This window comes from Helianthus annuus, chromosome 12 (genome assembly GCF_002127325.2).
Source record: "Helianthus annuus cultivar XRQ/B chromosome 12, HanXRQr2.0-SUNRISE, whole genome shotgun sequence".
Lineage (NCBI taxonomy): Eukaryota > Viridiplantae > Streptophyta > Magnoliopsida > Asterales > Asteraceae > Helianthus > Helianthus annuus.
Genome location: NC_035444.2, coordinates 121946454 through 122018542, shown reverse-complemented (window position 1 = coordinate 122018542; position 72089 = coordinate 121946454). Strand labels below are relative to the sequence as shown.

The 72089-nt window shown below is 39.8% G+C and overlaps 1 protein-coding gene across 1 annotated transcript; it reads left to right on the top strand.

Moving 5' to 3' along the window:
* Window positions 1–31842: 31842 nt before the first annotated feature.
* LOC110919731 lies at window positions 31843–52015 on the top strand. Its single transcript, XM_022163990.1, has 8 exons — window positions 31843–32055; window positions 32167–32349; window positions 32497–32977; window positions 33662–33825; window positions 33879–34067; window positions 49012–50493; window positions 50713–50979; window positions 51173–52015. Exons 1-8 carry the CDS (start codon window positions 31843–31845, stop codon window positions 52013–52015), a joined length of 3822 nt encoding a protein of 1273 aa, XP_022019682.1.
* The last annotated feature ends 20074 nt before the right edge of the window (window positions 52016–72089 follow it).

Below are 72089 nucleotides of genomic sequence, written 5' to 3'. Positions count from 1 at the left end.
TTCTTTTGGCTTCATCATTATCAATTTTTTTAAGGAAGTTTTAAGGAAGTCATAAAAAAACCGAGCTTTGTTACTAAAATAAGGGTTTAAAATAAAAAGGTTTTGGTGGGTAAAAGGGTGTTTGTTTTGGGTTAAGAAATGAAAAGGTTTAGGCTCAAAGGGGTTAACTAGGGGGATTTTGGGTAGGTGGTAGAAAAAAAGAAAAATAATGGGTAGGTCCTAATGCCTCCATCATTTACTTACTTGGGTTTAAGTTGGTAAGGACCGGGAATGTATCGTCGTGGCAAGTTCTAGAGTTGTAAGAAACCAAGCGGCTATTCACATAAGAAATGAAAAATGAGCATTTGGTTTAAAGATATGTATTTATATGCTCAATAAAGGCTCAAAACTCACTTTTGTGGGAATGGGTTTTATGTGATCAAGTATATAATCAAATTTTAACTAGATTTGTCATGCCGTTTCATAATTTTCTTATGTTGGTTCTTTTTATCACGACGCTATCGGTTGTAAATTTGTAAAAACATAACCCTTTTAAAACTTGTAATTCCCAACTTAACTCAAGACAAGTAAAAAAAATGAAAATTTTTGAAAAAAAATTGGGGTGATTAGCGGTTCCAATAGGGTTTTGTGTAAATCTTGTGATTAGGATTTGCAAAAATTCAAGGCTTTAGCATCCCCCCACACTTCAATTACACATTGTCCTCAATATATCCCAAAAATAAGTTTTTAGGTTGATTGAAGGTGTGAAAAAGCAAAAAAATTATGTTACTGGGCGTCTGGACACGGCCACGTGGTGTCCGGGCACGGCCTCGTGTTCAGATCACCAGTAACAGAAATTGATAAAAAGAAATAGAAGCCTGGGCACGGGGACGTGTTCAGTGAGCACGCCCCGTGTCCAGTTACCTGAACTAGGCATTTCTTGCAGATTGTGCAACACGGGGCCGTGTTGGGTGGGCACGGCCCGTGCTGAACTTGCTGTAATGAAGAAAAATCTTCGGGATGTTCCGTTTTTGTGCATGGGGTGCTGGTGCAAGTTTCCCTTTTTATCCTTCACCATCTTGAGTGTGTTTTAATCATTACAACATCATCCAAACACCAAATTAACTAAAACCATTATTTATTAAATCATAGAGAGAATTATATAATAATCCTAATAAATTAAAATAGGTCAAAAGAAACACAACGAGTCTAAACTAAGAAGTTCTAGCCTAAAGGTTATTTTATTAGCAAAATTTCTGAAAAGATAATTCCCTCAGTTGAATGCGGCTCGAAGAACTTCTTCCTCCGGGTATGGGTCCCTCACACGTCGACGAGCCATTCCTCTATCTCCCTTGGGAGAAGAAAGGCGGGCTCATTGGCGTCGGTCTGAGGAGGTGCAACCTCCACCGGGACTTCTTGTAGACCTTCAAGAGGAGGCTCCGCTGGAATGTCATCCCATCCGGTAGGATTGTTGACTCCAAGTGCTAGGTTCCAATCCTCTTGAGGGAGGATTGGTTCCATGGGAGGTGTTACAAGACTGTTCAACCTCTGGTGCAAGAGGTTGATTTCTTGAAAACTGTTTTCCAACCCCACCGTAAGATAATTTATACGGTCTATGAGGACCTCCTCTACCGAGTTCATCTCATCAAGCGCCTCACGTAATGCCATTACATAGCGTACGAGAGTTGCTTCAATTGAAGACCTTCTTTCCCTTCGACTGTTTCTGGAGTGTGCAGAAGAGGTTCCACTGTTTTGGCTCGACATTCTACGAAAATAAACGGAAAAGAGTTTATTTTAATGAAACAGTAACCTCGGACACGGCCCCGTGCTCAATGAGCACGGCCCCGTGTTCACCTTTCTGCAGATTTTTGGAACAAGGAATCTGGGAGTTTTAAATTATTTTTCCAACTTTTAAAGCATTTTTGAGCAGAAATAACTTAAAACAATGTTGCAAAACAAGATTCCTTGAACAAAAACTTAACAAGCATCACAATAAAGCTTGGAATCATGGTAATTTCAAGCTCTAGTGGAGGTGTTGAGGTGAAAGAAATGGAGAAGAAGGTAATGGACAAAAGAGGAAAGGACAAGATGGTTGTTAGAACCTTCTTTTAGAAAATACCTAGGATGGTATATGTGAAGATCCTCTCAAATCTCTGCCCCTGGAATGGTCCAAATGTGAAGGATTCTTGGCTGCATTTATAGAAAACGACAGCACACTGCACACGGCCTCGTGTCGGCTGGACACGGCCTCATGTGCAGACAGGATCCTGACACATTTTGTCCGTATTCTGATAAAAAGTCAGAAAGGAATCTTTTGGTGGACACGGGGGCGTGCTGACCTGGGCACGACCCCGTGTCTAGAGGCTGTTTATGAAGTTTCGACTATTTCTAAGGAACTTATCTGGATCGGGCGGTTCCTTACTGAACGGAACAACACCGAAGTGCCTGAGATACCTTAATTGCTCTAGATTAAGACGAGAACGCAAGAGGTTGTCGGTGAGGGTGATTCCTATGCTCAATGTAGGTGGACAAGTCCAACCCTTTCAGGGCTCTCGTTAAAGAAGGTGTATGTCGAATCGCTCGGGTCTATGTATGCATCGAACGAAGTCGATGGGGAGTCCTTCACGGCACATTCGACACAGGGACGACTATCGTTCAAGTCTTTTCTAGAGTTATAGGTGATGTCGGGAACAACGAAGTTGTTTTTATCCGAATGCGATCTTGATAATTCTAATTGGGTATCGTCTTGAGATGAATTGAAATCTATCTCAAGTTCTTTTAACCAATTAAGAATTAGATCTTCTAATTGAAATAGTTCATCAAGAAGCATTTCTCCTAGAAGGTCTGGTTGAGAGCATTCGAGGGAGAGATAGGGATTATTTTTTTCTTTCGCCCCTCTTAAGGCTATAGGAAAACAATGGGTCTATATGGTGGGGCTTGTAATTTAGAAAATAACATTCTAATTCTTTATGGGGGCCACCAAATATTTGACACCAAGTACCATAAGAGTGCCGAAAGTAAAAAATATCAGTATCACTCATGTTTATGTCAGAAATTACCAACCGTCGAGATCTTACGGTTCTGTTTTCAGTAACTGACGCTTGGGCACGGGGCGTGTTGAGTGGGCACGATCCCATGTTCAGCTTAATGTCTGACTTAAAACAGGATTGCCAGTACCAAAGATTGGGCACGGGGCGTGTTCAGCGGGCACGACCTGTGCTGAGTTCTGCAGAAGCTGAAAAATTAGAAAAATCCTAAAAAAATAGAAAGAAAGAAAAACTGATTAGGCCGTTGATTTTAAGCTTTCGTAAAATTCTTGTGTCCCCGGCAACGGCGCCAAAAACTTGATGCATAGTTGGTGTGATATGTTTTTATGTATATTTTTTAGCCCTTTTTAACAACTTTAGTCAAGTTTTAAATTTATAAAACACGATATTTACTAACTCCAAACACACATATGGGCAAATGCACCCATCGTGAGCGTAGTATAGTGTTGGTAAGTTACCGAGGTCGTCCAAGAACACAAGAGCTTTTAATACTGGTTTATCCTCAACGTCTAATCAAATCAAAAATTTAGGAAAAATGTTTTAAACTATAAAATAAAAACTAAAATGCTGAAAATAAAAATAAAATAAATAAAAACAGATAGACAAGATGAATCACTAGGATCCGACTCGCCTTTAGTGTAACCTTTGATTATTTCTGCACTTTTGCACTTTTTAAGAGATTATCTTAGTTATTGTAGTAGGCCCCTCTTTTGAAGGTGACGTTACCCTCAACCCAGTAGTTTGAGTCAGCAAGGATAACAATCCTAAAGGGTCGGATTATTGAAAGATAATTAATTAAGTTATTAATGCATAATGTGGTAGGCCCCTCTTTTGAAGGTGACGTTACCCTCGGCTAAGTAGTTTGAGTCAGCAGGGATACAGTCCTAAGTAGCCGGGTTAAAGTTTTAATAGTAGTTTACATATGAGGGGATCAAAGAGTTTGGACCCCCGCCATCCAATACCATACCATTGGGTATTGAAGGAGGTCCTACTAAATTTGACCCAGGTCCTTGCAGGATCTATACACTGAACAATGGCAAGACTCTTACCAAACCATTCCCTTAATCCCCGACCAGGTAGCCAACATATCTCCATATAGACCGTGGAGATATGCGTGGTGAAAATCTTTTATTTTATATAGACAGTAAAATAATGCGAAGACACCACGGGCAAATGATAATGAAGAATCGCCTTCAACATATAAAACTAGTTATTAAAGTCATTAATACATAACCAAATAAAAATTGCGAAAAGATTAAAAATAAAAAGTATTACGCTAAATGCTTGTCTTCACCAAGTGATGTAAGAGACTTAGGCAAACATGGCCTTTGATTATCAAGAACTCTTACGATCAATCTTGGATCCTGAGACGACTCACACACTCTATCATAGATGATGGATGATGGTGGTGGATGATGGTGTTGTGGTGGTAGTGATGTGTGGGTGAAGTCTGAGAGAGGTGGTGTGCCAAGGGATGACTTGCAAGTGAGCCAAACACCCCTATTTATAGCCTGAATAGAAGCTCGGGCACGGCCCCGTGTCCATCCCTCTTCTCTTTCTTCATTAATTGCAGTTTGTCTGCGTTAGTTGACCACGCCCCCGTGTCCGTTGGGCACGACCCCGTGTGCAGAAGCGTATCTGTACTATCAAGATTTCCTCAGATTCTACGAATCTTGGAGTTAACCACGGCCCCGTGTACAGTGGGCACACCCCCGTGGTGGGTGATAGAAGCTTCTGCAACTTTTTCTTTTCTGCTGACACTTGGGCACGCCCCCGTGCTCATTGAGCACGGGGCGTGTTCAGTTTTCTGTTCTCTTGTTTTTGCTTGGGAAGATGCTGTCTGGGGGTCGGGCATGCCACGTTTGTTCCTTTTCTTGTATTTATGTTGGATTTAGCTGCCTTTTTGATTCTTTTGTTCATTTGAGCTCATTTAGACCTGAAAATACAAAAGGAAGACAAAAACATACTTTTTCCAACATTAGTACTAAAAAAGGGTTAGTTTTATGCCACAATTGATGTAATTTTTATGTTACATTTTGTACACATCAGTACACTCTGGAACAAGATCATAAGCTAAACATACCCTAAATACCCATAACATATCTTAGAAATAAGTTTTGAGGGGTTCGGTATGCGAAAATACGCTTATTTGATCATATGGACTAAAAGCGTAAAAAACTGCGAAAGTTTGCATATACGCGCATATCTCGCTTTCTGAACATCCAAAAATTTTTATAATCACTAGAATATTGTATTTTAGTGATAGGAATGCAAAAATAACATTCGTCGCGCAATTTGGATCATTTTTGCGTTCGTTCGAGTTTCATCGTAATTAACCGAATAAAGCGATCGTACGACCAAATGAATCGACACCTATGATATTTCCAAGCATATTTCAAGTCCCCTATGCTTTAACATCCTTGTAGAGCCTTGAAAATGGGTTAATGGGGGTTAAACGCATCGAAAAACAAGTTTGGAGCATGTAGGGACCTGTTTTGCCAAAGTTTGAAAGTTTCTGTCTGGGATCTCTAGCGGGGCGCGACAGATTATATTGTATTTGTCGTGGGGCGCGAGAGCTGGTGCTGGTAGAAAACTTATTAACAACCTGCTGAACTTGGTTTTAAACATTGTTTATGAGTATTGTGGGCTGGTTTATGTGTTCCCCAAGTCCCCAATCAGTGCCTAACAAGTGTATATTGATGATCATGCCTGGAACAACTCAAAAACACTTGGCAATGATCCAAGGGTGCTTGATTTCCTATAAATACCCAAGAAGTTCATCATTCCAACTTGCTCATTTTCTTTCTTCTTCACTCTTGCTCTGAATTGAGGCTACCACATTGGTTGGAGGCTTCAAATCTGAGTCTTCTTAGTCTTCTTTCCAAGCTTAGGATTCTTGCAAGTGTTCTTTCATGCTTGTTTATTTATTTCAAGCAAGAAAGTCAGACAGTGTTTGACTTTCAGCATTGACCATGATTTGGTCAAGACAAAGTTCGTTTGAACTTTGCAACGTGAGCGTAATCACGATGATTATAGTCCCTTGCGACTATACCTACTGATTACCACGTTGACTAGTCGAAGTGACGAGTCAAAGTTTCGGTCAAAATGCACGATTATGTGCATTTTGTGACGAAACTATTTTCAGATATCAAAACACTTTGTTTTGATATGTTTAACTCGTCACTTCTAGTTTAGTGCTTGTTTAGGGTCGTAAGTCAAGGGGTCTAAACAACCGCTTAGAGTTTCGAACCCGACCCGTTTGGTCAATCATTAGGATCCGACCAAACATACTTTGTGACCATAGTTGTATAGGGAATAACCTTCCGAGGGTAAACCTTATGGTCACTTAGTTTAATTAGTTGTATGATAAGTTTATATGCCTTAGGAAAATGACTAAAAGGCCCTTTTTACGCATAATTTCATTTTAAGCATATGTAACCGAAATTTTGACACCTAAACTGATTATGCAACATAATTAAACATGTTAGGGCATATAATACTTATTATAGGGCTAGTTAGACCATCCGAACGCGCTTTTGCGCGAACAACACATTAAAGTAGCGTAAACTACCTTAACGAGTCGTAACGGGTCATAAGTGTGACAACCCGTATTTTCCAGGAACCTTTCATCGTATTTATCCTTTTGTCATGCGTTGTATGTTACATGAATATTATACATTTGGTTATAAGTAAATGATTACGTGTTATGTGTTATGTGAATATGATATGTATGTTTATATCTTGTCGCACCAAACCCTTTGGGCCGCACACCACATCCGAGCCATACTTTGTTCTCGGCCCAAACCTCCTTCGAAGCCCAAGAGGGGCCCGACTCACATAGGTGAACGTATACACTCCCATGAGTGGGAATGTCCCTCATTCTCTTGCAAACACACAAAACACACAAAACCCTAACTCTTCCCTCTCTCAAGTGACTCGACGACAACCCTGTGGCTAGAACTCTACATCTCGGCTAAAGCATTCTACTTCTCGTTCTAGTACCAATGTGTTAGTGCACGAATGTCTAAAGCCTGCGTCTTAGTCTTAGTTGATCAATGTATAGGGTCTAGATGTGTTAATTATGTATTGTATAGGGGTTGGATATGCAAAAGTTTGGTTTTAATGTCAAGGTTTCGCTTTTATGGACATTGTGCCATATGAGCGAAATCCCAATTAGCAGGTTTCGCTTATATGGACATGTCACATAAGCGAAACCCTCACCCCTATAAATACCCAAGTTGTTTTCTCATTTTGTACGTTCATGTCTCCAGTGTAGCCGAACTGCTGCTCGTGTATTTTGTGAAGATTGAATGAGAAAACTGTTTTAAAGTGAATTACTTCTGTTTCTACTCCATTTCTGCTTTGATTCATGCCGATTTTGTATTTCCGCTACATTTTCGGTAGTTGCTAGCTCTGATTGACTCACACGACTGTCAATAACGGTCCTACAATTGGTATCAGAGCCAGTTGTGAGCTAGTTGACCCGAATCAAAGTTTTTTCTAGCACTTTTTGAGTTTCTGACCTTTCCGACGGACAAAATGGACTGAGATTTGGACAGATAGTGTAAAACTGGTTAATAACAAACCCTTGAGATTTTCAGACCTAAAAACAGCTTAAAAGTGACCTAAAATGGCTCGTGAATAGGTTTCACTCATACGGTACTTGAGTGATTTCGCTTATACGGCATTAGCAATATCAGGGGTTTCGCTCGAGAGGTTTCACTCATTGTGTCATTTTTAGGGGTTTCGCTCCTGAAGTTTCGCTTATAGAGTCATTTTTGGGTTTCGCTCTTGGGTTTCGCTCATACGGTTTCGCTCATAGGTCACAATCTGGTTTCGCTCATTTGGTCTGTGACTGGTTTCGCTTTTGTGAACATCAGGGGTTTCGCTCATTGTTACACATAAAGTCTGATTTCGCTTATACGACCTGTTTTAGTGTAAAAATCATGTTTTGAGCGTTTAGTCCATTTCGTACGTGATCGAGTGTTGGAAACTCAGTCTGTGTTAAAAGTTTTTTGAAAAACAACCTGTTAATCAAAAAGTTAAACATTTTTGGAAATTTGACACTAAAAATGGAACATCAAGATTTTTATAACTTGTTTGCGGGGAGCGGTTTGACGGCTACGCAAAGTCCGGCGAGTATAGTTCAGAACGTTAACATGGAGAATGTAGGACCGGTTTTGACGCCGTTCGATTGCGTAACGTACGTTTCACGTGCGGAATCCGTGAACGAGCGTGACCGAACACACGATAACGTACTACTAACGTGATTCCATTGCTAGATTTGACTTGTACGGTACAAAATCACGTTTACAACTACTTTCTCTCTCTAGACTTTCTCTCTCTAAACTTGAATATCCAAGATCTCTAAAATGGAGAAAAGTCTTCAAAAAAGCTAACTAAAATCATGACATAACCTCCTATTTATATGGTCAAGGCAACTTAATGAAAGTTCTCATTAATTACAAGTTTGCCACCTTGCCATTTCTAACTAAATATGACATTATGCGCTTGATTTCTTCCGGCTTCTCATTACGACTCGGATTGACGAAGGCGATAGACAATAAATGCATCAACAATCTCCCCCTTGGATATTGCCGTAGTCAATCTCGTAGTGAAACTCGTAGCAACTTGTCTTTCTCTCTCTCTTGAGTTCCTCTTGCTTGAACAGAATCCCGGTGGATCTGTCTTCAGCTTCCGTTGCTCTTTTTCTTCAGACTCTTCAGGCCCCCCCTTTCGTCAAGCTTCCGTGCTTTTGGGATCGACGCCTGGCTTTGCGTATCAACAAATTCAAAAACCTGCACATCTCAACCTCTCTATTACAAACCAATAAAGTTGTGATTCAACTTAATGAATCAACTAAACATTTGAGAATTATCACATTTAAAAACTGATAAAATTTGAAACATTCCAATTTCTAATTCAAATTCAAATTAATGAATTATCTTAAACATTTCAAACCAATTAACCAACCTGTCTGTTCATCATGTTTAGCCTTTGAGATTTTGAATATCAGTTTTTCAACATCAGTTGTCGAAAATCTTTTTGGATTTTTTCAAAATAAGAAACATAAATGTAAAGACAGAAATTAAATGCAGAAATGAAATATGTACAAACATATTTTTGTGAGTTTGTGTAAGAGGATCATATCAGTTTTTGAGACACATCACACGCACCGTTAAGCTTTTAGACATTTTAAGTTCTAAACGATTCACGTTGATTGACGATATAGTTGTCCTCTTAAATTTTCATACAATTTTCAATCTATTCAGGATATTATTTAAGTGTTTTATGAACTTAGTTCGATTCATGTGTCCCACCTCTTGAATATACTCCTGTATCCAGAATCCCAATATTCAGTCTTACAGGCAAGAATACTACAATGATATCTGTACATAAATTAGGGGTTAAATGCGAGAACTGAGGGATCTCAGGTCAGAACTTCCGTTCAGCAGAGAGATATCAGCTTCGACTTAGCAGTGTGTCCCCTTTAGAGGATCTTTTCAGCTACAACAGATGATTATCAATTTTATTGTCTAATCAGCTGAGGGCTTTATGCTATGTTTCAAGCATTTTGCGGAATGTATTAGCCAAGGACTAGGTCAGAACTACCGTTCAGCAGAAGTCCCGGAATAATACCCCAGACATCATAGAGTATAAACACCTAGTATATCAGAATACGAGACCTTTCAAACGAGATTTCAGGGGTTACCTATATATCCAAGTAGTGTTCCCCACGAATTTCACAAGTTTGAAATTTTAGGTTTATATCCCGAATAAATCTACTAAATGTACAAAAACCTATCGTCACATCATCAGTGAGACCGTTTATTACATTTGACATTTCATTTCTTTAGCATGCTGTGATAGTTCACTGATTTACTATCATTTCCTCTAATTTCGCAACAAAACTCAGTTTTGCAATTTTTCAATGTTTTTGACATTTTCAAATTTTCTAATTTTTTAAAATTTTTCTCCCCCTAAAATCAAAATATGTTTTAATTTTGATTTTCTGGGAAAATTTGAAACAAACTGTACAGATAAAGTGACAACATGATATCGAATCGCTTCAATTCGCCATCCACCTGACATAAACAATCAGAACTCCCCCTGACAACAAACTATTTTCCCATTATGATTTCAAAACACTTAAGTTTGTTTTAATCAAAATGGTTTTCCGGAAAATATAAGTTTGTTTACCAAACATTTTAGGTACGGGGTTACTTCATCATCTTGTTTTCTACACAAAAGTAGGAAAAACCAAGTACAAATTAATGTCCTTGATTTACCATTTGCAGTCCAGAATCCTCTGTACCAGTTGCAAAAATATAAACTCGTCTAATACCACTTGAAAGAAAAACACAAACAAACCTTTTTACCGTTTGTTTGATTGACGTTACCGATTAGAATTTTAGACAGATGCCGATTCATGATCCACAAACAAACCTTTTTACCGTTTGTTTGATTGACGTTATCGATTAGAATTTTAGTCAGGATTTTTCATTTAAACAGATTCACCCAAGCCTGACCAGCCTTGGGTGATTTCGAATTCTTGTTCAACAATGGTGGAAAGTTTTTCTCATCCATTGTTAAAATAGAATTCTCGACCTTTACCTCAACACATGGCTCTTCTGGCTTTGACGAACAAGAATCATTGCCTGCAGATGGCTTCTCTGACTTTGATGAGTCAAATTCATCGCCTGAAGGTGGCTTGTTTGACTTCGGCACGTCAGATTCATCGCCGACCTTTTCCTTCTTCTTCTCCTCTTTTGTCCCCAGATTTGTATCTGATGAATTCTTTTCGTTTGTCTTTACAGCTGAGGGAGTAGATTCATCAGAACTTTTATTCCTTTTGTCCCGTTTATCCGAGGACAAAATATTTTCGAGATATTCTCTCGCTTTCTTTCTCTTTTTTCTCAGTCGGTCTTTCTGCCCCTGAGAAAGCTTCACTTTTGTTTCTTTAACTTTAGGTTCTTTGACCTTCTGTTCATTGACGTTTTGGCCCGAAGCTTTCAATTCTTTGGGCTTGACAACGACTGGTATCTTCTTTGCCATTTTCTGAGAATTAGCCCTCAATCTGTCATTCGATCTTCGTGAGCAATATCTGGCAATGTGACCTTTGATGTTGCAGTTAAAGCACCTCCTTGTCTCATACCTCCAATACTGGCAGTTAACAGCAATGTGTCCGTGATATCCGCAGCTGTAACACACTCTGTTATCGTACCAATCACCATTTTGAGTCCAAACGCTCAGATCAAAACATTGTTTGGCTTGGTGATATTCCTTTCTCAAATTTGCTGGATTTGGCTTTGAAGCATTGTGGTCAAACCTGCACCACTTATTACCAACAATTTTTGAGTTTTCGTTTTTCAATTTCTGTGATTTTTGATTGTGATTGGATGATCGATCTGATGAACTTTTATTATCTTTTTGAACAATTTTCAAATTTTTACCTTTTTGTTTTTGTTCTACACTCTTCTTAACAGGTTTCTGCTTTGAGCATTCACCTATTTCAGTAGATTGCAAAACAGTATTTTTGAATTTTTCTTTTAATTCTAAAAACAATTTTTGTTTTTCAATTATTTTCATTTACATCATCAGATTTCTCATCACAATCTTCAACTTTGACATTGTCAAAGTTTGTGACACAGTCACTTATTGGAATTGAATTGATCGGTTTTGTACAAGAAATATTCACATATGCTGAGGAAATCACAAAACCTTTCAATTTGTTTTCAAGCTCATTGATTTTCTTTCGAGCTTGCTCACTTTCCTTTTCAAGTTGGATAATCTTCCGAAGATGAGAATTTATCATTTTTTGCTTTTCGATGTTATTTTTACTAAATACGTTCCTCCCATCTTCAAGAATCTTTATTTGACTTTGAAAATCTTTTTCAATTTTTACATTTTCAATTTCTGAATTTTTTATTTGATTTTTCAAAACATTTTCTGAATTTTTAAGATTTTTGTTTTCTAATGTCAAACTCTCTAAAACCCTCAAGAGTTTGGCATTTTCAGTTTTCAGGTTTTCACAGTTTGAGCACTTCTCGATCATATTTACCGTTTCAGCTTTCTTTTCCACCTTGATAGCTGAAATTTCTTTAACCTGCTCCTCTTCCTCTCGAACATTTTCCTCAGATTTGAATTTTGCTTCATCAATTTCTACATTACTATTCTTTTGAAGTTGATGTTCTCGCTCTTTAATCTTCTCGATAAACAAGCTCAAATTCACGTCTAAGTATATCTTCCTCAAATCTGACAAATACGTTCTCCACTCATCGCTCGGTAAAACATTTGCTAACTTGTTAACCCATTCCTCATTGGTCTTGGTTATCTTCAATCTCACCATCTCCCAATACAACTCGATATACCTTTTGATCAATTCTTCAATTGATTCTCCATCGATACCTGTAAAGTTATCGAACTTGTTCAGTGCAATATAAATTTAAAACTCCATTTTCGGTATCAAAAGATTCACAATGACGAATTCTCAATCAATAATGAAATTCGAACAAACAAACAACTATTCGATTGAATATCAAAGATTAGGCAACAACAAATCGAGTGAGAATCCTATTCTTGACAAATCACCTTGTATGACCTGCAAACACACAAGTAAACGATCAAATCAAAACAAAATGAATACGTAACCGTGTGTTGATGAACCAATCTAAGATTCGTTGTCAAAAATTCACGAACACGTTCCAATGAATGCACACTTTTAGTACAAATGCCCCCAATTCTTTATAGAAAAATAATGGTTTTTTTTTTATTTTTGTTTTGTTTGTTTGTTTTTTTTTATTACTAATTTTTTATAACAACAATATCAAAATTGAATTGTTCAAAATTATCAAAACAATCTGTTCAAACAATATCAAGGAACAATATGATCACTGAACAATATGAATATTGAATCTGTTCAAAATTATCAAAATTTTAACCATCAGTTACCGATTCAAATCGAAATCTCAAACCATACACCAAAATTACATCAAAAACCTTTCGATTTTACCAAAACTTTGACTAAATCAATCGATATATTCTGAACATTAAAAAACTGTGATTGGACCGATATCTTAGTGGGGCGGTGGGTTTAATATTTGAAAGACTTTGATAGGGCTGTCTAAAAAATGGATCTGAATAACAACTTTATCAACAAACAATGATTGGTTCTTAAAATGGTAGTGGGTCGGTGCCAATTTTGTTTAAAACACTTTGATTGGGCCGGCATATGTATGGCGGTGCATTAACTCCTATCACATGGTCCTGCAATTTACATGTTCACATGTAGAAGATGACAAAAGAGCGGACCCTTAATGTCACAAAAGCGGATCATCACATGACATTAAAAGCGAACCAGCACTTGGACACTTGGAGCGGACCATAAACTGTTCACAAAAGCGAACCAAACAATGACAAATAAGCGAACCTTTATTGCCAAAAGAGCGAACCTGTCAGATCTAATCGTATGACGCGAATTCGGACGAAAAATTCTCGATTTCTCCTAAACGGCTTGGAGTTTCGATCTGAAACTTGGTAGGGTTGTAGATCGGGTCTATACGCACAACATATCCAAAAATCAGACGAAACGGACCATGAAAACCTGTTCAATTTGACGTTTTTCAGTGAAAAACGTAAGAAATGAGTAGAAGATGAAGAAATCGATGAAATCGGATCTGAATCGGCTGAAATATGGTACGAAAACGATGTGTTTGATCAAGCAATCGAGCTCCTAGCTCTGATACCAATTGTAGGGCCGTTTTTGACGCCGTTCGATTGCGTAACGTACGTTTTACGTGCGGAATCCGTGAACGAACGTGACCGAACACATGATAACGTACTACTAACGTGATTCCATTGCTAGATTTGACTTGTACGGTACAAAATCACGTTTACAACTACTTTCTCTCTCTAGACTTTCTCTCTCTAAACTTGAATCTCCAAGATCTCTAAAATGGAGAAAAGTCTTCTAAAAAGCTAACTAAAATCATGACATAACCTCCTATTTATATGGTCAAGGCAACTTAATGAAAGTTCTCATTAATTACAAGTTTGCCACCTTGCCATTTCTAACTAAATATGACATTATGCGCTTGATTTCTTCCGGCTTCTCACTACGACTCGGATTGACGAAGGCGATAGACAATAAATGCATCAACAGAGAATGAATTAGGGACAATGAAAAAGCCTCTGAAGCTTATGAGTTTGGATGAGTATGCGGGTTGGTCAGGACGTTTCAAAAACTGGGTGCATGCCAATCACTTCGAATGTTGGATGGAAATAGAGGCGAAGTATGTACCACCAGTTAACGGTATGGGATTGGAAAAGGGCATCGGGAGTTTGACAGAATCTGAACAGATTGACTTCAAGGCTGAAAAGAAGATGGTGAGCATTCTGCAACAGGCCATCAAGGAAGATATTCTCGTTTTACTACAACATGAAGATAATTCTCAGTCTATGTGGCAAGCTTTGAAGCTGAAATTCCAAAGCAGTGTTTCGATGATTAAAAGCAAGAAGGCCTTAATCAAGAAGGAATTTGATATTTTTACTGGAATTAAAGGCAAGACAACAAAGCAGTTAATCGAACGATATTGTCATCTTGTAGTTGAAATGAAGCGTTTGGAAATTACAAAGACGAATGAAGAATGGTTTGATAAACTGTGTGATGCACTTCCGTATGATGAGTGGGGCACTTATCTAATGATGCTGAAGAACAATTCTGATTTTGTGAATCTCAATCTCAGCTCATTCATCGAGACGATCGAAGCTCACGAGCTAGAATTGCTGAAAATCAAGAAAATGAACTCAGCGAGTGTGCAGCAGGATGTTTCATTGTATTACAAAGGCAATCCTTCAGTTTCAACAAATCAAAGCCCAAAAATACAGACAGGGTTCATTGCTGATAACACTTCTAGTGTTCCTTCAAACACTCCTCAATCCGGCAATTCTTCACCATTCGCGAACTTTGAACCAAATGTCAAAGCTCAGGAACAGCCTTCACCTCAAAGCTCAACAGGATCAAATCATCAGGCGTATGTTTCTGGGGTTCAGTGCAATATTGCGGTAAACATAAAGAATGGAAACGAGATCACGGAAACAGCCGCAAAACAGCAAATAACAATGCTTGCTTCCGTTCTTGAGGCTTATGAGGGCTTAGTAGCAGGGAGGATCGGTAATCTTGACATGACGAAGGAGGATTACGACCAAATCGATCCCGAAGAGCTTGAATTAATTGACATCAAGTGGTGTATGGCGAGTTTGGTGCGTAGGGCTCAACGTTTCATGGAAATTACAGGCCGGAACAGTCTATCAGGCCCCGATCAAAAGTTAGGGTTTGATAAGTCCAAAGTTACATGCTTTAAATGTAAAGAACGCGGTCACTTCAAACGAGAATGTCCTAACCGTGAGGTAAACAATCATCAAAACCCGTTCACCAACGACTACTACAGGGAAGCGATCTATCACCAACCAAATCAACAGCAAACTGTTCAGAGGCCACAGATTGAGAATAAACCGGAAAAGGCGCTGATCGTGAATTAAGACGATGAAAAGGTTGCTGCAGGTTTCAGCTGGGATAAGTATATTCCCGGTAGCGATGGATAGGCAATGATGGCTGAAGTTGTGGAAATTTCTAAGACGGTGTCTGAACCGGAAACAGTTACTGAAGATGTTTCTGAGGTTGTTGAAGAGGTTTCTGCTGATAATGCGGTCAATATTGAAGAAATAGCTGCTGAAGTGTATTGATGTGTGTAAAATGCAACATATAAATAACATCAATTAAAGCATAAAACTAACCCTTTTTAAGCACTAATGTTGGAAAAAGAGTGTTTTTGTCTTCCTTTTGTATTTTCAGGATGAAATGAGCTCAAATTCACAAAAGAAGCAAAAAGACAACTAATTCTAGCATAAATACAAGAAAAGGAATAAAAGTAGACTGCCCGTACCCTCAACGGCATCCTCCAAAGCAAAGAAGAGAAAGCAGAAGTCTGAACACGCCCCGTGCTCAGCCAGCACGGGGCCGTGCCCAAGAAGCAGCATAAAAGACAAACTTATAGAAGCTTCCATTGCCCACCACGGGGCCGTGTCCAGCGGGCACGGGGGCGTGGTGAAAGTACAGCAGGCGCATTAATTGTAATTGCGAATTACAATTAATGAGGAGAGAGAGTGTCAGACGGGCACGGGGGCGTGTCGAGCGGACACGGGGCCGTGCCCAGCCTTCTGTTCAGCCTATAAATAGGAGTGCTTGGTTTCATTCCATCTCATCCCTTGGCACACCACCTCTCTCACACTTCATCCACCACCCACCATCACCATAACACCATCATCCACCACCATTATCCACCACCATCATCCATTGTCCATCGTAGAGTGTGTGAGTCGTCTCGGGATCCAAGATTGATCGTAAGAGTTCTTGACAATCAAAGCCATGTTTTCCTAAGTCTCTTACATCACTTGGTGAAGACAAGTGTTTAGTATAATACTTTTTATTTTCAATCTTTTGCACTTTTTATTTGGTTTTGTATTAATGACTTTAATAACTAGTTACTTATGTTGAAGGTGATCTTTCCTTATCGTTTGTCTGTGGTGTCTTGGCATTATTTTACTGTCTATATAAAATAAAAGATTTTCACCATTCATATCTCCACGGTCTATATGGAGGTATGTTGGCTACCTGGTCGGGGGTTAAGGGAACGGTTTGGTAAGGGTCTTGCCCTTGTTCAGCGTTTAGAGGTCCTGCTTAGGACCTGGGTCAAATTTAGTAGGATCTCCTTCAATGCCCATAGGTATTGGATGGCGGGGATCCAAACTCTTTGACCCCCTCATAAGTTAACTACTATTAATACTATAACCCGGCTATTTAGGACTGTATCCCTGCTGACTCAGACTACTTAGCCGAGGGTAACGTCACCGCCGAAAGCGAGGCCTACCACAATTTGCATTAATAACTTAATTCATTATCTTTCAATAATCCGACCCTTTAGGATTGTATCCATGCTGACTCAAACTACTGGGTTGAGGGTAACGTCGCCTTCAAAAGAGGGGCCTACTACAATAACTAAGATAATCTCTTAAACAAGTGCAAAAGTGCGAAAATAATCAAAGGTTATACTAATACACGTGTCGGATCCAAGTGATTCATCTTGTCTATCTGTTTTTATTTTATTTTATTTTTCAGCATTTAGTTAGTTTTTATTTTCTTAGTTTAAAAAACATTTTTCTCACTTTTTGATTTGATTAGACGTTGAGGATAAACCGGTATTAAAAGCTCTTCTGTCCTTGGACGACCTCGGTATCTTACCAACACTATACTACGTCCACGATGGGTGCACTTGCCCATATGTGTGTTTAGTGTTAGTGAATATCGTGTTTTATAAATTTAAAACTTGGTTAAAGGTGTAAAAAAGGCTTAATTATACATTAAAAATATATTACACTACACACGCATCAAGTTTTTGGCGCCGTTGCCGGGGACACAAGGATTTTAAGAAAGCTTAAAATCGACGGCCAAATCAGTTTTTCAAAACCTTTTCAAAACGCGCGCACATTTTTCTACATTTTAGTTTAGTTTGCATTTACAGTAGCCTGAACACGGGGCCGTGCTTGCTGAACACGCCCCCGTGCTGCACATTTTTTGTTAGATACCCAGATACAGAGTCTGACCACGGGGCCGTGCTCGCTGAACACGCCCTCGTGCTCAACGTGACCAGTAACTTTAATTAAAACGCCCAGATACAGACCCTGACCAAGGGGCCGTGTTCACCCAACAAGGGGCCGTGTCCAGCTTCTGTTTCCGTCTTTATTTTTGTTTTCTGGTCCCGAGACTCAGTTGTGGTCTGTTGAGTGATTCTTATGGATCAATACTCAAGAGGCTACAACTACACCTATGATGAGGATGATTATAGGGGTAATTATTGCACTAATTGTCGTAACACACGCTCGGTTCAATATAATAACTCATATCAACCATCCAATTCATACACCTACTATGAGGAGCCCAGGTACGAGCCATCAACTTCATATACATCCTATGAAGACCAAAGGTATGAACCTCCTCCCTCATACTCATATCTTGATGAACCAAGGTATGAGCATTCACACTCATACTTTGAAGACTCAAGATATGAGCCACCACCTTCATACTCTTATTATGAGGAACCATGGCGTGAAAAACCCACCTCATATGAGTACTATGAAGAACAAAGTTTCGACCCTTATCCATCATATACTTACAATGAAGAACAATGGTGTGAGCCACCTACTTCATATGAGTACTATGAGGAGCCAAGGATCGAACAACCGGATTCAAGCTTTGAGGATCCAAATTCTTTTTCTCTCACCGAAGTGACCAATAGGATATTTGAACACATTAAAACTATCGAACGTTACATGAAAGAATCTCGCGCAAGGGAAGAGGAATCCCGCGCAAGAGAAGAATTAACATGTAATAATAACGTAGAGATAGTTGAAAATGTAAAAATGGAAGGACAAGAAAGTGAAAAACCGACACATGAGTTAAACAACGAAAAAGGTGAGTCCGATAATGTTAAAATTCATGAAGAGTCTAATTTTGAAGAAATTAATCTCTTGTCACCTACTTTCTAAAATCATTGTTTAGTAACCCCTCATGCCAAGTTTTTAAAAGAGTTAAACACTAGTGTTAAAATCAAAGAAATAGTGAGTGTTAAGTTAACTAATGATCAAACTTCGCTAATAAAAGAAGACCCTTTTGAAATTAACATTACACCGGTTCCATGTTTCTTTCAAAATTCATTTATTATTAATATCACCATTGATAAAGATCTTTGTGTTAACATAATGCCTAACTACATTTTTTAAAAATTAAGTATTAGTGACTTTACTCCACTTCAAATACCCATTTTTCTATCCGATCGAAAAGTGATAAGATCAACCGGTGTAGTTGAAGATGTTTTGGTTCACACAACTCAAATGGTAATCCCAACCGACTTCGTCATCCTTGATGACGCCCCTCTAGTCTTGGGAAAACCTTTTGTATAAACTCATAAAGCTTTGAAAAACCGGAAATTCAACAATCTACCTCTTCAGTTAGGGGCATTCAAAAGGAGTATAGATCTTGAGCGTTCAATGAAATATCCTTTTGGCAATAATGACCCCCTAATTGAAGATGAAGCTGAGCCACCCGATACAACTAAAGAAGATGACCACTTTGTCGAAGAAGAGATAGCCATAGAACAAACCTTTAAGGTTCTTAATATAGATGAGCCACAAAATAAGGTGTCTTCTAAAGACCCACCCATTGAGCTCAAAGAACTTCCTAAAGGTTTGGAATATGCTTTTCTAGGCAAAGATGGTAGTTTACCTGTAATTATTTCTTCTAAATTAAGTAACATAGAAAAAGAGATATTAGTTAATCTACTTAAAAAACACAAAAACGCGATCGCTTGGAAGCTTGTAGATATTAAAGGAATAAGCCCTTCCATGTGCACACACAAAATTTTAATGAATGATGACTACAAAACAGTAATTCAACCACAACGAAAAGTGAACCCCAATGTTCAAGAAGTGGTTAAAAATGAAGTCATCAAGCTGCTTGACGCCGGACTAATCTACCCTATCTCTGATAGTCCGTGGGTAAGTCCCGTCCAAGTAGTCCCAAAGAAAGGAGGTATGACGGTAATAACTAATGAGAACAATGAATTAATACCAACAAGAACCGTCACAGGATGGAGAGTTTGTATAGATTATAGGCGATTGAATGAAGCAACAAGGAAAGACCACTTTCCTTTACCTTTCATTGATCAAATGTTAGAACGACTATCCGGTCATAAATTTTATTGTTTCTTAGATGGTTTTTCAGGTTACTTTCAAATACCGATAGCACCAGAAGACCAAGAGAAAACAACTTTCACATGTCCCTACGGAACTTTCGCATATCGACGCATGCCATTCGGTCTATGTAATGCACCTGCAACATTCCAACGTTGTATGGTAGCCATTTTCCATGATATGATAGAAAAGACAATGGAAGTCTTCATGGACGACTTTTCCATCTTTGGAGATTCATATGACCAATGCCTCGATAATCTTGAACGAATGCTATCCCGATGTGAGGAAACTAACCTCGCCCTTAACTGGGAAAAATGCCATTTCATGGTAACAGAGGGAATAGTACTCGGTCACAAAATCTCAAGCGAATGAATGGAAGTTGATCGAGCAAAAATAGAAACTATTTCTCGATTACCTCCACCAACCTCCGTAAGAGCAATCAGAAGTTTCTTAGGACATGCCAGATTTTATAGAAGGTTTATCAAGGACTTTTCAAAAATTTCAAGAACTCTAACAAAATTACTTGAAAAAGATGCACCCTTCATCTTTGACAAGGAATGCAATAAAGCATTTCTAACCCTCAAAGAAACGCTAGTCAATGCACCCATCATGATAGCGCCCGATTGGAAATTTCCTTTCGAAATCATGTGTGATGCAAGTGACTTTGCTGTTGGAGCAGTCTTGGGACAAAGAAAAGAAAAGCATTTCCACCCAATCTATTATGCTAGTAAAACTCTTAATGATGCACAAGAAAATTATACAACTACAGAAAAAGAATTACTAGCAGTGGTGTTTGCTTTTGATAAATTCCGTTCTTACCTTGTTCTTTCTAAAACTGTAGTCTATACAGACCATGCAGCCATCAGGTACCTCTTCAAGAAACAGGACGCAAAACCCCGTTTGATCAGATGGATTCTACTCCTCCAAGAATTCGATATCGAAATCAAGGACAAAAGAGGAGCAGAAAACACTGCTGCAGATCATCTCTCGCGCCTAGAAGACCCAACTTTGGAAACGACCAGGGACGAGCAAATCAACGAGAAATTTCCCACAGAATCCTTGGAGATGATGGAGAGTAGACAAGAGCCATGGTATGCCGACTATGCTAATTACCTAGCTAGCGGTATAGTCACCAAAGGATGGCCGCATCATCAAAGAAAGAAATTCTTTGCTGATGTAAGGCATTTCTTTTGGGAAGACCCCTATCTTTTCAGAATATGTGCCGACCAGCTCATCCAAAGGTGTGTCCATGGTAATGAAGCACGAAGAATTCTCCGTCATTGTCATGAAGGTCCATACGGAGGACATCATGGTGCTGCAAGTAACGCACAAAGGTATTTGATTCAGGGTTTTATTGGCCAACCATTTACAAAGATGCACAAAACCTTGTAAAGACATGTGATGCATGCCAAAGATCAGGTAATATTTCTTCCAAAAACGAAATGCCTCAAAATGGCATTCTCGTTTGTGAAATCTTTGATGTGTGGGGACTCGATTTCATGGGACCTTTCCCGCCATCAAAAGGAAACAAATATATACTTGTGGCAGTCGATTATTTGTCTAAATGGGCGGAGGCCGAAGCTCTTCCAACAAATGATGGAAGAGTAGTGGTAAAATTTCTGAAAAAACTGTTTTCTCGCTTCGGGACACCAAAAGCTTTGATAAGTGATAGAGGTACCCATTTTTGCAATCATCAACTCGAAAAAATATTAACAAGGTATGGGGTCTATCACCGGGTCTCAACAGCGTATCACCCTCAAACAAATGGGCAAGCCGAAGTGACTAATCGAGGTTTAAAACGAATACTTGAAAAAACCGTAGGACTAAATAAGGATTTTAAGAAAGCTTAAAATCGACGGCCTAATCAGTTTTTCAAAACCTTTTTAAAACGCGCGCAAATTTTTCTGCATTTTAGCTTAGTTTGCATTTACAGTAGCCTGAACACGGGGCCGTGCTCACTGAACACGCCCCTGTGCCGCATATTTTTAGTTAGATACCCAGATACAGAGTCTGACCACGGGACCGTGCTCACTGAACACGCCCCTGTGCTCAACGTGACCAGTAACTTTAATTAAAACCCCCAGATACAGACCCTGAACACGGGGCCGTGTCCACTGAACACGGGGTCGTGTCCAGCTTCTGTTTCCGTCTTTATTTTTGTTTTCTGGTCCCGAGACTCAGTTGTGGTCTGTTGAGTGATTCTTATGGATCAATATTCAGGAGATTACAACTACACCTATGATGAGGATGATTATAGGGGTAATTATTGCACTAATTGTCGTAACATACGCTCGGTTCGATATAATAACTCGTATCAACCATCGAATTCATACAACTACTATGAGGAGCCCAGGTACGAGCCATAAACTTCATACACATCCTATGAAGACCAAAGGTATGAACCTCCTTCCTCATACTCATATTTTGATGAACCAAGGTATGAACTTTCATATTCATACTTTGAAGACTCAAGATATGAGCCACCACCTTCATACACTTATTATGAGGAACCATGGCGTGAACATCCCACCTCATATGAGTACTATGAAGAACAAAGTTTCGACCCTTATCCATCATATACTTACAATGAAGAACAATGGTGTGAACCATCTACTTCATATGAGTATTACGAGGAGCCAAGGATCGAACAACCGGATTCAAGCTTTGAGGATCCAAATTCTTTTTCTCTCACCGAAGTGACCAATAGGATATTAGAACACATTAAAACTATCGAACGTTACATGAAAGAATCTCGCGCAAGGGAAGAGGAATCCCGCGCAAGAGAAGAATTAAATAGTAATAATAACGTAGAGATAGTTGAAAATGTAAAAATGGAAGAACAAGAAAGTGAAAAACCGACACATGAGTTAAACAATGAAAAAGGTGAGTCCGATAATGTTAAAATTCATGAAGAGTCTAATTTTGAAGAAATTTATCTCTTGTCACCTACTTTCGAAAATCATTGTTTAATAACCCCTCATGCCAAGTTTTTAAAAGAGTTAAACACTAGTGCTAAAATCAAAGAAATAGTGAGTGTTAAGTTAACTAATGATCAAACTTCGCTAATAAAAGAAGACCCTTTTGAAATTAACATTACACCGGTTCCATGTTTCTTTCAAAATTCATTTATTAGTAATATCACTATTGATAAAGATCTTTGTGTTAACATAATGCCTAACTACATTTTTGAAAAATTAAGTATTAGTGATTTTACTCCACTTCAAATACTCATTTTTCTATCCGATCGAAAAGTGATAAAATCAATCGGTGTAGTTGAAGATGTTTTGGTTCACACAAATCAATTGGTAATCCCAACCGACTTCGTCATCCTTGATGACGCCCCCTAGTCTTGGGAAAACCTTTTGTACAAACTCATAAAGCATTGGAAAACTGGAAATTCAACAATCTACCTCTTCAGTTAGGGGCATTCAAAAGGAGCATAGATCTTGAGCGTTCAATGAAATATCCTTTTGGCAATAATGACCCCCTAATTGAAGATGAAGCTGAACCACCCGATACAACTAACGAAGAAGACCACTTTGTTGAGGAAGAGATAGCCATAGAACAAACCTTTAAGGTTCTTAATCTAGATGAGCCACAAAATAAGGTGTCTTCTAAAGACCCACCCATTGAGCTCAAAGAACTGCCTAAAGGTTTGGAATATGCTTTTCTAGGCAAAGATGGTAGTTTACCTGTAATTATTTCATCTAAATTAAGTAACGTAGAAAAAGAGAAATTAGTTAACCTACTTAAAAAACACAAAAACGTGATCGCTTGGAAGCTTGTAGATATTAAAGGAATAAGCCCTTCCATGTGCACGCACAAAATTTTAATGAATGATGACTACAAAACAGTAATTCAACCACAACGAAGAGTGAATCCCAATGTTCAAGAAGTGGTTAAAAATGAAGTCATCAAGCTGCTTGACGCCGGATTAATCTACCCTATCTCCGATAGTCCGTGGGTAAGTCCCGTTCAAGTAGTCCTGAAGAAAGGAGGTATGACGGTAATAACTAATGAGAAAAATGAATTAATACCAACAAGAACCGTCATCGGATGGAGAGTTTGTATAGATTATAGGCGATTAAATGAAGCAACAAGGAAAGACCACTTTCCTTTACCCTTCATTGATCAAATGTTAGAACGACTGTACGGTCATAAATTTTATTGTTTCTTAGATGGTTTTTCAGGTTATTTTCAAATACCGATAGCACCAGAAGACCAAGAGAAGACAACTTTCACATGTCCCTACGGAACTTTCGCATATCGACGCATGCCATTCGGTCTATGTAATGCGCCTGCAACATTCCAACGTTGTATGGTGGCCATTTTCCATGATATGATAGAAAAGACAATGGAAGTCTTCATGGACGACTTTTCCATCTTTGGAGACTCATATGACCAATGCCTCGATAATCTTGAACGAATGCTATCCCGATGTGAGGAAACTAACCTCGCCCTTAACTGGGAAATATGCCATTTCATGGTAACAGAGGGAATAGTACTCGGTCACAAAATCTCAAGCGAAGGAATGGAAGTTGATCGAGCAAAAATAGAAATTATTTCTCGATTACCTCCTCCATCCTCCGTAAGAGCAATCAGAAGTTTCCTAGGGCATGCCGGATTTTATAGAAGGTTTATCAAGGACTTTTCAAAAATTTCAAGGCCTCTAACAAAATTACTTGAAAAAGATGCACCCTTCATCTTTGACAAGGAATGCAATCAAGCATTTCTAACCCTCAAGGAAATGCTAGTCAATGCACCTATCATCATAGCACCAGATTGGAAATTTCCTTTCGAAATCATGTGTGATGCAAGTGACTTTGCTGTTGGAGCAGTCTTGGGACAAAGAAAAGAAAAGCATTTCCACCCAATCTATTATGCTAGTAAAACTCTTAATGATGCACAAGAAAATTATACAACTACAGAAAAAGAATTACTAGCAGTGGTGTTTGCTTTTGATAAATTCCGTTCTTATCTTGTTCTTTCTAAAACTGTAGTCTATACAGACCATGTAGCCATCAGGTACCTCTTCAAGAAACAAGACGCAAAACCCCGTTTGATCAGATGGATTCTACTCCTCCAAGAATTCGACATCGAAATCAAGGACAAAAGAGGAGCAGAAAACACTGCTGCAGATCATCTCTCACGCTTAGAAGACCCAGCTTTGGAAACGACCAGAGACGAGCAAATCAACGAGAAATTTCCCACAGAATCCTTGGAAATGATGGAGAGTAGACAAGAGCCATGGTACCGACTACGCTAATTTCCTAGCTAGCGGTATAGTCACCAAGGGATTGCCACATCATCAAAGAAAGAAATTCTTTGCTGATGTAAAGCATTACTTTTGGGAAGACCCCTATCTTTTCAAAATGTGTGCCGACCAGCTCATCCGAAGGTGTGTCCATGGTAATGAAGCACGGAGAATTCTCCGTCATTGTCATGAAGGTCCATACGGAGGACATCATGGTGCCGCAAGTACCGCTCGAAAGGTATTTGATTCAGGATTTTACTGGCCAACCATTTACAAGGATGCACAAAACCTTGTAAAGACATGTGATGCCTGCCAGAGATCAGGTAATATTTCTTCCAAAAACGAAATGCCTCAAAATGGCATTTTCGTTTGTGAAATCTTTGATGTGTGGGGACTCGATTTCATGGGACCTTTCCCGCCTTCAAAGGGAAACAAATATATACTTGTGGCAGTCGATTACTTGTCTAAATGGGCGGAGGCCGAGGCTCTTCCAACAAATGATGGAAGGGTAGTGGTAAAATTTCTGAAAAAACTGTTTTCTCGCTTCGGGACACCAAAGGCTTTGATAAGTGATAGAGGTACCCATTTTTGCAATCATCAACTCGAAAAAATATTAACAAGGTATGGGGTCTATCACCGGGTCTCAACAGCGTATCACCCTCAAACAAATGGGCAAGCCGAAGTGACTAATCGAGGTTTAAAACGAATACTTGAAAAAACCGTAGGAATAAATAAAAAAGAATGGGCCGACAAATTAGACGATGCTTTATGGGCTTTTCGAACTGCTTATAAAACCACTATAGGCACAACCCCATATAAGTTTGTCTATGGAAAAAGTTGTCACTTGCCAGTAGAAATAGCTCACAAAGCCTACTGGGCAATAAAAAATGTGAACTTAGATTTAGAAACTGCCGGTAAAAATCGATTTTGTCAAATAAATGAATTAGACGAGCTAAGAAATTATGCATATTCTAACTCCGAAATTTATAAGGAAAGAATGAAAAATTTACATGATAAATATATTAAATCTAATGAATTTCGGGTAGGAGATCAGGTTCTATTGTTTAATTCACGACTTCGATTATTTCCTGGTAAGCTAAAATCTAGGTGGTCAGGACCTTTTTCCGTCACCCATGTTTTTCCGCACGGTGCAATAGAAATTAAAACTCGAAATGGGATACCATTCAAAGTCAATGGCCAACGGCTAAAACTCTACCGAGGATCCATTGAGGATGAGGAAGAGGAGATCTCACTTCAAACGGTTAACGAATAAACTCAACATCATACCTGACATGTTATGAACAGGCAAGTGTATGTCAAAAACAACCGGTAAGTCTTCTAACCATTTTCGGAAAAAGGGGCATGCACACGAGCACAAAGAAAAAAAAAATTCAAAAAAAAAAAAAACTTTGCTCGGCACGGGGCCGTGTCCGCTGGACACGGGGCCGTGTCGAGGCGACTGTCGGGATAAAACCCTCTTTTCACAACAGTTACCTCATTCCACACGCCCCGTTTCGCCGAAAACGCTCTGGTTCCAGGCGATTTTCCGCAGATTTCCGACGTCACTACCACGTTTAACAACATCAAGGTATGATTCTATCATCTTTAGTAGTTAGATTAGTTACTTGCATGTAGTTAAAACATCAAAAATTGGGGAAAAATCTAGGGTTCTTCGTGTTCATCCGGATCGGACTTCAAATTTTTGATGAAATCTGTTAGTATTAGTTTAGATTAGTGTAGTAGAAAGTAAATAAACATGTATTGTTGATAGATTCGTTCGATTTTCCACTAAAACCCCAAACCCTTGTTTTTGAACCGAAAAACACGAAATTGGAAGGGTAAACGGTTTGTTTTGGGAAAACGACACTTAGGGTTTCATTTTCGGGGGAAACCGCTACTATTGGGCTAAAAAATTTTCAGGTTTTCGGAACCGGGACGAAAAATGAAGTTTTTGGGTTACAGACGCCTGGACACGGGGCCGTGTCCACTGAACACGAGGCCGTGTCCAGCCTACTGTTTGCAAGTTTCTTTTAAAATTTCTTTGTTTCGTACTAACTTTTGGTGTATTCTTTCAGATGTCAAAGTTCACAAGGTTCAACGCAAGCGAACTCGATGCTAGGGCACGATATGAGACACTCAAAAAAACACCCGAGGAGTATCCTAGGCGAGCATGCACGGATCTGTTAACCATGGTGAACCAGCTAGACCGATTCAACAACATCGTGACAGGGCCACTAGCAGTTGCATTAAACACTCGGCTTCGGTCGGTGCATCAATGCACCATGGAGTTCTACAGTACTTTCAATTTCACCTCGAGGTGTGACCCGTTTGACAATGAAGGGGTTGCATTTCGGTGTGGCGGGACAAGGTACTCGATCTCCATGGCACAGTTTGGAGCTATAATAGGACTGTACGGGGAAGAGGAATCGGGGAATGAGGAGAATACCGGGGGATTACGAGACTTGGATGTAAATGAACGTCAAGCCGCATGGGCTCAGATCGGTGAAGGAATCTACAACCCTAGTAGCACCAAGAGTACCAAACTGAGGGACCCGCTTTACCGCTACATTCACAGGCTCCTCACCTACTCGCTAAACCAGCGTCACGACAGTAGTGGCGTTGTAGGGTTGAAAGATTTGGTTGTCCTTCACTGCATCCACAACCAGAAGCCTCTCGATGTTCCATATCTCTTGTTACGAAACATGCACCTCAATCGCCTTGCTCACGCTCCTACGCCTATCTTCTTCGGGGGATGGGTGTACCGTCTTTTCAAGCATTTCACGAGAATCCCAAGGTCCTTTGAAAGGAGTCCATGGTCGGGACGAGTTGACTACCACATTTGCCGAGCCATGAACTTACTTTATGAGGCGGAAGACGGGACGGTGAGCTTCAAAAGGACACAAGGCTATGCATGGAACCCACAAGAGGCTCTAGTTCTTCATGCACCTCCCCAATACCAGTACCAACCCCATGGCGATCTGGGTCAATCCTCCTCACAAGGAGGCGGTTTTCCTAACTTTCAAAGCTTACATGATCTTTTGCAGGAAAACCTCATGTGTACCAGGAACACCTACAACCTCGCCAACAACACATACCACCGGGTTGGAGCTATTGAGCGCAACATCAACGATATACAAGATGATATCGGCAGCATCCGGGAGTATATGGCGGGGCATGGGGATGGAGGTGATAATAGCGGTGAAGACATGGACGTTTGAAGGAACAAGGGGCAGGTTGGTGATGAGCCCACAGGTTTAAGTACCCTTCTCTATCGAACAATTTACGGCATGCGTGCCGCTTGTTGGACAATTTACTTTCTTTAACTATTTTTTATTTTCGTTTTATTTTCACTTTATGCTTGGAGACAATTGACGTTGGTAAATTAGGATGTTTTATGTGGTATTGAGTGATTAAACAGGTACAATGCAAGGGTTAGAGTGCTAAACCTTAGCACTTGCTGCCCCAAAATGGAGAAACCGGGAGACAAAACTTATTTTTCAGGCTCACAGACTATCCACACGGGGACGTGTCCAGCCGACACGCCCCCGTGTTCATCTCCCAGATCTGCTGTTTGGTTACTGACCTGCAATTATTTGCCAGACACGAGGCCGTGTCCAGTGGACAAGCCCCCGTGTTCATCTTCTGTAAGTTTTCATTACTGGCAGTTCGCCACTAGGCCGTGTCCAGTGGACACGGGGCCGTGTCCAGGCTGCCAGTAACATAAATCTTTGTTTTTTAACCCACTTTTACACATTCTAATCAACCGAAAATCTTATTTTTGGGACACATTGAGGACAATGTGTAATTTAAGTGTGGGGGGGATGCTAAAACCTTGAATTTTGCAAATCCTAATTACAAGCCTTACACAAAACTCTATTGGAACCGCTAAACACCCCAAATTTTTTTCAAAAACTTTTCGTTTTTTTTTACTTGTCTTGGTTTAATTTGGGAATAACAAGTTCTAAAAAGGTTATATTTTTACAAATTTACAACCGATAGCGTCGTGATAACAAACAACCAACATAAGAACATTACGAAACGGCATAACAAGTCTAGTTAAAAATTCGATTATATATACTTGATCGCAGTAAAAACCCATTCCCACAAAAGTGAGTTTTGAGCCTTTATTGAGCATACAAATATACATCTTTAGACTAAATGCTCATTTTTCGTTTCTTGTGTGAATAGCCGCTTGGTTCTTACAACTCTAGAACTTGCCACGACGATACATTCCCGGTCCTTACCAACTTAAACCCAAGTAAGTAAGTGATGGAGGCATTAGGACTAACCATATTTTTCTTTCTACACCATTATTTTTCATTTTTTTTTCCACCTACCCAAAATCCCCCTAGTTAGCCCCTTTGAGCCTAAACCTTTCATTTCATTACCCTAAAACCCTTTTTACCCACCAAAAACCCTTTTTTATTTTTCACCCTTTATTTTAGTAACAAGCTCGGTTTTTCGTAAGCTCGCTATTTTATGTGACTTATCAAAAAAAAATGATGAAGTCAAAAACAAACAAAAGCTATATAAAAGCTTGTTTGGAGAAATACTTCAAAATAAAGAGTCACTAAAAACAAGGTGTGTCACGAAAACCGACGCTTTTTACGATTGATTGCTTGGCAAGCCTATGGAAGGCGTAAGTTCCATGCCGCTCTCGAGTGATTCACTAAAAAAATACACCTTCGGCCGAGTGTTGAGTGATCTCCCGTGAGGTATGTGAACTTGTATATAAATGGAATTTTAATAAGGCATGCTATGCCCGAATAAGTAATTTATCCTGTGAAACGTTCTAAATAAATCATAACGAATAGGATTGTAAATAAATAAAAATAAAACTTACAAAGATCTTGGATTCCCGACACTCTATGACAAGCTAAAAACTTTCTCTTCTACCTATTCCATTTGGGAGTGTAAGCCACATTTAAAGAGTTTTTCTTGAGGACAAGCAAAAGTTCAAGTGTGGGGGTATTTGATGTGTGTAAAATGCAACATATAAATCACATCAATTAAGGCATAAAACTAACCCTTTTTAAGTACTAATGTTGGAAAAAGAGTGTTTTTGTCTTCCTTTTGTATTTTCAGGATGAAATGAGCTCAAATTCACAAAAAGAAGCAAAAAGACAACTAATTCTAGCATAAATACAAGAAAAGGAATAAAAGTAGACTGCCCGGACCCTCAACGGCATCCTCCAAAGCAAAGAAGAGAAAGAAGAAGTCTGAACACGCCCCGTGCTCAGCCAGCACGGGGCCGTGCCCAAGAAGCAGCATAAAAGACAAACTTATAGAAGCTTCCATTGCCCACCACGGGGCCGTGTCCAGCGGGCACGGGGGCATGGTGAAAGTACAGCAGGCGCATTAATTGTAATTGCGAATTACAATTAATGAGGAGAGAGAGTGTCAGACGGGCACGGGGGCGTGTCCAGCGGACACGGGGCCGTGCCTAGCCTTCTGTTCAGCCTATAAATAGGAGTGCTTGGTTTCATTCCATCTCATACCTTGGCACACCACCTCTCTCACACTTCATCCACCACCCACCACCACCATAACACCATCATCCACCACCATCATCCATTGTCCATCGTAGAGTGTGTGAGTCGTCTCGGGATCCAAGATTGATCGTAAGAGTTCTGGACAATCAAGGCCATGTTTGCCTAAGTCTCTTACATCACTTGGTGAAGACAAGTGTTTAGTATAATACTTTTTATTTTCAATCTTTTGCACTTTTTATTTGGTTTTGTATTAATGACTTTAATAACTAGTTACTTATGTTGAAGGTGATCTTTCCTTATCGTTTGTCCGTGGTGTCTTGGCATTATTTTACTGTCTATATAGAATAAAAGATTTTCACCATTCATATCTCCACGGTCTATATGGAGGTATGTTGGCTACCTGGTCGGGGGTTAAGGGAACGGTTTGGTAAGGGTCTTGCCCTTGTTCAGCGTTTAGAGGTCCTGCTTGGGACCTGGGTCAAATTTAGTAGGATCTCCTTCAATGCCCATAGGTATTGGATGGCGGGGATCCAAACTCTTTGACCCCCTCATAAGTTAACTGCTATTAATACTATAACCCGGCTATTTAGGACTGTATCCCTGCTGACTCAGACTACTTAGCCGAGGTAACGTCACCGCCGAAAGCGGGGCCTACCACAATTTGCATTAATAACTTAATTCATTATCTTTCAATAATCCGACCCTTTAGGATTGTATCCTTGCTGACTCAAACTACTGGGTTGAGGGTATATTAATACACGTGTCGGATCCAAGTGATTCATCTTGTCTATCTGTTTTTATTTTATTTTATTTTTCAGCATTTAGTTAGTTTTTATTTTCTTAGTTTAAAAAAACATTTTTCTCACTTTTTGATTTGATTAGACGTTGAGGATAAACCGGTATTAAAAGCTCTTGTGTCCTTGGACGACCTCGGTATCTTACCAACACTATACTACGTCCACGATGGGTGCACTTGCCCATATGTGTGTTTAGTGTTAGTGAATATCGTGTTTTATAAATTTAAAACTTGGCTAAAAGTGTAAAAAGGGCTTAATTATACATCAAAAATATATTACACCTAACGCACATCATGTATTACTATCAGTCAGAGCAGGAGGTTTTTGGAAGTTTAATGAAATCTGTATTGCCTCCTAACATTTCTGAATCTTTTGCAGGTTACTTTGAAGAACCAAGGACATGATCATGCCCAAGGTTTGAATAAAAGAAGGAAGTCATTGAAGAGTTGATAGATGTGTCGAAAGAAATGACTGGAGAAGCTTTGAAAGACATAGCTGACAAAGCTCTAATGGGAAAACTCAAAGAGGTAGACTCAGAATCCGAGGAGTCAAAGTCTGTCAGTAGTGTGTCTGTCAAACAAGAGGAATCTGGAGTTCAGGAGATCAAATCAGTCAAACTGTCTGAGTCCGAGTCAAACAATGTCGGTAAAACTGATTGTGTAGAGCAGATTGTTGAAAAGGTTGTTTCAATCCCTGAAACACCGTGCAAACAGTGTTTAGAACCATGCACGGAGTGTCTTGAAAAAGACACTAAGTATCAGGAATTGAAACACCATGCTGATATGATTAAGTTTGACCTTGGCCAAGTTAAAGAGGCGTACGATACTCTCGCTAGGTCAATCAAGATGATACAAAAGGAAAGTGTTGAAAACGATAAAGCTACAAAATTGGCTAAAGCAACACTATTAGATAAACAAAATGAAGTCAATTTTCATTTAGACACAATCGCATCGCTTAAGAAAGAACTCGAATTGGTTAAAATTGAAAACGATCGGATTGATAAAAAGTTAATGAGTTATGTGGCTTCATCGTACGTTCTTGAGCAGATTGTCCCCCAACAGCCACATATGGCACCAATCTTTAAGAGCGTTCCACCCCCAATGTGGAATCATTACACATAGAAATATCCATATGGGGTGGAAGCGGCTTTGAATCTCAAATTGAGATCGATAGAAGATGATTTGCCTGAGACCATAGATGTCACATTCTCCCCATCCGATACTGACAACGAATCTCAGGTTATCAAAACTGTTGTCGATCAGGTGTTGGATGAGGAGAGTGAGAAATCTGAAAAGGCTCAATTTGAGAAGGTTGTTAGTGATTCTGAAGATGAAGGGAATTTCTTAGATCAATACATACCGAAATCGGAAAAGAGTGTGAATGACGATCCGATTATGGTGGTATACACCATGATTGGAACAGACAAACTTTATTCCGATTACGAGTATCCACTTCAGAATGTGAAAATCGAGAATGTCGAAAAAGTGTTAAAATTGGTTGAAATGAACATTAACGAGGTTAATAACAATGAATTCTTTTCGAAACCTAAGAAATCGTTTGTTACATCACGACCCACAAGTTCGGGAAAGAAAGATGGGGATGGTAAAGGTCACAACAAGAAAAACAACTTTAAAAACAAAGGAATCGGGTTTGAAAAGAAAACGGCTAAGCAGGTGTTTAAGCCGAAAGAAAAGATGAATGATATTTTTGTCGCTGGTCCAAGTGTTGACGATGAGAAAGATTATATTTTCAGACAAAAAGCTGTGGACGATTTCAATGCAGCAAAGAAGTTGAAAGAAGAGTCAGTCAAATCTACTTTTGTCGAATATGACAAAAGGGTGTGTTACCGCTGCAGTGAAATCGGACACATGGCGAAACAGTGTCAGAAAGTGATTGAGAAACCTGTTGTTGTAAAATCGATTCAAAAACAAAGTGTTCCAAAACAAACTGTTTCAAAACCAAGTGTTCAAAAACAAACTGTTTCTAAACCAACTGTTCAAAAGTCAAACATTCAAAAACCTCGACCTAAATCTCCGATTGACACAAAAGGCAAAAAGCCGATGGTTTCTCTGATCCGTATTTTGAAAAGAGGTGAATCGTTGAAGTCGGAGGATAAGCCGAAATCGACTTTCGAGATTGGCGAATCCTCTAAGACTCGAAAGACTTCAAAAATTTACCCTAAGAAAAAAATTTTTGAAAATCAATCTTGGGTCGTGAAATCGAAACCGTCTGTTGAGGTTAAAAAGATGGAGAATGCTTTGAAAATTGATTCAAACATTTTTAAAGATGATGTGGTTGAGTTTGAAAATGAAGTTGATAAGTTTCTTGCTGAATTTCCACCGATAACTAACAAAGTTAAAATGATTGTGAAAGAAGAGGTTCCAAATGTCACATTTGATTTTCCGAAAACAAATGCGAAGTGTGATGTTATGTTCGGAAGTGTGTCGGAAGTTAAGAAATCCTGGGCTTCATTGTTTGAATAAATTTGATGTGATATTTGCAGGGGTTGCCCAAGTCAATTCTATCAAAGTGGATTATGGATACTGGCGCTTCAAGGCATATGACTGGGATGCTTGCTCTGCTCTATGATGTCAAATCCATAAACGGAAGCTATGTTGGATTTGCAGGGAATCAAGGTGGAAGGATCGTTGGTCAAGGAACGCTGTCAAATGGAGTGATTTCGTTCGACAAAGTGAACTACATAGTGGAGTTAACAAACAATTTACTCAGTTTTCACAAATCTGTGATAAAGCATTTAGTGTACATTTTACTAAAACTGAATGTGTTGTTTTGAAACCAGGGTTTAAAATCCCTGATGAGATAGTGTTGTTGCGCGCTCCGCGGGAGAATGATCTTTATATTTTGGATATGAGCATCGCAACTGTGACACCTGTGTCACTGTGATCGTCAAACAAATACCAAACCAATGAAATATTGTTTCATACTTGGGATTTGTGAAAATATGTGTATCATTTGCACGTATCAATTCTTGTTCGATTTCGGGCTTTAAATCGCTTTCTGGAAGGTTATACGCGATCTGATGCGTAAATATAACCAGTTTAATGCAACAAACACTCCGGAATAGTGACATAGGCTTAACATACCTTAAATAACCTTTACATAACTTAGAAATAAGTTTTGGATGGTTTGGTATGCCGAAATCAAGTTTATTCGCTTACAGGGACTATATTCGACTAACTGCGAAAGTATGCCGATTTGTACTGTAATGAACAATCCAGAACTTGACCATAAGTTAAACACACATTAAATATCCTTTCCATAGCTTAGAAATAGGCTTTGAGGGGTTCGGTGTGCTAAAATAAACTTTATGCTCATTCAGGGACTAAAAGCGTCAAAAACTGCACAAGTTTGCATTTTCGCGCATATCTGACGTTCTGAATATATCTGGACACCCAAAAATTTATGTCATCATTAAAATATTATATTTTAGTGATTGGCATGATAAAATTCCATTCGCCGCTCAATTTGGATCGTTTTTGCGTTCGTTACGACTTCCGTCGTAATTAACCGAACCACGCAACCGTACGACCAAACAAACCGACATCCGAGATATTTTTGAGCATGTTTTGAGTTCCCAACACTTTAACTTCATTTTAGAGCCTTGAAATGAGGTTAACGGGGCTTAAACGTGTCAAAAATGAGCCGAAATGCAAGTTTCTAAGCTGCAGGGACTGAAACTGTCAATCTGTCAAACATGGCCAGGCGGCCCGCGTAAACCCTAGCCTTATTCTTACGCGGGGCGCGTGAGCCTATCAGACAGAAACATTGAATCTGGTCATTCAGTTCGATTTTGATGGTTTTGATCAATGGTTTTTCATACTATGGGCTGGTTTGTGTGGGGAACAAGTCCCCCAATCAGTCCTTAACACTTGTATGGCTTGGATCATGCCCTCTTCTCCAAGAAATGATCCTAACGGTTTTGCGAAAACTATATATAGGCCATGCTTTTTCATTCCTTTTTCCTTGCATTTGGTCTGAGATTTCTCTAAGTGGTTGTGATATTTCACTGCCTACCTGAGAATACTTGGAACCAAATCTATTTGGACCCTTTGTAAGTCCTCTTTCATTCTTTTATTGCTTTCCAAGCTCGAAAGTCAAACTTTGTTTGACTTTCAGCTTTGACAACGAGATGGTCAACGAGAAGTTCGTTTGAACTTCGCAACGTGAGCGTAATCACGATGGTTATAGTCCTTAGTGACTATACCTACTGATTACCACGTTGACTAGGCGTAGTGACGAGTCGTAGTTTCGGTCAAAATGCGCATTAAGCGTTTTTTGCAACCAAACTACTCTTGGTATCGAAACACTTTGTTTTGATATCAAAGCCCGTTTTCTAACTTAGGTAAGCATATTTTAACATGCTTAGCTCGTCACTTTTAGTTTAGTGCTTGTTTAGAGTCGTAAGTCAAGCGGTCTAAACCACCGCTTAGACTTTCGAACTTGACCCGTTTGGTCGATCATTAGGATCCGACCAAGCATGTCTAGTGACCATAGTTGTATAGGGAATAACCTTCCGAGGTTATACCTTATGGTCACCTAGTTTAAGTAGTTGTATGATAGGTAGATTATATGCCTTAGGTAAATGACCAAAATGCCCTTTTCATGCATAATTGGATTTTAAGCATATGTAACCTAAACATTTGTCACTTAACTCATTATGCAACATAATTAAACATGTTTAGGCATATAATACTTGTAATAGGACTAGTTAGACGTCTCGAACGTGTTTTACGCGAACGACGCGTTAAAGTAGCGTAAGCTACCTAAACGGGTCGTAACGGGTCGAAAGCACTTAGGTTTGGTTTCCTTTTAGGATGTAGGCTTTGTTAAACCATATCACATGAGTTCCAACACTCATTTGGTTTACAAGACCTCATTCTATTCGATCTCCCGATTTAGGTCTGGTTATTTACATAGTTACCTACATAGGGTGCCGTTTGATTCCGTGATCCCTCTAGCTTTGCTTGGATGTTGTCCAAGACTTCTAAGCACCCCCAAGTGAGTACATAGTCCCCTCTTTTACTGTTTTCAAACTGTTTTGGGATGGAACACATGTGCCTACTTGATACTTTCATGTTTCCCATGTTTTTATATCATATACTTATTATGTTCAATAGTACACTATTAGTACATGATTTCATTATGTTTTGCTATGTATGTTCACTTAACATGCTAGCATATTGATTTCCGTATATTCCATTTTGTCGCATATGCTCATCCAGCATATGGACACATTGTTTTACATTTTGAACCGTTGTAACCGTTTGATCCTGTGAACCGTTTGTGATCACTTGACTATGTGAACCATTTGTAACCATTGGATTATGTTAACCGTTTGTAACCGTTTGATTATGTGAACCGTTTGTGATTACTTGACTATGTGAACCGTTTATAACCCGTTGATTGACATGAATAGTTTGAAATCTATTTGAAACGTTGGGTTAGGGAAGTGATTAGGTAACGGGGCGGGTGTAATGTGTTAAAAGCATGGTGGATACGCCGCTGGTACTTCCTATATATAAATGCTTTTAACACATTATATATCGTTGCGTTATCTAGATCACTTGGGCAATGGTTAACAAAACAAAGTTGTATTACAAGGTATTTTTCCCACGATATATATATACTTTTCGAGTTTTTATTCCAAAAACGATTTACAATCTGGATTTAATTAAACAAATGTTTTGGAGTTAAGAATCATGGATACGGGATTTTATAAACTGTAACCAATTTGATTTAAGTTGGTTAATTATGTCGCAATACTTTAGTTTTCAAAACAAGGTTTTTAAATAAGTATTGCAACATGTAAAACGAGCCATGAATCTAGAACTCATACAAAACCTATGTACTCGCCGGCATTTTTATGCTGACGTACCTATTTTCACATGTATTTTAGGTACAATAGTTGATGATGCTTGATGATGATATTGGTGTATTCTCACGTAGGAATGGACAAGGCCTTAGCGACTTTAAAACTTGAAAGATAATAGTTGTATTTATCAAATTTTGTAGCAAAACATTTAGTTCAATAATTCAATAAAACGAAACTATTTATTCCATGGTTGTGAAACAATGATTCTTTTACAACACTCCCCGACGTTTCCGCCACGTTTTCTTGTTTTACGTGGTCGGGGTGTGACAGAAAAGTTGGTATCAGAGCCAATGGTTATAGGGAATTAGGTTATTAGTAATTCTTTGACCTAGACTATAACCTTCCTAGGACCCAACACAAGTTATCTTGTGTTTAGTTTTAAAACAATACCGTCACTTATCCTTAGGTGACAACCACAATAAGAACATAATTTTCGAATCTGCTTTGAAAACTAGTCATCTGTTCTAGGATGATTTATTATATGGTTTTGAACCTTCAAAGTTTTCAAAATCCCGTCAAAGTTTGGTCAAAATTATGTGAACACGTGCAAACTGGAAGGGTGGGTGCCTGTACCCTGGGTTTTCTGTCTAAGGCTAGCGTGTTCGTACAAATCCGCAGTATCAGACCAGTCACTCGTACCTGGGAACTCTTGGGGTGAGTGTCCACTTATAGGCGAGCATGTCTTCATGATACATTATATTGACCTATTTACTTTGATTAGTCACCGTCTCATTTGTTTGCCTTAGGTAACAAACAAATGATCGCAATTTTATGCATTGTTATTCTGTTTTCATTTCCCTTGTTTCCTCCCATGTCTTCCATTTTCTTCATGATGCCTCTTCATCGCAACAACACTCAAATGTCCGAACCAGGTGCTGTAGTTACCCAACAAATAGGCGTCGTACTCCAGAGGACCGTTGTTTTACCTATCACCATGACTCGCCTCAGGAATGAAACCGTATAAGGGAACTGCTCCTTGGTGCAATCAATGTAGCCGTCATCATCCGAATCAGATACCTTGTTTCAAATGTACCCACGATGGACGATGGAGACATTTGATTAACATGTGCCGCTTTGCAATCCAAAGCAAAGCGGTTACAAATCCTGCTGCTGCTCAACCTTCAAACTCTGCTTCATATGTCGCCTTGGCATATCTAGCGCATCAACCTCATGAACTTTCTACCTTGTGTATCGACTTAAGCACGCCTAGTGCAAGGTGTCGAAACACCTCTCGTTACACAAATTCCAAAATCCATTTAGGATCTTTTTATCTTCATAATTAGATCCTTATGGATGATTATCAATCAAACCGGAGACCTAAATTGAATTATTCGTATGCCTTAATACGTATATTACGATTCAATAAGGATAAATCTGAATTCCTATTAAGATCTTTCTATCTCCATAGTTAGATTCTTATGATTAAAGTGCCAAATGAAATCCACGGATTGGATTCCTGGTATGCTTTAAATATCCGTGTCCAAAGATAACAAAATTAAGGGTCAAGTTAATCAATTATGTGATTATGTGCTTATGTGTTCCATTTTATGTTTTGTGTGATCCAAATTTTTGTTATCCAGATCCTTGTAGAATCTTCCATATCTTTGTATAAGGGATTCATAGTAGGATATCCAAAGGTACTATCTTAAATCCTTAATGGACTTCTACGTTGTAGTTAATTCCCTTGGGTTATGAAGTACTATTCATAATTAGACCCCTTGAGTGGTCTAGTTAAACAGATTTATCCAAAAAAAAAAAAAATCTGGTTAGGAATATCATGTGATGATATAGCTGAAAAGACTCCTTGGTGGTCTAATTAAAGAGATCATTTGTCAATCTAATTAAAAGGACCCTATGGTAGTCTAGCCACACTTATCACAGGTTTGATCTTCTTCCCCTACACATTATGAAAAGAACTGTGCGGACTATGCAAGGAATTACGTAATTATGGAGGCCTACATAATTATGGAATTTAGTGCATAGAAACCACAGCGAGTTTTGTCATGTGTCTAGAGTGAATCCTGTTCATTTCCAATTCTGATGAAGCACCTGTTGAAGAAAAATGAACTAGCTATTCATTTTTCACTTCTGAAAGAATATCCGTTGATGGAAATGAATATCCGTTTGTTTAATCCTTCATTTCCGTTCTGATGAAGAATCCATTGAGGAAAATGGATCATCCATTCATTTTCGCTTCTGAAGAATATCCGTTGATGGAAATGAATATCCGTTTGTTTAATCCTTCATTTCCGTTCTGATGAAGAATCCGTTGAGGAAAATGGATCATCCATTCATTTTCGCTTCTGAAGAATATCCGTTGATGGAAATGAATATCCGTTTGTTTAATACTTCATTTCCGTTCTGATGAATAATCCGTTGAGGAAAATGGATCATCCATTCATTTTCGCTTCTGAAGAATATCCGTTGATGGAAATGAATATCCGTTTGTTTAATCCTTCATTTCCATTCTGATGAAGAATCCGTTGAGGAAAATGGATCATCCATTCATTTTCGCTTCTAAAGAATATCCGTTGATGGAAATGAATATTCGTTTGTTTAATCCTTCATTTCCGTTCTGATGAAGAATCTGTTGAGGAAAATGGATCATCCATTCATTTTCGCTTCTGAAGAATATCCGTTGATGGAAATGAATATCCGTTTGATTATCCTTTTCATTTCCGATTCTGAGGAAGCATATGTTGAAAATGACTCCGTTTGTTCATTTTCGTTTCTGAAGAATATTCGTTGAAGGAAATGAATATCCGTTTGATTATCCTTTTCATTTCCGATTCTGAGGAAGCATCTGTTGAAAATGACTCCGTTTGTTCATTTTCGTTTCTGAAGAATATCCGTTGAAGGAAATGAATATCCGTTTGGTTATCCTTTTCATTTCCGTTTCTGAGGAAGCATCTGTTGAAAATGACTCCGTTTGTTCATTTTCGTTTCTGAAGAATATCCGTTGAAGGAAATGAATATCCGTTTGATTATCCTTTTCATTTCCGTTTCTGAGGAAGGATCTGTTGAAAATGACTCCGTCCATTCATTTTCATTTCTGAAGAATTTCTGTTAAGGAAATGATAGGATTATGCTTTGCATATCTCTAGTGGTTATTTGACACAAAGTCACAGACAGACTCCTACGAATAAATTTCGGGACGAAATTTCCTAAAGTAGGGGAGACTGTGACACCTGTGTCACTGTGACCATCAAACAAATACCAAACCAATGAAATATTGTGTTTCATAATTGGAATTTGTGAAAATATGTGTATCATTTGCACGTATCAATTCTTGTTCGATTTCGGGCTTTAAATCGCTTTCTATAAGGTTTTACGCGATCTGATGCGTAAATATAACCATTTTAATGCAACAAACACTCCGGAATAGTGACATAGGCTTAACATACCTTAAATAGCCTTTACATAACTTAGAAATAAGTTTTGGATGGTTTGGTATGCCGAAATCAAGTTTATTCGCTTACAGGGACTAAATTCGACAAACTGCGAAAGTATGCTGATTTGTACTGTAATGAACAATCCGGAACTTGACCATAAGTTAAACACACCTTAAATATCCTTTCCATAGCTTAGAAATAGGCTTTGAGGGGTTCGGTGTGCTAAAATAAACTTTATGCTCATTCAGGGACTAAAAGCGTAAAAAATGCACAAGTTTGCATTTTCGCGCATATCTGACGTTCTGAACATATCCGGAGACCCAAAAATTTATGTTATCATTAAAATATTATATTTTAGTGATTGGCATGATAAAATTCCATTCGTCGCTCAATTTGGATCGTTTTTGCGTTCGTTACGACTTCCGTCGTAATTAACCGAACAACGCAAACCTACGACCAAACGAACCGACATCCAAGATATTTTTGAGCATGTTTTGAGTTCCCAATACTTTAACTTCATTTTAGAGCCTTGAAATGAGGTTAACGGGGCTTAAACGTGTCAAAAATGAGCCGAAATGCAAGTTTCTATGCTGCAGGGACTGAAACTGTCAATCTGTCAAACATGGCCAGGCGGCCCGCGTAAACCCCAGCCTTATTTTTACGCGGGGCGCGTGAGCCTATCAGACAGAAACATTGAATCTGGTCATTCAGTTCGATTTTGATGGTTTTGATCAATGGTTTTTCATACTATGGGCTGGTTTGTGTGGGGAACAAGTCCCCCAATCAGTCCTTAACACTTGTATGGCTTGGATCATGCCCTCTTCTCCAAGAAATGATCCTAACGGCTTTGCGAAAACTATATATAGGCCAAGCTTTCATTCCTTTTCCTTGCATTTGGTCTGAGATTTCTCTAAGTGGTTGTGATATTTCACTACCTACCTGAGAATACTTGGAACCAAATCTATTTGGACCCTTTGTAAGTCCTCTTTCATTCTTTTATTGCTTTCCTAGCTCGAAAGTCAAACTTTGTTTGACTTTCAGCTTTGACCACGAGATGGTCAACGAGAAGTTCGTTTGAACTTCGCAACGTGAGCGTAATCACGATGGTTATAGTCCTTAGTGACTATACCTACTGATTACCACGTTGACTAGGCATAGTGACGAGTCGTAGTTTCGGTCAAAATGCGCATTAAGCGTATTTTGCAACCAAACTACTCTTGGTATCGAAACACTTTGTTTTGATATCAAAACCCGTTTTCTAACTTAGTTAAGCATGTTTTAACATGCTTAGCTCGTCACTTTTAGTTTAGTGCTTGTTTAGAGTCGTAAGTCAAGCGGTCTAAACCACCGCTTAGACTTTCGAACTCGACCCGTTTGGTCGATCATTAGGATCCGACCAAGCATGTCTAGTGACCATAGTTGTATAGGGAATAACCTTCCGAGGTTATACCTTATGGTCACCTAGTTTAAGTAGTTGTATGATAGGTAAATTATATGCCTTAGGTAAATGACCAAAATGCCCTTTTCATGCATAATTGGATTTTAAGCATATGTAACCTAAACATTTGTCACCTAACTGATTATGCAACATAATTAAACATGTTTAGGCATATAATACTTGTCATAGGACTAGTTAGACGTCTCGAACGCGTTTTACGCGAACGACGCGTTAAAGTAGTGTAAGCTACCTAAACGGGTCGTAACGGGTCGAAAGCACTTAGGTTTGGTTTCCTTTTAGGATGTAGGCTTTGTTAAACCATATCACATGAGTTCCAACACTCATTTGGTTTACAAGACCTCATTCTATCCGATCTCCCGATTTAGGTCCGGTTATTTACATAGTTACCTATATAGGGTGCCGTTTGATTCCGTGATCCCTCTAGCTTTGCTTGGATGTTGTCCAAGACTTCTAAGCACCCCCAAGTGAGTACATAGTCCCCTCTTTTACTGTTTTCAAACTGTTTTGGGGTGGAACACATGTGCCTACTTGATACTTTCATGTTTCCCATGTTTTTATATCATATACTTATTATGTTCAATAGTACACTATTCGTACATGAATTCATTATGTTTTGCTATGTATGTTCACTTAACATGCTAGCATATTGATTTCCGTATATTCCATTTTGTCGCATATGCTCATCCAGCATATGGACACATTGTTTTACATTTTGAACCGTTGTAACCGTTTGATCCTGTGAACCGTTTGTGATCACTTGACTATGTGAACCATTTGTAACCGTTTGATTGTGTGAACCGTTTGTGATTACTTGACTATGTGAACCGTTTATAACCGTTGATTGACATGAACAGTTTGAAATCTGTTTGAAACGTTGGGTTAGGGAAGTGATTAGGTAACGGGGCGGGTGTAATGTGTTAAAAGCATGGTGGATACGCCGCTGGTACTTCCTATATATAAGTGCTTTTAACACATTATATATCGTTGCGTTATCTAGATCACTTGGGCAATGGTTAACAAAACAAAGTTGTATTACAAGGTGTTTTTCCCACGATATATATATACTTTTCGAGTTTTTATTCCAAAAACGATTTACAATCTGAATTTAATTAAACAAATGTTTTGGAGTTAAGAATCATGGCTACGGGATTTTATAAGCTGTAACCAATTTGATTTGAGTTGATTAATTATGTCGCAATACTATAGTTTTCAAAACAAGGTTTTTAAATAAGTATTGCAACATGTAAAACGAGTCATGAATCTGGAACTCATACAAAACCTATGTACTCGCTGGCATTTTTATGCTGACGTACCTATTTTCACATGTGTTTCAGGTACAATAGTTGATGATGCTTGATGATGATATTGGTGTATTCTCACGTAGGAATGGACAAGGCCTTAGCGACTTTAAAACTTGAAAGATAATAGTTGTATTTATCAAATTTTGTAGCAAAACATTTAGTTCAATAATTCAATAAAACGAAACTATTTATTCCATGGTTGTGAAACAATGATTCTGTTACAACACTCCCCGACGTTTCCGCCACGTTTTGTTGTTTTACATGGTCGGGGTGTGACAGAAAAGCCAACATCTCATCAAAAACAGTGTTTTGTATCTAAAACTAAAGAGACAGAAAAAGATTCGATAATGTGGCATCGAAAGATGGGCCACATTCATCTTCGCAAAATGAACTTTTTAGTACACAAGGATTTAGTTGATGGTGTTAATCTGAAGAATTTTCACTTAAATGATGATTGTGTAGCGTGTAAGAAAGGAAAGCAGTCTCGGAAGTCACACCCATTGAAGATCATGAACACGATCAGGTTACCTCTTGAGAGATTGCACATGGATCTCTTCGGGCCTGTCAACGTAAAGAGTATCAGCGGAGACTTATATTGCCTTATGGTGACTGATGACTTTACGAGATTCTCATGGGTAGTGTGCTTGGAACGAAAAGATCAAACTTTTGAGTCATTGATGGTGCTTTTGAAGAAGATTGAAACGGTGTATAAACTACCAATCCGGAGGATTCGGAGCGACAACAGAACGGAATTCAAGAACAACAAGATGTACGAGTTCCGCAACGAGAAAGGATTTCTTCATGAATTCAGTGCGCCGTACACTCCACAGCAAAACGACGTAGCTGAACGAAAGAATCGGACCTTGATTAAGACAGCCCGTACAATGTTAGCCGATTCCAAGCTTCCAATCTTTTTCTGGAGTGAAGCAGTTTCAGCAGCTTGTTACACATTGAATAGAGTTCTCACTGTCAAGAAGTATAAAAAGACTTGCTTTGAGCTGCTGCACCGTTATAAGCCGAATCTTGAGTTTTTGGAGCCTTTCGGGTCTCCTTGCACTTTTATTGATGAAAACGGTAAATTTGGCGCTAACTCTAATGAGGGTTTCTTTGTAAGTTACACAAGCCCGCTGAAGAGGGTGTTCGTACCATGCCTGGGGAAGGTGATTCAAGTCCTACATGTGGATTGTCAGAAGCACACTCCATCACCACAACTTCCCGGACAAAGATTCCTGTTCGACTACGATAAGCTCTGGGAGTCGTTTCATCTACCGGTCGAGCCGAGTAATGAGGAACTAGCTCTTATGTACCTGTATCAGCAAAATATGTCACAGGAGCAAGTGTCTAGACCACTAGAAGTTTCTCAACCCGCCGTGGGTACTCACGACAATGAAGCCGGACCGAGTTGAACAGCTCACGAACCACCAGAGGAACCAGCTCCATCTTTTGATGAATCTGACGACTCAGAAGCGGAACCCGCTCCGACTTTTGACGACGATCCAATGGAAGCTGAGGATCAAATCGTTGATCTTGACATATCGAGCTTGGAATCGGAAGTGAATGTGCCTGACAATGTTATGCCAAGGACGTTGTCTTACCATCCTTTAGAACAAATTATTGGCGATCTACAAAGTGGTGTCAAAAGCCGACATCAAATAGACCGATCTCTTACATGCTTCTATTCATCTATTGCTGATATGCAGAAAGAAGTCACATTAAAATGTTTCATTTCACAGATAGAGCCCAGAACTTACAAAGAGGCATTGACCGAGGATAGCTGGGTGAATGCAATGCAGGAGGAGTTGCAACAGTTCGAAAAGCTAGGCGTCTGGAGACTTGTAGATCTACCTAAGAATCAAAAGCTAATCAAGACGAAATGGGTTTTTAAGTGCAAACGTGATGACAGAGGTGTCGTGGTGAGAAACAAAGCGCGACTTGTGGTTCAAGGCTTCAGTCAACAGGAAGGAATAGATTATGATGAAGTCTACGCACCGGTTGCCAGACTTGAGGAAATTCGGATATTTCTAGCCTTCGCGTATTGGAAAGACTTTAAAGTATATCAACTTGACATCAAATCTGCCTTCCTTTATGGACAAATCAGAGAAGAAGTGTATGTGGGTCAACCGCCGGGGTTCACAGACCCGCTGCACAAAAACAAGGTGTATCTACTGGACAAAGCGCTGTACGGACTTCACCAGGCCCTGAGAGCCTGGTACGAGACGCTTTCTCAATACTTGTTGGACAACGGGTTCACAAGAGGCACAGTAGACAGCACTTTGTTCACCAAGGAAGAAGCAGGCCACTTGTTGATCGTGCAGATATATGTTGACGATATCATCTTTGGATCCACCAACGACGACCTGTGCAAAGAATTTGAAAAGGTGATGAAGAAAAAGTTCGAGATGAGCTCAATAGGGGAGATGAAGTTCTTCCTCGGGCTGCAAGTGGAACAAATTCCCGACGGAATCTTCATTCACCAAACGAAGTATGTAAAGGACGTGCTTGACAAGTTCGACATGACAGATTGCAGTCCTGCATCCACCCCCCTCGCGCAGAATCATGGAATTTGTCCAGACGAGAATGGTGTAAAGATGGATGAGATATTGTACCGATCTATCATTGGCTCTCTGATGTATCTCACGGCTTGCCGTCCAGACATCATGTATCTGACGTGTCTCTGCGCCAGATATCAGTCAAATCCAAAGCAGTCACACCTGACCATAGTGAAACATATCTTACGGTATTTGAAAGGCTGCCCAAGCATCGGCTTGTCGTATCCTCGATCGGGTGACTTTACTTTATCTGGTTTTGCTGATTCTGATTTTGGGAGCTGCAAGCAAAATGCAAAGTCCACCACTGCTGGGTGTCAGTTCTTCGGAACTCGACTCGTCACCTGGCAGTGTAAGAAACAAACCGCAGTAGCGCTCTCTACTTGCGAGGCTGAATACGTTTCAGCCTCCAGCTATTGCTTGCAGATCCTTTGGATCCAACAGCAGATGCGAGACTTCGGTTTGCAGTTCTTAGATACTCCTATCTATGTGGACAATGAAGCAGCTATCAACATAACTAAAAATCCGGTTCACCATTCAAAAACTAAACACATTGAAATCCGTCACCACTTTATCCGTGATTGTCACGAGAAAAAGTTAATTCGGATTGAACACTTGCACACTGATGATGATCAAGCAGATTTCTATACTAAACCAATTGACAAAAAGAGATTTTATTATCTTTTGAAATTAAACGGGATGAAAAATCTGCAATCTGGGAGGGTTATTGAATGTGAAGCCGAGTTGGGCAGCGATCTGACATGAACCATTGTCGTGTTGTCAATTTTGTTTGTACAGTTTATTTTTTGCTTTTCGTTAAAAAACAAAAACACAAAAATATGTTTTAGTTTTAGGGGGAGAAATTCGCAGAAAAATACAAAAAACATGATAAAATTCAAAAATCCAAAAACATTAAAAAATTCAAAAATATAAAAAGAGTTGTGTAGAATAGGGGAAATGATAGTACATCAGCTAGACAGACGCAGCACGCTAAAGAATTGTAATGTATAAAATGCAATTAAGTAGTCTCGCTAAAGATGTGCCAGTAGGTTTTCGCAAAATCAGTAGATCAGTTTGGGATATAAACATAAATTTCACTTGCATCTACGTGGTGAACACCTCCAGGATATATAGGTAACCCCTGAACCCTGTTTGAAGGGTCCCGTATTCTGAGATACTAGGTCTTTATACTCAGTGATATCTAGGGTATTATCCCGGGAGTTCTGATGTATGGAAGTACTGACCTAGTCCCCGGATAATACTTTCTGCAAAAAGCTTTGAAATATAAGCTCGCCCTCAGCATGCTGATGAAACAATAAAATTGATAGTCGCTGCTGTTGAAAACAAAAGATCCTCTAAAGGGGACACACCTTAAAGTCAAAGCCATCATCTCTATGCGTATACAGAAGTATCGACCTGAGCTCTCACGGCCCTCGTACCTACCCCTAAACAGATATCAGCTGTGGTATACTCACCTGTAAGACTGAATACTGGGGTCTGGATACGGGAGTATGTACTGAGGTGGGACACATGTAGATGTTTAAGTCCTAAAACACTAATTCTGTATCCCGAACAGATTGAAAATTTTGTGATAATTTAAGAGGATCAATATATCGGCAATCTACGCGAGTTGTTTAATGCTTAAAATGAAATAACAGCTTAACGGTGCTAGTGTCTAGTCGGCAGCTGATATGATCCCCTAACACACTCACAAAAATATTGTGTGTACAGTTTTCAATTTATCCAGTTAAAAATTCAAAAAGATTTTAGTTTCTCATTTTATTTTCGAAAACTGACATTGGGAATCGGATGATCAAAGCTTAGTGCAGATCATGTCAGTGTTTGATGAGGGCTGGGTAAGCTGGAGTTGCTAAACAATGATTGGTACAGTGTTTGACAAACTGAAAAGTGTTTGAAAGTTCAAAACGTTTAAAAAGTTCATTCATTTAAACTATTTTCAGAATGAAATGACTGTGTACTTCATAATTCGGTCAACCAAGGTCATTAACTTGGACTTGGTAGGCCAAGCAGTTGACCAAGGTCATTGAATTGGACTTGGTTAACTGGGTGTGACGGTGTTTAATTAGAAAAGGGTTAAAAAGGTAAATTTTTGAAAATCACAACCTGATTTCCCTCATGTGTCATTTTAATTTCGCTCATGTGTCACACTAAAACAAAGGTTTCGCTCATAGATGCTTCATATCAGGTTTCGCTTATAGCTACCATGAGGTTTCGCTCATATGGCTTTGGTCTTAAGAGCGAAATCTGACCTACTATATAAGTAAAATGGTTCTGCTCATTCGTCACTTTCACCCTTTCGCTCATAACGTTCTCTCTCTCCGGCGACTGAAAAGCGATACCTTAAAACCTTCGTTTTCAGGCGAATTGCTGCCCAAATTTCATCAGATCTTGTGAATATCTTAGTACTCAATCATGGGCGAGGTTGTTTGATCTTTAATTTGTTAGATATCATGCTTTATTGAATTGTCGGTCATAAGTGATGAACGAAACTTAGATTTAGGGCTTAACATGTTAAATCAGAACTTGAAAACACACATGTATTGTCGTTTTATTGTATAGATAACAGATTTGTGATTGATTGTTACAAATTTGATGTTTGATGATGTTTGTCGAGTCACAGGGTATAACAGACGTAGATCTAGGGTTCTTTTAAAGTCAAAAATGCAATCAAAACATATCCCTAGTCTCGGAATTAACATGTTAACAGATTAGTGGTTTCAATTTTGAGATTTGATCAGTTTTGAGTGATTGTTGACGATTTCACTTTTAGGGTTGTATGTGGTTCCGCTCATCTGTACATCATGTGTTTCCGCTTATGTGTACATCATTGGTTCCGCTCATAAGATCATTTGGTGTAATTTCGCTTTAATGTCACAACTTGTGAATTCGTTCTTAGTGCATAAGTGGTTTCGCTTTTAGTACACTGTAATTTCGCTCATGATACACTTAGGGTTTTCAAGTAAAATTGTTGTGATCAATTTTTCTAAGTAACTAATTCTCAGTGCATGTGATGTTGATGTGCAGGGTTCCAGTGTTGTCTTTGATCCCCTTCACAACAGTTGTTGTGATTTGGATATACATAAAAACCCAAAGTTGGCAAAATTTAGTGGTGTATTGGAATTCGTGGGTCGTATTCCCATCCAGAAGGCATTGACTGATCAAAGACCAATATACAAATCTCACATAGAACGATTCTGGAAAAATGCAAGCTATGATGATCAGAACAAAGTTATCTCATCAATTGTTGAGGTGCATGGCAAGGAGGAAAAGATTCTAGTCACTGAAGCTCTTATCCGTGAAGTTGTTAACTTTCCAGATGAGCCAGAGTCGCCAATGAGATTTCCAGAAAGAATGGTGAAAGGCTGCATGCTAAGAATGGGATATCAGGGAGCTTTAAATGCTGGGAATTATTTGAAATCGAAGTTTCAGAAACCATACAAGTTCCTGATTCACTGTGTGTTGATGTCATTGAGTCACACAAAGGGAAGTTATGATACGATGAGAGATTATCAAATGAATATGGTTACTGCGTTGTTGTTGAACAAAAAGTATAATTTCTCACACATTGTATTCCATTATATGGCTGAGAATATTAAGACAGGCAGCAAGAGCTGGATGTATCCGAGGTTTGTGCAAATGATGATTGATCACGCTTATCCTGAGATTGACAGAAACATAAACAATGACTTGTTGATACAATCTCACATGAGCAATGATACGCTTAAGCAGCTTGTGAGATACCACCCGAATCATCCAGAGCCGAAAGTTGGTGCTGCATTCTTTGGTTTCATAAAAGATGCTAACTATGTTGATCCAGATCCATTTGATCATCAGAACTGGAGGAATGTAGCTGAGATGAAAGAGGCAGCGTATGCTGAAGAGTTGAAAGTTCTTGAAGACTTCAAAAGCACCAAAAATGAATGGTATGTGAAAGAAACTGGGAGAAGACGCAGAAAGGCCACTCCTATTGTTCAAAATGCTGAGGAATCTTCTTCACAACCAAAGAAGAAGCAAAAGAAAGTCGCAAAAACGTTATTGGTTGATGAACCTGAAGAAGACGAAACAGTGGTAGCTGCGGAAGAAGATCCTTTTAATGTTGAAAAAAATTTGATGTTTGATACTGAAGTTTTGGAAACAGGGCCAACTGTGGAAGTTGAAGTTGAGCATGTTGTGAATGTTGAAGCTCAGAAAGGAAAAGAGAAAGTTATTGATGATATTGAGGGAGATGATGTGGATAAAGACACTACAAGCTCCTCTAGCTCTTCAGATGATGAGATTGATGAGACTGAACGTTTACGAAGAGTTCAGAAAGAAATAGAACAAGAAAAATTGTTGAGAAAGAGAAAGAGACAGGAAAAGGACGATGATGATGCTTACGTTCCTTCTCCAGAACATGTCTTCGAATCACAATCTCCTCCAGGTGGTAGAAAGAAAGCCGTAGCTCGAAAGAAAGTCATATCTCCAAAGATTCGCAAAGTTACACCAAAGATTAAAATGCCAAAGATTGTGCTAAAGAAGAAACCAGCGAAAGAAACCAGGAAACCACCTACACCACCACATGAACCAACACCACCACAATCACCAATTCAATCACCACCCCGAAAACCTACACCACCACAACAATCCTCACCACCTAAACAACCAACACCACCAAGACAACCATCACCTATTCATCATTCACCACCACCACAACAAACCCTTCTTACTTCACAAGAAATCTTTCAGACACCTCCACTCACCCAAGGTCAACTTACACCGGGTTCTGCGGGATTCCGAAATTTTCCAAAGGTGCCTTCGAATTTGAATGTGAGCCTGGATGATGTTGGAGATTTTGATTTCGCAAACACTTCACAAGTAAAGAATGTTGAAAAGAAGGTTCATGAAGTGATTGCTGAGAACAAGAAGCTAGCCGCTGAAAACAAGAAAGTTATAGATTGTGAAAGAATTCTAGAAATGCGTGTGAAGAGGTTGGAGAATGATAACAAAGAGTTGGTGAAAAAGATTGATTCTGATCAGTCAGAGATAGACACCACCACAATCACCAATTCAATCACCACCCCGAAAACCTACACCACCACAACAATCCTCACCACCTAAACAACCAACACCACCAAGACAACCATCACCTATTCATCATTCACCACCACCACAACAAACCCTTCTTACTTCACAAGAAATCTTTCAGACACCTCCACTCACCCAAGGTCAACTTACACCGGGTTCTGCGGGATTCCGAAATTTTCCAAAGGTGCCTTCGAATTTGAATGTGAGCCTGGATGATGTTGGAGATTTTGATTTCGCAAACACTTCACAAGTAAAGAATGTTGAAAAGAAGGTTCATGAAGTGATTGCTGAGAACAAGAAGCTAGCCGCTGAAAACAAGAAAGTTATAGATTGTGAAAGAATTCTAGAAATGCGTGTGAAGAGGTTGGAGAATGATAACAAAGAGTTGGTGAAAAAGATTGATTCTGATCAGTCAGAGATAGACATCTTCAAGGTGAAAATTGCTGAGCTTGAGGAAGAGAAAGCTCGTCGAGATGAGCAAAATGAGTACTTCAAGTTGAAGAACAAAGAACTTGAAGCAGCTAAAGCGTTCAGAGATCACGAGTTCTATATGCTGAATAAAGTAGTTGAAAGCATGCTCGGAATGTCTGTAGAGCAAAAGTTTGAAGAATTGCAAGTTGAAGAGCTCAGAGCAGAACGTCAAGCTAAAATAGATGAGCAAACGAAAGAAAAGGGTAAAGGCGTTGAAGGAAGTTCTGCAGTAACAGAAAGATCGATTGTACCTTCAATGGTTGTTGAAAATCCTGAGCCTATCTCTGCAGTTTCAGGTCTTTTTGAGGATTATACTCCTCTTGAAGAGTTGATTGGAGATAGTGATGAAGATGATGAGGAGGAGGATGAAGAGGAAGATGAAAAAGATGAGAAAGTCTATTCTGCAAGCAGTCATGGTTCAGGAAAAGATGATGATGACGATGATGCTCAGGGTGGTACAGGGTTGAAAGTTACTGAAGCTTCTGCTGAATAGAATGTTGATAATTTTATGAACGATTCTATGAACGAAGAATTAGGGGGAGCTGATAGACAGGGGGAGTCGAGTGATGCACAAAATGTTCAACAAGCTGAGAAATTGATCTTGAGGTTAGATACTTATCGTGAAGAAGGAGAGCATTTCCATACTTACACGTTGGAAGTAATTAAGGAAATGACTCTCATGGTGGATCCTGACTTTAAATTCGACTTTGAAGAAGAATTGAATGCCTTTGACATCAATCAGCAGCGTGATTACGAGTATAAGTATGTTGAAGATGCTGAATTGTATGATAGAGTTGAAGTCGAAGACTGGACAGATGATGAAGGTGTTAATGAAGATACCTCACAGTTGCCAACATTGATGGAATTCTTTACTGAGGAGAATCGTGATGAACTGCGAAGAAAAGTTGCTGAAATTTTGAAAGATAAAAACTTTGACGGCACTCCAAAAGATATGGCAAAAGAAGAAAGGAAAAAGTGGTTTAAAGAAAGTCACGAGAGGAAGTTCAAACGGCCTTTGAAGTATTATCAACGTGATAGAAGTGTATCTCTCGGTGACATTATTAGTTGGGGATTCTTACCCCAGATTAATGCGTATGCGATAAGAAGAGAATGTGGCGTGCAGTATTTTGAAAAGTTACATGATATTATGTCACTTCCATGGTGGGATGTGGATGAATTGTCAAAGGTTAGAACATTGGGATATACTGTCAAGAAGAACAACATTGCTATGTGGGGATTGATAAAGTTCGAGGCTTTAAGAGACTTCAAACACTGGAAGCCACACTATCCGAAGAGAGTTACAAGAAGAGATCCAGTGACAGGTGTTGAAGAGACGATACTGAATGTGAAAAAGCCTAAAACGATGAAGACTATACCAGTACCGTCAATGGAGCAAGAGTTTTACAAAGGCTTCATGGGTTGGGTTTATAGTTGTATTACTACTGAAGCAGTGATTACTTACAGAGCAGGTGGAGAATTGAGAGTGATTCATGTTTATGATCCTATGTGGCTTGTAAATTGCTCTGCAAAGGATATCGAATGTCTTTTCATAAACAAAATTCACTATCAGCCAGAGGACAGAGAGCAGGCCATGCAATTTTAGCGAGTTGCAACCCTTTGCTTTCAGAAAAGTATCAACTCTGAAAGTAAATGGAAGTCATCATGGTGGTCGCTCAAGGAGAAAATGAAAAGGAAAGCTGCTCGTGAACATCAAAAGCTTGATGAGAATAGAGGCAAATGGATGCACATTCAAGCTGAAGAGGATAAGAAGAGAAAGAAAGAGAACGACATGATAAGGAATGCACTTAGGAGGAAGCCTAAGCAGCACGAAGAAAAGTTCAAGTCGTTGTGAAGACCCAAAGACCAAGACTGAAGACTGCGGCTGTATCCAAGGGGGAGTTTGTTGGTGCACGAATGTCTAAAGCCTGCGTCTTAGTCTTAGTTGATTAATGTATAGGGTCTAGATGTGTTAATTATGTATTGTATAGGGGTTGGATATGTAAAAGTTTGGTTTTAATGTCAAGGTTTCGCTTTTATGGACATTGTGCCATATGAGCGAAATCCCAACTAGCAGGTTTTGCTCATATGGACATGTCACATAAGCGAAACCCTCACCCCTATAATTACCCAAGTTGTTTTCTCATTTTGTACGTTCATGTCTCCAGTGTAGCCGAACTGCTGCTCATGTATTTTGTGAAGATTGAATGAGAAAACTGTTTTAAAGTGAATTACTTCTGTTTCTACTCCATTTCTGCTTTGATTCATGCCGATTTTGTATTTCCGCTACATTTTCGGCAGTTGCTAGCTCTGATTGACTCACACGACTGTCAATAACGGTCCTACACTATGCGATCCTTGGGTTAGTGTATGCATGCTTGTTATAATCTTCATTGAATGATCTGATTATGTGCGAGTTTATTGATTTGAATACATGAATGATTTTGGCCTAAGTGTACCCTAGAATTGTGGATAGATGATTCTGCTAAGAACATTAATAAACCTCTTATGATGATTAACCAGTTAGAACTTGTTGAAGGTTGCTTATAATACACATAAACATGATAGGAAAACTGGAAGTTCTTGTTAGGGTTTACAGATATAGCAATTGTGTGGGTTGATCTGATTGAAGGGTGATTAAAATGTTAATTGTTGTTAATGATTCATCATCAAAACTGTTATGTGATTGCTTTGATCGATGGTGGGATGTGAAAAAACGGCTAGATGATTAGGGTTGCATGAATCATGGAACATTGATTGAATTATGTAACTGATTACCAAGTTTGGTGGAACGGATTAACCAATCTCGCACACCCTGGATCCAATCGCACACCATGATTGGGCCAGCCATGTTGGGCTGCACGAGCATGGGCTGGTCGCACAAGTTGTTGGGCCGCACACTGATCGCACAACCCAACCCAATCGGACAAAAATCAGCGTGTCGCACACCGTTGTTGTAATCGCACACCACATAGCTTGGTCGCACACTTCCGGGCTGGGTTGGGTAATCTATTGGGCTGTTCTATGACAGGCTCAAAAGGACGTAGTCGCACACCGGCCCACGAATTGAACACGGGTCGCACAGTTTAAGCTAATCACACACCTTTCTTTTAATCACACACTTGATTAGAATCTCACACCTTGGCATTAGGCCTCGAAATGACTGGGCCACACATGTAACAACCCGCATGTTCGTGCGTTGTTACTACTCGTTATACTTGTTACGCCTAGCACCAGAGATTCGGATCATAATGTACCTATATCACATATATCGCTACATCGCAGTATTTTCGCATAATTTCGCATACTTCATCGCTATCACATCACAATGTTCTTGCTGATAACCATGAAGATGTCGAGTGAGGACCAATTCTACCCTCCTTGATAGCCGTGATGTATCATAGTGAAACTCAATGATCAAAAACGCACTCGCAGGCACGCGTAACTCGATTATCGCAGGGTTTGAAATATGGATATCTATATACGACCCCATGTGACTAATTATAATAAATATATGAAAATGTGGATGAAAATGTGTAACCAGACTATCGCAGCGCTTAACGACCGAAACGAAACACCAAAACCCAACTCGCCGGTGACACTTGATCGAATGACAACTCGATCGGAGTGCCATCCGATCGGACTGCCATCCGATCGGACTGCCATCCGATCGGACTGTCATCCGATCGGACTGTCATCCGATCCGTTGCACTTCTTCTCCTTGCTCAATTCCTGTTTTGACTTCTTTGACTGTAGGTAGTCTATTTTATGTTTACGTTTGCTGTATTATGTGGAGTAATTAATTATAATCGAAGTAATCGAAGTATATTTCTCTATACAAATCGCTTTATGACTGTGAATAATAGGAAGTACAATACGATAAAGTTAATTAAATGCTAATCAATCTAATCTAATCAACATCGCGCTCGCAAACTCTAATTACGCATTTTGGTGATTATTATACGTGTGTGTGTGCCTTATGTGTTACTTGTGCATGTTTATTTACGTTATGTGGTAATCAATCGAATCGCAATCAAACCCATCGCAATCGAAACACAAACTCAAATCGAATACGAATTAAGGATGATTGTATAATAAGTGGTGGAGAAGAGATAGTGCGAGACATGAGTGGTTGGGATTAAAAGTAATTTGAATCAAAATGTCAAGAGTCGTCGCGCCGCGCACTCGAACCAGATGCCAGCCGGCCGGATCGCCATCCGACCGGGCTGCCATCCGGTCGGTGTTCCATCCGACCGACCTGACATCCGGGTGTGGAGTCATCCGATCGACCCACCCTTTCCTCTTTTGGAATCCAATAAATACCCATGTCACTTTCATACTTACTACTTTTGGCAAGTGACGTCCGACCGGCTCGTGTTCCTCACTTTTTCTCAGATTTCTCTCGATTCCGGTAAGATCTCTCCCTAAATCTTGTACTTTCTTGATCTATACGCACTCCTACACCTTTCTACCTTTTAAATCTTAACTTTTAACCGTGAAATCACCAAGATTCAAGGTGTTCTAGGATGACGTCGTCATGTGTTCTTGAAGAACTTCATGTTTTGGCCTCAATCCACCAAGAACAACTTAGAACTAACCGATTTCCACATAAACAAACAAAGATCTCTAGTAGATCTAAACATTTCCACCAATGAAAGGATTGAAAGATGGTTTTCCAACTTTCTTTCAACTCTTTTACACTCAATGCCCTCAAAACCGATAGAATCGGAACTTGTGACGACTTACTACCCGATCAGTGGTCGTGATAGCTCAAGATCCAGATTCTAGCCATGAGGTTTACCGATTTCGGGTTAAACATGGGATACCATCACGAAAAGTTGACTGACTGGATCTGGGTGATTCCTGTCCGATCAGGAGCACCAAGTAGTGACAAGGTTACCGTTGTTTTACACGTTATCAAAATGCCTCGATAAAATGACAAACAATTCAAAACAACCAAGTGTAAGACGAATGGGACGACCAGGACGGGGTGCCGTCCGACCGGACTGCTGTCCGAACGGACAGCCACCCGAACGGTCGGCCAACCGATCGGCTCGCACTATGGGTCCCACACTTAAATACTTTTTCTTGAAGTTTGAGTATTGAACGAATTGCCGTCTGATCGGACTGCCATCCGATCGGATTACTCTTCAGATCATGAGATACTTGAGCTTAAAACTTAATCGATTTTTCAACATGTTCAATGAACTAGTGATGCCACCCGATCGGACTGCTGTCCGATCGAATGACAACCGGTTGTGAACTTGTTCTCACTGAAGTGTCAACCTATCGGATTTCTGTCCGATCGGACAACCGACCGATCGACCGACCTGAAGGGTAGAGATACTTCAATGTTTTCAAATGCTACAACAAAAACTTCAAAAAGTCAAACCACCATACACAAACACATCCTTCTCATAGGAAGAAACAATCCACTCGAATAGTCATCTGACTGGACTACTGTCTGACCGGATAACCATCCGAACGGATTATCATCCGCACGACTGACCGTCCGATCGGATTGCCATCCGACAGGACTACCATTCGACCCATCAACGCTTATTCTCATTTTACGCGTCACTTATCATTATGCTTTCGTTCTAATCAGGCTAACCTTACTCTCAAGCGCTCCCTTCAAACCATCAACCGCTGTGAGTATACTCGATCCCTTTTTGCTTTATGCACTTTTGGGTGTTACATACGTTACTTATACAAAATCACAATAGAACACACTACGCAATACTTTAAACGCTAACCGTTACTGCATGTATTACGTGACTAAATGAATGCTTGTTGTTATGTTTACACGTGGAATGCTGTCTACCTGCCTTAACGACGATAGTACTATAGTTTGGACTCAGCTCCCGTTCACACGGGGGTTGTTAAGGACAATTATTTGCATGGATTACGGTGGTGATCATGTATTACGAATTGCCTTGGGCAGTCAACCCGCAGTCATTGGTATCGATAGATCCATGTCGATAATTAACATGCTTCGTTTTCCTCTGTGTACATGCTGGTTATGCGTAAACTATTTCGAACTCTATATGCTACTATCAAACTTGTATGCTCACCTTTACACTATGTGTATTGACTTTTATTTTAACGTATGTGACAGGTATTTAGGATGCTTAGCTGCTAGGAAAGCGAGGCTATAATAAGTTTCTAGAGGCCAACAAATAGTTGTCTGTACTAATGTAACCAAGAGTCTCTAGAAGCAGATAAACAATTGCTCTATTTGAAAATCTGAGTTGTTGGAATAGAACTATTTGCCTAGAATTTGTCTGTAATAATTTGTTTACCTTTTGAGGCATGGTATGGGACATGTTATTTTAAATTGAATGGTAATGATAATTGTTATGGAAACTTCTGGACAATCTGTTTCGCTCAGTGTCGCGCCCTAATGATTCCCCCATCGGTTGGGTTGTGACAGATTGGTGTCAGAGCCATAACTATAGGGAATTAGGCAAGACTCGACCTAGTCCGGGTTGATGTTGTCACACCCCCAAAATCCACCTACGGAGTATCACCGCTTGGGAGCGTGACTGACCAGGATCAAGCCACCAATCATATTGAACATGTAATTAATATATAAAAGTAAATGCCATTCAACCACCAATATGAAAGGTGTTCCAAAACATAAGTATGTTATCACTGTTTAGCGGAAGCCTATAAATAAAACCCAACATAAATAAGTATGAAATGTCATAAGTGTTTAAAGAAACAATCACGATCCAAGCCTACAACGACCAGCTCCTCCCTGTGCAAGCTCCATGTATCTAATGACCTGCAAGGCATGTAACAGAGGATCAACAACTAGTTGAGCGAGTTCACAGAAAATAAATGCGTAATAGTAAGTTTGTTTGTACATGTGGCTCTACTGGGCCGGTAGTACGTTCTATTGGTGGGGGCTTCCCATGTTGTATAACCACTAGACTATTCGTAACCATAAGTGTTCTACATATCCCGAGAACAGTAATACGTACAGTTTACGTAGGTTTTACGTAAGTATCCTTCACAACCGAGGATAGGGGTACGCGGGGGTTTACGTAGGTTTTACGTAAGTGCCTGACACAACCGAGGCAGTAGTGAGTATAAGTTCACGTAGGTTTTACGTGAGTGTCCTTTGCAACCTGAGGACAGTGAGTAGCATAAGTATACGTAGGTTTTACGTATGTGTCCTGCACAACCGAGGACGATGGTATGGTAGTCTAGTAATAGTGTAAGTACGATTCTATTCAAGCTCATTCCTTCAATCCCAATTCCCGTGCCCTGGGAATCCCATGCCTTAGTAAGAGTGTGAACTCACCTTGGTTTGCTCGGTATGTTATTGCTTCTAGGGTTAATTAATGTTTAAGTCCGTTGCACACGATCTAAGGTACATTGCACATAAATCCGATGTGAGTATTTTACTTTCAGTTAGTGTTTACAACTCTTCGGTGTTCAAACAGTAACATACGGTAACGTATCGCACAGTAACATGCAGTATCATTCAGTAACATGTAGCATCATATCAGACAGTATCACATAATCGCGTACAGTAGTAGACAGTAGCATGCAGTAGTATGTTGTTCTTCACACGGAGTTCTGAACTTGGCATCAATATAAACTCAGTCTTTTCAAACATTAACAACAGTGAATCATGTGTGCATACATTTAAAGCTCGGACAACACATCATACTTATGAAATTCGGACATATAAACATCATTCGAACTTCGGACAAGGCTACCCCCTCACAAAACTCGGACTAGGCCACTAACAAAACTCTGACCCCACTTGTTTCCTCTCAAAAGGTCGGACCAGGGGAGAAAGGGCATAAACTCGGACCAAGTGGCTCCCTGCACAAATTCGGACTAGGGGACCCTACTTAAAACTCGGACCATGTGTGGGGGCGGGGGGGGGGGGTTTGATGCCCTGAAACTCGGACATGGGGGGTGTTTTACTTCACAAGATCGGACAAGGGTGAGGGGTATAAAACTCGGACCTCACATAACACTTTAAGAAATTCGGACCTCCTTCACTATTTAAAGTTCGGACATGTATGTTAATCAAAACTCGGACATATCCCTTGTCATTCAGAAATGTCGGACTCGTATTCATGATGTAAAAGTCGGACCATGTCTAATTTATAAGAGTCGGACTATAGGTTGTTATATAAAAATTCGGACTATATGCTATCATCTTTAAAAGTCTGACATCCACAAGCAATTTAAAGTTCGGACGGGGCTGTATGATGTAAAACTCAGACAATGACATATCATTCACAAAACTCAGACAAACAATTAGTCATACGTTCATTGTATTGTAACAGTTACGTTTTCACGTTTTCACAACTCAGAAACCCTAAATTCGTTGCATCTGTATAGCAGTAATTCGATTATCAAATCAATCATTCTACATATCACATATCTTAATCATCAGGCAATCGATTATACGACTAATCAACATCATTATCACAATAATCAAAATCCAATCAACAATTACAGAACTAGCATGTGAAGAACTAGGGTTTACAAGAATCAAAAGAAACAAGAATTGATAACAATCAAACAATCAATAAACAATTACCTTGAATTGATTCTAAATAGATTGAAAGATCAAGATTGATGCAGAAGACTTGTGCTAGTGATGGAGATGATGATTGCCAGAGAAGATCAGAGAATATGCAAGTACGTGTTTTGGTTGTGTGTGGTGATTAGTGAATGATTAGGGTTAAGAATGATTAGAGTTTCACTAATTACTCCATACATCCCTAAGTATCATATTTTACACAATTACACCATCTCAAAATAGTTCATAGTTTCACCACCAAGTTCATACATTTGACAAATCTTTCATAATTAACACATAGCCATGCTCAATATACAATATACTTAACTGAATCAAAACGTTACAGTTTCACAACAAACTAATTGTGCAAGTAAACGATTAAACAACCAGTGAACGTGTAATAAATGCGAAAATAGAATCTTGGAATCTCGAGTTGTCACATTATCCCCAACTTGAAAGAAATTTCGTCCCGAAATTTAGCATGCGGTTACTGAGGAAGCTAGGTAAGTTATATCGTTTACTGGTTTTCCTGGGGTGTCACATCATCCCCCCGTTGATTTGGAATTTCGTCCTGAAATTCTGTAGTAGTAGCTTCAGCCTCAGTAGTGGTTGCACGGTTTCCGAATAACTGGGGATACTTGAGTTTCATTTGATCTTCTCGTTCCCAGGTATACTCTGTGTCACACCCCCAAAATCCACCTGCGGAGTATCACCGCTTGGGAGCGTGACTGACCAGGATCAAGCCACCAATCATATAGAACGATACATATAGTAAAAGTAATTGTCATTTAAACCAAACCAAATCCATATGAAAGGTGTTCTAAATCATAAGTAAGTTATCATTGTTTAGCGGAAGCGTATAAATAAAACCCATCGTAAATAAGTATCAAGTATCATAAGTGTTTAACAAGATAATCACGATCCAAGCCCACAACGACCAGCTTCTCTCTGTGCAAGCTCCATGTATCTAACGACCTGCAAGGCATGTAACAGATGATCAACAACTAGTTGAGCGAGTTCACAGTTAACAGTTCAGTAATAGTATAGTGTGAGTAGTAGTATGTTCGTCGTTATGTCATGTATCGTATTAGTTTCCATCGCGGCCTCCCAGGCAGGTATGCGAAGATATTAGGGGGATGTTCATCCCGAGTATTCTAGACTAGGTTTATCTGTATCGCGGCCTACCAGGCAGGTGTGCGAAGATTAGTAAATTCAGTTCGCGGCCTTCCAAAGGCAGGTGTGCGAAGTCAGTCATAATATCGCGGCCAACCCTTGGCAGGTGTGCGAAGATCAGTTCAATAAGTGTTACTAGTCTAGTCGTAGTTCAATCAGCGGAGTATGTACCATAGTTCATCAAATCACATCACTACGTTCCAGTATAGATAAGTACCAGTAAATAATCAAATCCCATTCCCACCCTGGGAACCCCATGCCTTGGCTGTGTGAACTCACCTTGGTTTGCTCGGTACGCTAAACTACTTTGTCCAATTGTTCAAACACGCCCTAGAATCGTTACCAACATAATCAGTCTTAAGCACACATAATTCACATATTTCATGTTCAAACAAGTCATATATTCTTTGTTCACTTGTCACATGGTCAGAATACACGTATTACACACATATAATCCACATCACACCAGGTTAATCTATCAACCCATTATTGCCAAGAGATCACTTAATATATATATATATATATCCTTCTAATGAGTAATTCGTTGCATGATTCACTTAGTGTAACCCAATCACATGGGCCGCCAAACAGTAGTGTGGTCTAATGAGGTCTACACATAATCATTCGTTATTAAATTGTTCCACATCATATTCTTTTTGTGAGATACCATGATGGCCTACAACTGTTAAAGCATACAAGTAATTATTGGGCCGATCATATAAATTAGTGTACTGACAAGTTTATTCATAAATCTATATCATCTTGTGCATGAATATTGACCATGCTTTTCTGGTCATCACATGGAATAGGGATGAAATCAACAACAATAAAAATCGGATTCCTTTATCTAGTCACAAAACTCGGACAAAAGACTTAACCATCATAAGTTCGGACAAGTAAGGGGGTTGGGGTTAAACTCGGACATCACATTTGTTTAAGAAACTCGGACCCTTGATCCCTTAAAAGGTCGGACAGGGGTCTTGGGGTTAAAAGTCGGACCCCATAACTTGTTGCCAAAATTCGGACCCCTCACACTAGGCAAAAGATCGGACAACATGCATATTTAAAAGTCGGGCCATAACTCCCCCTATGAAACTCGGACCGCCTATCACCCTATCATAATGGTCGGACATCTTGTGTTGTTCATAAAGGTCGGACCTTTGGGTCCTTGTAAAAGTCGGACTCCATGTTTAAAGGTTAAAAGTCGGACAAGGTAGACAACACATGAAACTCGGACCATACTCACATGTCTTTAAAGCTCGGACTTCACTTATTAGATCACAAAGTTAAAGACACAAGCATTATAGGCATAAACATCGGACAACAAACATATCTTAAAGGTCAGACATCATTTTCACAAGTAAAACTCGGATCCTTATACATTGCACAAAACTCTTTTAACTCAGGGTTTCAAAACTCAGACAAATGTATTAGTCCAAAACTCTGACTAACAATACGCGTGAATTCCAATATTTGCACAGAATCAAGAGATCATAACAGTTACGTTTTAGTTCTCATACGATCGAGGAACCCTAATTTTTATTCATATTGACGGCAGAATCATAACTAACCCACCTATGATCAACAATTAATCATTACAAGAACAATCTAATCGAGCATACAACTATTCATATTCGTTTCTCAACAATCAGAATCCTTAAACACAGAAACATCACATGTGAAACTAGGGTTTTTCATGTATACATAATCAAGAATCAAGAATTGATATCAATCAAATAATCAACAAACAATCATTAACAATTACCTTGTGTTGATTCTAGAGAAAGAGAGGAATCAAACTTGTGATGTCTTGCCAATGATTTGGTGATGATTGCTAGGAGATTAGAGATTGTAGTACGTGCTTTGGTTTTGTGAAAATGATTAGTGAACAAAGGATTAGGGTTAAGTATAGCATAAGTTTCACTAATAGCTCTCTACACCCTTAATTAATATATTTTACAATAGTACACCATCTCAAATAGTTTCACAGTTTCACCACCAAGTTTATGCATTTGACAAGTCTATCACAATTAACACATAACCATGCATAAACACACGATACACTTCATTAAATTAAAACGTATACCATTCCATAGCAATCAATTGTGCAAATAAACAACTAAACAATACAAGACGTGCAATAAATGCGAAATAGGAATCTTGGAAATTCGAGTTGTCACATTATCCCCAACTTAAAAGAAATTTCGTCCCGAAATTTAGCATGCAGTTACTGAGGAAGCTAGGTAAGTTATATCGTTTACTGGTTTTCCTGGGGTGTCACATCATCCCCCCGTTGATTTGGAATTTCGTCCCGAAATTCAGTAGTAGTAGCTTCAGCCTCAGTAGTGGTTGCATTGGTTTCGAATAATTGGGGGTACTTTTCTTTCATTTGGTCTTCGCGTTCCCAGGTGTACTCTGGGCCACGTCGGGAGTTCCAACGAACTCGAACAAGAGGGATTCTCTTGTGTTTGAGGACCTTAACATCCTGGTCCGTGATTTCAACTGGTTCCTCGACGAACTGCAACCGCTCGTCGATAGTGAGTTCCTTAAAAGGAACTATGAGGGTTTCATCTGACAGGCACTTCTTCAGACTCGACATGTGAAATACATTGTGAACTGCACCGAGTTCAGCTGGTAGGTTCAGTCTGTAGGCTACTGGGCCTATTCTTTCAGTGACTTCGAACGGTCCAACATACCGTGGATTGAGTTTGCCTCGTTTACCAAATCGAACCACACCCTTCCAGGGTGAGACTTTAAGTAAAACCCGGTCCCCGACCTGAAATTCCAATGGCTTCCTACGCTTATCCGCGTAGGCTTTCTGACGGTCGCGTGCTGCCGCCATGCGTTGTCGTATTTGGGCAATCTTTTATGTGGCGTCCACTACAATCTCTGGACCCGTAATCTGACTATCCCCCACCTCTGCCCAGCAGAGAGGTGACCGGCATTTACGTCCGTACAATGCCTCAAATGGAGCGGCTTGCATGCTGGTGTGATAACTATTATTGTAAGAAAACTCCACCAAAGGGAGATGTTTTTCCCAGCTGTTGCCGAAATCGATAACACATGCTCGAAGCATGTCTTCAAGAGTTTGGATTGTTCGCTCAGACTGCCCATCGGTCTGAGGATGGTACGCTGTGCTCATGTCTAATCGTGAGCCGAAGGATTTGTGCATCGCTTGCCATAGCTCTGACGTGAATCGTGCATCCCGATCCGAAATGATGGAGGTGGGCACCCCGTGCCTCGAAACCACTTCTTTAAGATAGATGTCTACGAGAGTGGAGAACTTATCCGTTTCGTTTATAGCCAGGAAGTGTGCAGACTTGGTGAGTCGATCCACGATCACCCATATAGTATCATTCCCACGCTGGGATCTGGGTAGGCCTGTAACAAAATCGATGGAAATCCCCTCCCATTTCCACCGTGGTATCCTGAGTTGTTGAAGTAGGCCTGCGGGTTTCTGATATTCAATCTTGACTCTGGCACAGGTCAAGCACTTGCCAACATAGATGGCGATGTGGGCCTTCATGCTAGGCCACCAATAAGTAGTTCTGATGTCGTGGTACTTTTTGTCCGACCCTGGATGTACCGAGTAGCGAGACTTGTGTGCTTCGTCCATCACAAGCTCTCGTAAACCGCCATAAAGTGGGACCCAAATACGCCCCGTTACATAGTAGGCGCCGTCTTCCTTTTGTTCCATTCGTTGCCTTGAACCGCGTAAGGCTTCAGCCATGACGTTCTCGGGTTTCAATGCTTCTATCTGAGCAGCTCGTATCTGTGCAGGAAGACTGGACTGAATAGTAAGCTGTAGCGCTCGCACGCGCTTAGGTAGGGTGTCCTTTCGACTGAGGGTGTCGGCCACAACATTGGCCTTGCCTGGATGATACTTGATGGCGCATTCGTAGTCGTTCAATAGTTCAACCCATCTCCGTTGACGCATGTTCAAATCCTTTTGCTTAAGAATATGCTCGAGACTCCTGTGATCGGTGTAAATCGTGCACCTGGTACCGTACAGGTAGTGCCGCCATATCTTAAGGGCGAAAACAACAGCTCCCAGCTCTAAATCGTGCGTCGTGTAGTTCCGTTCATGAATCTTGAGTTGCCGCGAAGCGTAAGCAATAACCTTATCCCGTTGCATCAATACGCAACCAAGACCCTATATCGATGCGTCACAATAAACCACGAAGTCATCTGTGCCCTCCGGCAATGAGAGAATAGGTGCACTGCAAAGCCTATCCTTTAGGTACTGAAAAGTGGTCTCTTGGGAATCTCCCCAACGGTAGGTGACACCTTTCTGTGTCAGCATGGTAAGCGGTTGCGCGATCTTCGAAAAGTCTTTGATGAATCGCCTGTAATACCCCGCCAAACCCAAGAATTGGCGTATTTCTGTTGGTGTACGCGGTGCAGGCCAGTTCTTGATCGAATCCACCTTGGATGGATCGACATGAATCCCATCCCTGTTCACCACATGGCCTAGAAAGTGGACTTCACGAAGCCAGAAGTCGCATTTAGAAAACTTTGCATACAATTGCTCCTTTCGAAGGAGTTCCAAGATAAGACGTAAGTGCTGCTCGTGTTCCTCCTGACTCTTGGAGTAGATCAGAATGTCGTCGATGAAGACAATGACGAACTTGTCAAGATAGGGTTTGCACACCCTGTTCATAAGATTCATGGAAACTGCAGGCGCATTCGTAAGTCCAAATGGCATGACTAGGAACTCGTAATGACCGCAGCGAGTTCTGAATGCTGTCTTGGAGACGTCCTCATCCCGGACTCCCAGTTGATGATAACCAGACCTTAGATCAATCTTGGAGTAGTAACTCGACCCTTGCAACTAGTCGAATAAGTCGTCAATGCGTAGAAGAGGATAACGGTTCTTCACTGTGACCTTGTTCAGTTCACGGTAATCATTTTCGCATCCTGAAGGTGCCATCCTTCTTTTCCACAGATAATTGGTATCCAAGAGTTCTTGTAGCTCCCCAAGGCGAAGAGATAGGTCGGATAAATCCCTTATCCAAGATTTCTTGTAGCTGCGTCGATAGTTCTTCCGATTCTGATGGAGCTAAGCGATACGGAGCTCGAGCTATGGGTGCTGCTCCTGGAGCGAGCTCGATTTGGAATTCGACCTGACGATGAGGCGGTAGACCAGGTAAATCTTTAGGAAACACCTGAGGAAAGTCGCGTATAACTGGATGGTCTTCCAACTTCTTTTCTTTCGCTGATGCGTCAGTAACGAGAGCCAAAATTGCGGTGTGGCCCTTCCGCAAACATTTCTGAGCCTTCAAGAAAGAGGTGATGCCAACCACAGCACCACTCTTGTCGCCTTGAACTTCGAGAGGTTCTTGACCAGAACGAGGAATGCGATCAACCTTTTCTTTGCATAGGATTTCTGCTTGCTGTTGCTGCTGGCGATTCCGATTTGCAGGCCGTGGGCTCCTGAATCCTTAGCTTCATGGCCCATCTTGAGACATCTCTGGCAACGTCCCTCGTTGCACTAACCACCGTGGTGTCTGTTGCATTAGTTACACATTGGGTGAATTCCCCGATATCCACCCTTCCCCTGACCACCAGAAGTTGGCTGACTCGGCTCTGGTGATCACTATTCATGCGCTGCTGCTGTGCTTGAGACCGAACGGTAGCTGAACCCTTGCTGGAATACCCATCCCATTTCCGCTTGTTGTCACTAGGAGTAGCGGGAGTAGCAGAAGTGATAGCAGTAGTAATAGCACTGATACAACTAGGCAGCCTGTTCTGTTCCACTGCCTGATCTATGAGGCGATGAGCAAGACACTAAATGTCTTGGATATTGTCGAGGTTAGCCGATGTAGCATGGCTCTGAATCTCTGAGGCTAGACCCTCGAGGTACAATTCGATACGCTTGCTTGGAGGGTCCACCATGGTTGGACACAAGATGGCCAGTTCGTTCGGCCGTTCCGTATAAGCATCAATTTCCTGACCCCGCCATTTTCAAATGGTAAAGCTCCACTTCCAACTTGAGGATGTCATCACGCGTGCAGTATTCCCTTTTAATGCGTTCTTTGAATTCGTTCCAGGGGGTGGCGTTAGCAGCTGCCAACCCCAGTATCGGTACTTGCGCGTTCCACCAGGTTAGCGTGATTCCTTCCAAAGTACCAGTGGCGTACTTGACCCTGCGAGCCTCAGGGCATTCACACATCTCGAATACTGACTCGAGCTTCCCAAACCAATGGAGTAGTCCCACTGCTCCTTCTGTGCCACTGAATGTGCAGACAGGTTGCTGTGCGTTCTGACCCGTTGCGCGAGAAAGATAGGTCAAGGTTAAGCGCGAGAGTTGGGTTACGAGAGTAGGATCTAACATCCTAGGATAGGTCTGGAATAGCAGGTTATACCTCCTGCTTGTGCGGCTGCAGGTGCCGCAGCAACTTGTTCGTTAATGAGAGCCGTCAACTGGGCTTGAGTCATGTTAACACGTCCAGACATGATCGAACAGTAAGGGTAGCGTAAGTATGAATGGTTCGCGAGTAGTGCGATGACAGAAGAGTGTAAGCACATAGGGGTTCTCAAGCAATATTAAGTAGTGAGCAAGTAATGTAAGCATACTACGAGCAAGGTTCTATGCAATTCTATCATGTAGGCAATAAACATAAACCTTATTACCTAGGATGTCGAGTCTTGCACGTGGAGCGAAGCGTCGTTGTGGATCGTTGACAGCACTGTTCTGGTTATAGTCTGGTTTTAATAAAAACGTTTTCCCATATTAAAACCAAGTTCTCTATAACCAATGGCTCTGATACCAATCTGTCACACCCCCAAAATCCACCTGCGGAGTATCACCGCTTGGGAGCGTGACTGACCAGGATCAAGCCACCAATCATATAGAACGATACATATAGTAAAAGTAATTGTCATTTAAACCAAACCAAATCCATATGAAAGGTGTTCTAAATCATAAGTAAGTTATCATTGTTTAGCGGAAGCGTATAAATAAAACCCATCGTAAATAAGTATCAAGTATCATAAGTGTTTAACAAGATAATCACGATCCAAGCCCACAACGACCAGCTTCTCTCTGTGCAAGCTCCATGTATCTAACGACCTGCAAGGCATGTAACAGATGATCAACAACTAGTTGAGCGAGTTCACAGTTAACAGTTCAGTAATAGTATAGTGTGAGTAGTAGTATGTTCGTTCGTTATGTCATGTATCGTATTAGTTTCCATTGCGGCCTCCCAGGCAGGTATGCGAAGATATTAGGGGGATGTTCATCCCGAGTATTCTAGACTAGGTTTATCTGTATCGCGGCCTACCAGGCAGGTGTGCGAAGATTAGTAAATTCAGTTCGCGGCCTTCCAAAGGCAGGTGTGCGAAGTCAGTCATAATATCGCGGCCAACCCTTGGCAGGTGTGCGAAGATCAGTTCAATAAGTGTTACTAGTCTAGTCGTAGTTCAATCAGCGGAGTATGTACCATAGTTCATCAAATCACATCACTACGTTCCAGTATAGATAAGTACCAGTAAATAATCAAATCCCATTCCCACCCTGGGAACCCCATGCCTTGGTTGTGTGAACTCACCTTGGTTTGCTCGGTATGCTAAACTACTTTATCCAATTGTTCAAAGACGCCCTAGAATCGTTACCAACATAATCAGTCTTAAGCACACATAATTCACATATTTCATGTTCAAACAAGTCATATATTCTTTGTTCACTTGTCACATGGTCAGAATACACGTATTACACACATATAATCCACATCACACCAGGTTAATCTATCAACCCATTATTGCCAAGAAATCACTTAATATATATATATATATATATATATATATATATCCTTCTAATGAGTAATTCGTTGCATGATTCACTTCACCATATACACTAATAACTTTCATAAACATATGATAACTTAATAAAGATAGCCGACATAAATTCAATTAGTGTAACCCAATCACATGGGCCGCCAAACAGTAGTGTGGTCTAATGAGGTCTACACATAATCATTCGTTATTAAATTGTTCCACATCATATTCTTTTTGTGAGATACCATGATGGCCTACAACTGTTAAAGCATACAAGTAATTATTGGGCCGATCATATAAATTAGTGTACTGACAAGTTTATTCATAAATCTATATCATCTTGTGCATGAATATTGACCATGCTTTTCTGGTCATCACATGGAATAGGGATGAAATCAACAACAATAAAAATCGGATTCCTTTATCTAGTCACAAAACTCGGACAAAAGACTTAACCATCATAAGTTCGGACAAGTAAGGGGGTTGGGGTTAAACTCGGACATCACATTTGTTTAAGAAACTCGGACCCTTGATCCCTTAAAAGGTCGGACAGGGGTCTTGGGGTTAAAAGTCGGACCCCATAACTTGTTGCCAAAATTCGGACCCCTCACACTAGGCAAAAGATCGGACAACATGCATATTTAAAAGTCGGGCCATAACTCCCCCTATGAAACTCGGACCGCCTATCACCCTATCATAATGGTCGGACATCTTGTGTTGTTCATAAAGGTCGGACCTTTGGGTCCTTGTAAAAGTCGGACTCCATGTTTAAAGGTTAAAAGTCGGACAAGGTAGACAACACATGAAACTCGGACCATACTCACATGTCTTTAAAGCTCGGACTTCACTTATTAGATCACAAAGTTCGGACACAAGCATTATAGGCATAAACATCGGACAACAAACATATCTTAAAGGTCAGACATCATTTTCACAAGTAAAACTCGGATCCTTATACATTGCACAAAACTCTTTTAACTCAGGGTTTCAAAACTCAGACAAATGTATTAGTCCAAAACTCTGACTAACGATACGCGTGAATTCCAATATTTGCACAGAATCAAGAGATCATAACAGTTACGTTTTAGTTCTCATACGATCGAGGAACCCTAATTTTTATTCATATTGACGGTAGAATCATAACTAACCCACCTATGATCAACAATTAATCATTACAAGAACAATCTAATCGAGCATACAACTATTCATATTCGTTTCTCAACAATCAGAATCCTTAAACACAGAAACATCACATGTGAAAGTAGGGTTTTTCATGCATACATAATCAAGAATCAAGAATTGATATCAATCAAATAATCAACAAACAATCATTAACAATTACCTTGTGTTGATTCTAGAGAAAGAGAGGAATCAAACTTGTGATGTCTTGCCAATGATTTGGTGATGATTGCTAGGAGATTAGAGATTGTAGTACGTGCTTTGGTTTTGTGAAAATGATTAGTGAACAAAGGATTAGGGTTAAGTATAGCTTAAGTTTCACTAATAGCTCTCTACACCCTTAATTAATATATTTTACAATAGTACACCATCTCAAATAGTTTCACAGTTTCACCACCAAGTTTATGCATTTGACAAGTCTATCACAATTAACACATAACCATGCATAAACACACGATACACTTCATTAAATTAAAACGTATACCATTCCATAGCAATCAATTGTGCAAATAAACAACTAAACAATACAAGACGTGCAATAAATGCGAAATAGGAATCTTGGAAATTCGAGTTGTCACATTATCCCCAACTTAAAAGAAATTTCGTCCCGAAATTTAGCATGCGGTTACTGAGGAAGCTAGGTAAGTTATATCGTTTACTGGTTTTCCTGGGGTGTCACACTCTGGGCCACGACGGGAGTTCCACCGAACTCGTACAAGAGGTATTCTAGTGTTCTTGAGGACCTTGACATCCCGGTCCGTGATTTCAACTGGTTCTTCGACGAACTGGAACCGCTCGTCGATAGTGAGTTCCTTAAAAGGAACTATGAGGGTCTCATCTGACAGGCACTTCTTCAGATTCGACACATGGAATACATTGTGAACTGCACCGAGTTCAGCTGGTAGGTTTAGTCTGTAGGCTACTTTGCCTATTCTTTCAGTGATTTCGAACGGTCCAACATACCGTGGATTGAGCTTGCCTCGTTTACCGAATCGAACCACACCCTTCCAGGGTGAGACTTTGAGTAGCACTCGATCCCCAACTTGGAATTCGAGCGGTTTTCTACGTTTATCAGCATAGCTTTTCTGGCGATCACGAGCTGCCACCATGCGTTGTCGTATCTGTGCTATTCGTTCAGTAGTGTGACAACTCGAAATTTCAAGATTTCTGTTTCGCATTTATTGCACGTTTGTTGATTGTTTAATTGTTTGCTTGCACAATTGGGTTGCTACGAAACTGTATACGTTTTGATATAACATAGTGTTTTGTGGTTGTGCATGGTTATGTGTTACTTGTGAAAGACTTGTCAAATAATGGAATGTGGTGTTGAAACTGTAATAAATAATACTTTAACAAGAAACCAAAACACGTACTTTAACAAGGGTGCTTAGGGTTGATAGTGAAACTTTAACAACTCATAACCCTAATCCCCTTCCCTAATCATTCTCTAATCATTCACAAGAAACCAAAACACGTACTTTCACCTCCTCTAATCCTCTCTACAACATCTTCTCATCATTCTTGGTTTCACAAGTCTTTTGCATCAAGTTGATTACCAATCCATCTAGAATCGAATCAAGGTAATTGTTTAATCATTGGTTGCGATTAATTGTTGATTGATTGTGTGTTCATGAAAACCCTAGCTCTTATATGATACTTCTGTAATTTTTATTTGATTCGGAATTATTCATGATGGTGATTAGTTGAACGTTTGATGGATTGTTCTTATGATGGTTGTTATTGTTACGTATTGGCGAATTGGTATGTTCTTGCACAGTGAAAAATCATGAATTAGGGTTTAGTATGATCCTTGAAACGTATCTGTTGATGTTGAAACTGTTGATCAAAGAAACGTAACTGATATAATTTCATTGAACAGGAACATTCGTAT

Bases quoted from the DNA above. Each gene is read 5' to 3' on its own strand.
- LOC110919731 (XM_022163990.1), top strand. From the start codon at position 31,843: ATGACTGGAGAAGCTTTGAAAGACATAGCTGACAAAGCTCTAATGGGA. The intron at 32,978-33,661 runs GTAAAGGTCACA...ACATTTTTAAAG, and splicing joins GGGAAAGAAAGATGGGGATG to ATGATGTGGTTGAGTTTGAA. The intron at 50,980-51,172 runs GTGAAAAAGATT...GAAATCTTTCAG, and splicing joins AGAATGATAACAAAGAGTTG to ACACCTCCACTCACCCAAGG.